The following is a 72,089-nucleotide window of genomic DNA, read 5'->3' as shown; positions in this document are numbered from 1 at the left end:
ATCTTTTTCGTGCACCCCCTCTTTCATTTGTTTATGTTTAACTGATCTGGAGCACAGTAGCGCCACTCAGCGGCTGGCGTATGGGGTTGATTGCACGACAATTATTACATTTACCTTGAGAACTGATGTGAGGTGCGGCAGGAAGGGCCCGCCGTTGCTGCAGTTGGAAAAGGGTTAAATGAACACTCTCATTATATCAAAATTTAGGACACATTATAAAACAGGTTAAAAACATCTATATGTGAACCATTGATATGGAGTGACAAAGAATGAATATTTAGAAGAGAACATACAGGTAAAATACCTAATTCACATCTTGATATCATCAAATTGTAACAATATCAAAACCCAATATATTCAATCTCATGTTGTACAGATTATACTTGTACTATATTGTCACCCTGTTAGAAGTGCTAGAAACATAATAGACAACTGACCAAAACTGCCCCAGTGGGCTATTGCACTAGCGAATACTTGAAGCACCTAAAGTTTGTTGTCTACCTGATGTCACCCAAAATTGTGTCTCTAACCTACTGTGCAAAATTGTGCTTAAATAGGATATTTAAAAACAAATATATATATAAGAATTCTTTCATAGGTTAAAAAACTAGCAGCTCATATGTTTGGGGATAGCAGGATTAAATGTCGAGAAACTAATAAGTCATAGATGAGTAAAAAAGTCCTCACTAGAATTCAATCCATTTGGAATTTTGCTATCTAACTCCAATATAAATTTGGTTTCCAATTTCCTTAGCAGAGAATCGCGGTTCCCACCTCTTCTCAGGGGAGCAACTGAGTCTATCAAGAAATATCGCAACTCACTAGATCTCCTTGCATGTACTTCATCAAAGTGGCGAGCTACTGGATAAGTAGGATCACCATGATTAATAGCTTGAATGTGCTGTAGTATTCTTTTATGGGCCTGGAGTCTTGTACATATTGTATATATATATAATATAACCAATAAAGGCATCAAGAAATAGCAACAGATCAAGCATTTCTCACTATTAAAACATAAGCATGATTAAGACATATTAAAAACATTCATGCCAAACAGTAAAAGCATCTTTTGGTAGAAACAGGTAGACAACGGGGAGGCGGGTGGGACAGTGAGGAATCCACAGGCAGATACTGTATCCACCAGAAAAAGCGTTACCGAAGGTAAGTAACTTGCTCTTCTGATGGATACTTCTGCCTGTGGATTACTCACCTTTTGAATAGAATCCTCAAGCCGTACCTCACCTGGAATCACACCAAAAATCTTGCAAAACAGATCGAGCAAAATAGCCATCCCTCCTAACCTCCGAATCCAATAATAATCGAATAATCTTCATTCAAAATTATATTGAAAATAATACTTTAAAAATACTTTAATTAAAAAATGTAGACAAACACTTAAAAGAAAACTTTTATTTATAATTAATTTAAAGATAGTTCATACTTTACAAATTAAATCGCAACCCCAGCGCCACTATTCAATGCGCGCAGCCATCGTGTAGGGTGCGCGACTTTAGTATAATATTAAAAAAAAAAAGAATAAATATAGTTTTCCTAACTAAAAATTATTCACAATTTTTTTAAATATATATAAATGTATATATATATATATATATATATATACATATATTATATACTGGCGGTCGCCAGTAGATAGTTATAGTTAGGACCGTGTTTCCCTAGGAAATCCGCAACATTCTATTTGGAATAACTTAGGCGCCGGTTGACGAATCCTCGCGAATTTTTCAAAATAGGTGGGGCGCTACGCTCCGCTCCTACCCTGAAAGTCTCGGGGGGATTCGTCAAGCGGGGGCTGAGAAAAAAGGTGAGTCACAAAACGCGTTTTCCCCATGCATTTTCCCATAGGACCTTTAGTCCGAGCTACAGCCCGAACGGCTGAACAGAATTACTTGAAATTGAGCAGAGAGGTAGTCCTCAGGTCAGGGATGTGCCTTTTGCAGGTCTGGTGTAAATCTGTTCAGTAGGTCCTGAGAAAATAGCATTTAAATCAATATATATCTGTAAGCGCGCTCCGTGCGCTTACGGTAAGCTTACCGTACGCGTACGGTGCCGTGCGCGAGCTCAATTCTGATTGGTGGTTACATGACTGTAAACATTCGAATCGGTCGAAATCAGAAAGTGTCGGCCGCCATTTTCTGTCTCTTGCTCTGAAAAACAAAGGTGGATAACGTGAAAAGGGGGCAACGAAGAGAGTTGCAGACCCCCTAGCGTTTGTCAGGGGGTCCACGAAGGACCAAAAAGTACGAAAAATAAATTTAATAATTTTAAAAAAAATTCGCGGAGTGCGCGTACGGTAAGGTTACCGTACGCGTACGGTAAAAAAAAAGAAAAAAAAAAAAAAGAATTAGGAATCACATTTAATATATAAATCTAAGGACCCCCAAGGGAGAACAAAACAATTGATATTTTGTAAAAAATGGCGAGGCGTGCACGGCACGAAATGCGCAACGTGGGCGCTCAGTGCTCGAAGCGCACCGAGTGACCACAGCGCGTGCACGGTGCGCGAAGCGCACCGTGCGCGCAGGGTGTGTGCACTGTGAAAAACCAGAAAAAAAAATTAAAAATAAATACATAACTTGGCATTTAAAAAACCGTACAAATTCACTGAAAAAACCATAGGTTTCACACACGTTATAGTTAGGAATTAGCATTTAAAAAACCTTGTAAATTCACTTAAAAAACCATAGGTTTCACACAAGTTATAGTTAGCTGTACATTTCACTCGTAAAAAACCAATGAAATTCCACGTTATAGTTAGATCAGGTAACTATAACTTGCGCGACCGCAATCCACAATGTGTCATTTCAGATGTCATCATTGATGTCATGAGTGATGTCACTGACCATGTCATGAGTGATGTAATATGTGACGTCATCAGCAGTTTATTGTGGGCGCGCAAGTTATAGTTACCTGATCTAACTATAACGTGGAATTTCATTGGTTTTTTACGAGTGAAATGTACAGCTAACTATAACTTGTGTGAAACCTATGGTTTTTTAAGTGAATATATATATATATATATATATATATATATATATATATATATTCACTGAAAAAAACATAGGTTTCAGGCACGTAAATTTAGAAATTAGCATTTAAAAAAACATGGAAATTCACTGTAAACACCATAGGTTTCAGGCATGTTATAGTTAGAGATTAGCATTTAAAAAACCATAGAAATTCCCCGAAAAAACCATAGGTTTCAGGAACGTTATAGTTAGTTGAACATTTCACTTGTATAAAACCATAGAAATTCCGGCGTTATTCGCCAAAGACGTATGCTGCCCAGTGTACCCCCTGATCGATAATCAAACATCTCTGTGCTTCCATACTGCAACTGGGGAACTGTCCTTCCTGCCACATAACAACGAAAACAACATTCAACAGCAGCTCTCCTGTTTTAATTCTAGGCGTCCTTCCCCCTCAAACCCCCCTCCCGTCGAGTCCCGCCCCCGGCCCCCACCTCCAGGAATGTCATGTGTACTATCATCCGGGCTGCGGCATGCAGGGACGCCAGAATCCAAGCAAACCAACCCCAGCGCTGCGGCACCCCGTCAGATCGGATTACCTCCCTGCAGCTAACGCGGTTCCTGCAGCTCGCCCTCGTCCCCAGCCAGAGTCACCCCATCAGACTGTAGCAGGACCTGCAGCATCTCTCCCCATTGGGATGCGATCGGTGTCATCCGGAGGCCCAGTGTTTCCTCCCTCCGAAGTGCCACCTCCTCCGCCTTGGCCCAGACTAGAAAAGAGCCGCGCCACACCCGCACGTGTGGCGCGGCGTCTGCCTTCCAGCGTTTAGTGATGAGTCGCTTTGCCACTATGATCCCCAGATCTATAAAACGAGATGCTACCTTGACCGGGGGCGACCTATGAAAGAGGTGCAACAGGTAAGTAGGCCACTCAGGGGGGATCTCCCGTCCCGTACACCTGCGGAGCATCCCGTGTATCGTCTGCCAGTATGTGCTCAGTTCCGTGCAGCCCCACAGCATGTGAAGCAGATCAGCATCAACCGCCGCACAACGGGGACAGCTGGCATCCACACGGTGGAAATATCTATTAATGGCAGCAGGCGTTAGGTAGGCCCGTGTTTGTAAGAGTTTATGATTGTTAAACATATATACTAACCTACTACAAAAGTTAAATTAGTATACTAGATGCACTACTATTGAGTGATACTACTTCTAACACATATTATGTGAGTGGCTGTGTGACTGTATGTATCCTTGTGTGTACGGGTGTGTGAGCGGCTGTATGGGTGTATAACTGGGTGTGTGAATAGCTGTGTGGGTGAGTGAGTTGCAATGTGAGTGGCTGTATTATTGAATGAGTGGGTGAGTCAGTGGCTGTATGGGTCAGTGAGTAGTGGTGTGGGTGGCTCTATGGGTGGGTAAATGGGTGTATAGTGACTATGGGTGAGTGGGTGGTATCTGAATGGCTGTATGAGTGAGTAAATGTTCATGTAAGAGGCTGTATAGGTGAATTAGTGGTTGTTTGAATAGGTTTTTGGTTCAGTGAGTTGGTGTGTTAGTGGCTGTATTGGAGAGTGAGTGTCTTTGTGAATGATTGTATAGGTGAGTGAGCTGATTTGTAAGTGCTTTTATGGGTATGTGAATGGTTATGTAAGTGGTTGTGTGGGTGTGTGAGTATGTGAGTGCTTGTATGGATGAGTGAGTGGCTGTCTTGAAAGACTGTATGGGTGAGTGAGTGGCTGTGTGAGTGACTGTAGGTAAATAAGTGGGTGTATGAATAGATACAGATGTATGGCTGAGTGTGTGGTTATGTGACTGGCTGTATGGGTAAGTGACTGATTGTCTTAGTGGCTGTATGAGTGAGGGAATAGTTGTGTGAGTGGCTCTATGGAGGAGTGAGTGGGTGTGTGAGTACTGGTATGGGTCTGTGAATGGGTATGTGAGTGGTTGTGTGGGTGTGTGAGTGGGTGTACAAGAGGTTGTATGAGGTGTGAGTGGGGGTCAGTGGTTCTGTGGATGTTATCAGTAATGTCATTTGTGATTTCATCAGTGATGTCACTGACCATGTGATGAGTAATATAATATGCAGTGCATTGCGAGGGCATAAGTTATAGTGAACTTAGGTAACTATAACTGCTGAATTTCACTAGTTTTGTACAAGTAAAATCTGAGCCTGACTATAATGTCCCTGTAACCTTTGTTTTTTAGGTGAATTTCTAAGGTTTTTCAAATTCTATTTCCTAATAACGCTTCTGAAACATTTGGTTTTTTAAGTGGATTTCTATGTTTTTTTTCAACTTGTAGTCGCATTTGCAGGGTGGTGGAGAAAAGGGGTGTGATATTCGATGACCTGTCAGCAATCCAGCTGTGTGGGACTTACTGGACATAAGAGGAGTGGTTGTTGGCCCCCAAGGACCTTCAGCAGCCACGGGGACTTCAGCTGTCATAGCACCACACATCACAGTACATGTAGTATGTGCTTGGACTTCATGATGTCAGTGGTCTTCCTTCGTCAGTTTAGTACATGAGCAGGTATGAGGATAGTCAGAATGTTGATACAAATGTGTGTATCCATGTATAAGTAGTGCTCAGCATGTGAAAACTACAAAAGTTATGTCTTAACTTTTAAGTAATGAGTGTGCTAGATGTTTTCACAATGTATCACATCACAACTGATATACGTAAAGTTTCATATACAATATACTTTTTCCTCTCTTGTATTCATACAGGTCAATGCCTACAGAAGCGGGACCTATAGAAGGGCATCGCCAGGGCGGTACGGATCCTGAGCGTCTACAAGCAGCGCAGTGTCCATTGCCAAAAGAGGTGGGAGGACCTGAGTCGCTGGAACCAGAAGATTGCAAGGGTCTAAGTGTTGAAGTCCTCCCTACGCGTGCGGAGCGCACGATGCACCCTGACCTCCCTAATGGCCCGCATACTGATGGTGACCTATCCAGAGCTGGATGGGCAGTTGAGGGCCCAACAGCAACTACTAGGTGGTAAATCCTGACCAGAAATCTACATGTTACATTGCCATCTCTTTTTGGAAACAGGCAGCCTTTTCCCCACAAACATTGAGGGTAACTCATATCCAACACAATAGAAGAGTTGTTCAATTTGTACGTCTGGTAGTATGTGCATGACGATGTACTCTGCTTATTTGACCTGGAACAAAGCAGAGTCGGGTTAACTACCAATTTTCTGACTTGAGCAAAGACATGGCTGACTAAAGTCATAAATCATCTAAAATTGTTTGATGTTCTGGGTGACAGTTGTCCCAAACAGCCCACTGGTCTCATTGTGTCAGGGGTGATGCTCCCTTACTAATGTGCCTCAAGTGATGCCGGCCCTCTTACATGTGACATAGCATACAGTGCACTTTGGATGCAGTGACTGGGAAATACTGCAACATGAGAGTGGAAACATCACTGGTGCCATCAGTATGAGTGCCTGCATGTTGGCATGTGTAGCTTTCCCTGTTGTAGTTTCATCTGCACTACTGTATTACACCTGATGTGTCTTCATAAGTTGATTTCTGATACCATCACGAATGTGTGTGTAGGTCAATTTGTATTTGTAATTTGTTATTTGTGATAGGTATGCAGTTCATGTGTTACCACAGACAGGATTGTGTACACATTGGTGGGTAGTTGACACATACCCTAAGCCATCCCTGAATGTCATTGGTCAGGTTCAAATAATGAAGCAATTAAGGACATAACAGGTGGACTTACAGTAATTCGTCACTATTGGAATTTCCAGGGCATAGGTGTGGGAGTATTCAGTTATGTGAACTGTACATGTTGATTTGGCTGGGTTAATTCAAAGACTGGTGACATGCATCAGGGAGTGACACACAGAAATGTAGGGATCATATGTGAGTGTCTACGCCCAGTATTACAAGGCAATTTGTTTCCCATTAGGACAAAGTAAAACCACCTCTTTCTGTGATGGAGATTCCTTTAGCATCAACAACCTTCAATGGTGATATGGCTTTTAGGTATGCAATGAAAGAATGGTGTTGTCACTAGTACCAAGCTGTATTAGGAATGTCCCTAGGCATAGGTGATCTCATATGCTGTGGATATTTGGAGCCAAATCTCCCAAAACCTTGAACTAGGTTGTAACAGTCTACTTCTCTGTGCTATATATGATCCATAGCAAAGCTTCTTAAGTACAGCTGTAAATAGTCTATTCTGCCTGTGGACATATGAGGCAGTATCAACAGTGTGAAATGAGTAGTTACATGTCAGCTGATTTCTGCTACTGCACATAGTGCTGCAACATAGCTGTATTACTTGACCATCATTTCATCATGATGTGGTTTTAGGTGTATGGCAATTTGCTGATTGCAGGGCCTTGTGTGGAATATGTTGAATTGATTTTTTTGTTATAGTCATTCTATTTGCTGACATCAGGATACTAAGGTATAATCCAAGGGCCAAAGTATATAAGGTGGTCAAGTATCCTACTAGATACATGAGGATGGAGTTGAGACAAGCTCATTCATGCTATTAGACTTGTCTGTTGTTATGACATCACTGTGAGCAACTGTTTACCGGTCATGTAGCATGCATGAATGTGCTCATGATAATTCTGAAGCCACTATAGTGGACCCTTTATACAAAATAATGGAGTGACCCTGTGTCCCTCAGAACCTGGGTATATATATTGTCAAGATACAATGGTTCTGTCGGGAAAATTTCAATTGCTTTGCAATGTTCACAATATAAATACATTACGTGTAACAAATATCCATAATTTAAAAAAAAGGGAAAGAAACACACCCAAGCGAAAATGTCAATCAATATGTTTAAATGAGTAACGAATAAGCTAGGCTACAGTGATACAATTGAAAGAATTGTGAAAAAGAAGTGACATGTAAAGGTGAATACAAACGATACACTTAATATAGCAGATAGAGTAGTGGTTAGGGGGATACAATTTTTTCGATGAAGTCCATATTATTGTTCACATACGCCTCATGATCATGCAGTGCATCGGACTGAGAGCTGGAGAGACGTACATGTACCAGATCGGGTAAATCACCCGACTTGCTAACAAGAATTAAGCCTTGGAAATATCCCAGACCTCCACGATTCTCGTATCCTTTGAGGTCAAATCATACCGACCCCTGCCGGACTTAGAAGCTTAATGCACACGCACTGATTTTTGACTTTGGCGCAGGGCTACATACCTACCTCTCTGTCCCGAGGAAGACCCGCCGTGACGCTTAATAAATATTGCGTCTTACATAGGGTCGAAACGTCGACGCACACCAGGAGTCTACACAACGTTTCAGTTCAAAAACTAACTCATACACGATCATGATCATGCCTTTGTGCATGCTGTATAGTCAGCTGAGTCTGTTCTTTTCACCCTGGACAGGCTCGGATAAACTCAGTAAGCCTGTCCCGGAGGCAATTTGGTCCTTCACACCCCCTCTCCTTCCTGCAATTACATCCCAGCCTGGCTGGTATAGCAGGCAACCAAGGGTGTGACTGATAAAGGCTCGAGTGAACCAGTCTATTAACCCATAGACGTTAATAAGCCTTGCACAACAACAGAAGTGATGAGATCCGGGAACATGAGAAAAACACTTCCTGCTTCAAAACGGAAGAAATCAAATCGGTTGGCCGCAGTCGCAGTCGCGGAGTCTGCTCCAGCCAATCCGGCGTTCGTACCAGATCCCTTGGTCTCATCGAAGGCCCCCATCCTGTCACCAAAGGGACGGCAACATACCAATAAAAACATCATGCTACCGTCCTATATATCCTCTGCGAGCACCTCAAAATCCCATTCTCATTCGTTACTGGATTATTTTAAAAAGTCCCCGCGGCAATTAAGTCTTGTGATCCAAACCAAGTCTCTGAGCCAAATACACAATTGTCTCATTTGTTTTCAAAATCAGTTATCACTTCCGTTCATGATCCGGAAGTTTTCATCTTTGGGTCAGCTCCCGACGTTCGGAAAACTGTTTCAGAATGTTCTATGATTGCAACCCAAATATCGGCTTCAAGTCACCATCAACCTTCACCAAGTCAGTCTCCCCCACCCCATGACTCCGTTAATCAAGAGCTCTGCTCTAATCAGCAATTTTTTGTGAGTCCAACTCATAATTTAAGTTTTCAAGCTCCGCATGTATCTCAACCTGAGAATCTTTTGGTTATGCCACTTCATAACCCTCAGGAGTTTGAGATGCCCCCTATTGCGCCTCATTCTCATTTAATTTTTCCACAAATTCACGGTCAAAAAGACTTGATCCCCATTTTTGATACACTCAGTTCACCTCAGGTCTCAAGTTTTCTGGAGGGGAGCCCAGACCAAGTTAAACCACAACAGTGCCAACTCCCATCTCAAGTAGCAACTTCAGCCCACCCAAAGGTTCTACAAAAAACAGAATTAAATGATCAACGGCTAGTAGATCTGTCTTTTTCTTTTATGAACACCTCCAATTCACTTAATATCACCCCCAATTCTAGATCTAAAACGGACCTTCATCATGATACCACCACAACCACGACTTTCTGGCCTCAATTACTTCAGACTTTTCAATCTACAGTCACGGCCCTAAATTATCACTCGGACAAATTGGACACCCAGGTGGATTTATTGAACACTTTAGCTTTGTTTACAGCAGAGATTGATGGTAAGTTGGACAGACTAAACAATCTAATAATGAGTGCTCAAGCATCTTCAAAATTGGTACAGTCAGTCTGTTGTTGCTCGCCTATTATTGATTCCCTCTCTTCGCTCCCAGACGTTCTAACTAGCGTCTTAAACGAAGTAAAATTGCTGAAGGGTGGTGGTGTTCTGTCTTGCCCTGATCTACCCCCTCGATCGTTCCCAATCCACAAACCAGAAATGGTGAAGACCCCGTTGCCAATGACCATTGGGTTACAGACGAGAGGGGATCGAAAACTTTCTACAACACAGTCTGACCATCAAGACAACTCGTATCAAGCCCAAGGCTCCTCATGTTTGGTGGTACCATCGGTACAAGCCATTACTAGCCCTCAGACAGCAAATGGGCTTTCCAATTTTATCGATAGCAATGTGGCAGGGTCAAGTGTTAATTCAGTTGTTGCTGTCCCCACCATTCCGGAAATGCACCACCCTCCCTTGCCACCTTGTAGTAAGAGAGAGCGTAAACGTCAGCGAAAACAAAGGAACAAATCAAGACTTAATACAAAAGTTGATCTTCCAAAATTATTCCCGTTGTTCTCAATTGCCACCAATAATAACACCTCAAGTACTTTACAATCCCCAGCAACGCCAATATGCTCTTCTCGAAGCCCTGATAAGGCAGATATAACCTCAACTGCCAATCAACAGACTCCTCTGGGCAGTCCTGTGCAAAGCACCGCTCCAGGGGAAATCGGGCTTTTAGAGTCTCAGCCGGCCATAAATAAACCAAGAGGCAACTCCAACGAGATAATCACAGCGAGGCCTTTAGTCACATTACCTCAACCCCAATTAGCAGCACCGTCAAGTCCATCTTGACATAGACCCATTTTCCAAAATACAATCCTCAATACCACACCAATCTCATTGAAAGATCCTCGGACATCCGGGAAAGGTACATGTGTCCTTCTTCAATCTCATCAGAGAGCACACTTAGACTCCCCAATTCCCAAATCTACACAGCCCAAATTAATCCGGATCTCTGATATTGCTAATAGTGACACACAGCACTTAAAAATTCTGCTTGCCCCCGAATATAAATCAAAAGGTCGGCAGGATATACTTAACAGATCAAATATAATTAAATTAGCAAACGGTGTTCCGGGTTTTGAGGCTTTGATTTCGGATGATATCGAGTCAATTGAATTTCTCCCTCCAAGGGGTACTCAACCCTCAGAGGTCACTGTGGCGTCTTTTAAGTCCTCCACCTGGGTACGACTATTTTTAGATCAAAAGGTCACATTTCGGAAATGGGGTATCAAAATCTACCCCTATTCCAGGCCAGGTCACCCAACAATGTTATCTCAACACTCCTCTACCTTGCTAAGGCCGGTCAGCCATAGACCTGGGGGGAAAAATAGGCCATATTCAATCCTCAAAAACGCCTTAGGTCCAATACAATCGACTGAAGATGGTCGGTCTAAACCCCTGAATTTCGATAAAAATGCCGACTGTGGCTGGCTATCAGCCGCCCTGTCTCGTAACATATCAGACTGGCCATGTGATGAAAATCGTGTAGCACAGGTTCAATCAAGACGCCACTTACCTCCTTTCACAATTACACCGTCCCCCCAGTCGCAGTCTTTGCTCACCATATGTTCATGGAACATTAGTGGTCTCTCAGAAAATCATGAATTCAGAGACCCATACTTTTGTTTTTGGCCATGATTTAATTGCCCTTCAGGAAACATGGGCCTCCCAAACCAGTCCAGTTATTGGTTGTATTGAACTTTGGAAACCGGCAATCAGAACCTGTCCTTATGGCCACGCTAAAGGTGGTCTGTCGATTTATGTTTCAAACAATCTAAAAGGTCCGATCGAGTTCCTGAACTTTGACGAAGATTGGCTACTTGGTGTTAAAATTGGTGCATGGAACAAACAGCGTTCACTTTTACTAAATGTGTATATTAACCCTAACACCCGTACAAAAAAAGGCCCATTTAACGCGTTTAATGAAAATCATGTGTGACCTGGTGGTGGATTATCCCCATTCTGATTATATTATTACTGGAGATTTTAATACTAACTTTTTCCAGGGTAATCCTATCAATTTTGAAGGGTTTTCTACATTCACAACCACGGAAGTGAAGGAACAGTCCAAACCCCCAAACCAAGTGTATTGTGGCCTTGGTGAGCTTTGTGTGCTGCAATTTTCAAGTATTGGTTTTCTGGTAATGAATGGCAGATCTACGAACGACACTCTTCCCAACTGGTCCTGGTCATATGGTCGCAAATGCTCTTATCTAGATTATACCATCTGTAACTTAGCATTGTTCCATCATCTGAGCAACCACAGCATTCTTCCTCGATCTGAAAGTGATCATCACCCTCAATACACAGCTAGAGTTCCATAATCCTGCCTCAACAACATGCCCAGGAACTTACACAGAAAATCTAAAACGGTTAAGATGGAATGACGATATTAGTCCAAACATCGTGGAAGCATGCTTGGTATTCATAACAGAAAGCACTGATGCAGTGGTTTTCTCCACTGGTGCGTGGTCGTCCTTCTGCTCCCAATTGATAAGTCGCTTTCCATCTAGACAACACGTTCACAAGGCTCATTTAGCCGCCAGTTCCAAATCTACAGTCAAACAAGGGTACTGAAGAAATCTAGAGACAAAGCTCTGCGGATTCTCAAGTCGTCCCCAGGAAACAATGAGTTCTTGAATGGGTATAAAACTAGCCAAAAACTATTCAGGGAGGCTATTCAATCTGACAAACGGCGCCATTTAGGCCAATTTTGGTGCAAACTTTTATGGGAGAGTAAAAGCTGTAACTCTAAAAGATTCTGGGCCCTAATTATTCGCCAAAACTCCAGCTCATCTAGATTTGGGTCAGCAAATATTGCAGAAGATGCCTGGTCTGCTTATCTGACAAACCATTTTAGGGCCGCAGAGGTCTCTGCGTCTACAATTGTATGCGCCTCTAACCCACCGACAACAAACCCATATTTGGTCAGGAGCAGGCCCACGGTATGTGCGGACCCACGAAGCGAAGACCTACGGGTCACTCAAGAAATGGTCACCAAAGTACTATTAAAAGCAAGATCAGATGGCACTCCGGGTCCAAACGGCCTACCACAGTCCTTGTTTAAAACAAACATTGATTTATGGTCGAGATACCTAACCAACTTTTTCAACTGTGTATTGACAAGCTCAACTATACCGGACTCATGGCGAGGGGCAATAATCCATCTGATCCATAAGTCAGGCTCATATGCCTCCCCAAATAATTACAGATTAATAGCCCTATTAGATGTTGAAGCCAAGTTCTTTGCAGGAACACTACTGGAGGAACTGAGATCTTGGGCCGAGCAGAATAATCTGATTCCAATCAATCAGACCGGCTTCACCGCTAACTCCGGCACTGTGACCAACCTACTGACACTGTCTATTGTTGTCGACAAAGCATTAGTTACATCTAGGGTGTTTTTTTGTTGTTTTGTTGATATTAAGGCTGCATTTGATCGGGTACCAAGGGCTGCTTTATGGGAGAAGCTAAAAAAATGGGGGATCCCAGACAAACTTCTGGATGCGATCATCCAACTTCACTCGGGCAGGTGGGTTCAAGTGAAGTTGGGGACCGGCACACATCTCTCTCGGAAAATCATGACAACTAGAGGGGTCAAACAGGGATGTGTGCTGGCCCCCCTTCTTTTTAACTTGTTAATAGCTGACCTGCCATCCTCCCTCGAAGAAACAAACAGCCACTCGCCTAAGCTGGGAGGTGTTTCAATAAGTAATCTTTTATATGCTAACGACCTGGTCATTTTCAGCTTGACACGGGTAGGGCTACAAAGGCTACTAAACAGACTAGAAACTTACACCACGATGAATGGATTAGAGGTTAACTTAAAGAAAACCCAAGTGCTTATTTTTGGTAGAAAACGCTACTGTGGAGGAGGCTGGCTGTTTAACAACATGAGTCTTACAATAGGTAACACTTATAAATATATCGGGGGGTCAACTTTGACTCCAGGGGCAATTTTAATAAACTGCGCAAGGTCATTGCAGTAAAAGCTATTAATTTACAGGTGACCTTTTGTAAGCTCTCAAGAAATCTGTCTGGTCCAAGTCTGTCCCCATTATTGGAAGTTATGAGAGCAAAAATAGGGCCGACACTGACATATGGTGTTGAGATCTTTAGGGGGAAATTAAACTCCTCCTTTAACCAACATGTGACGAAACTTTATAAAAAAATTCTCCACTTGCCCAAAACTGCCTCTGCTGCACAGATCAGACTTGAATTGGGTTTATTAAATTATGAAGTCTCTGCCACAGGAGCGTTTTTAACCCTGTGCCACAAATTGAGACAAGCAAATATAGGCTCCTTGGAGTCCTTAATTTGGTTGGATATCTTTCAGAAAAACCCATGCGGCTCTTACAGTCGTCTCTTCAAGGATTCGATCCAAGAATTGTCTGCGGGTGGATTATGGGACCTCAATCCCAGTAAATCAGTATTTAAAACTAGCATTAAGAAATGCATTCGAATGAGGTCCCTGATTATTGACAAAGCCCAATTTGCCAAACGCAAACATGCCTGGGCAATAATTCAGACCCGGATTGGAAAGTGTGGTGGCCTGAGAACATGTTTCCACCAGCAAGTTCGTCCCAGGTAGCGAAAAACCTTGGGATTAAGATCGACAATGGCCTCGCACTACGCTCGCAGGTAATCGGTCTCACAGGGACCTGCTTTGGCTTACTCCGGATGCTCCGCAAGTTCCTTCCCTTGTTATCGGAGGAACACAGGAAGATCACGGTGCAGGCGATGATAGGCTCGAGAATAGACTATTCCAACGTTCTCTATCTCGGCCTGCCAGAATACCTGCTTCAACGATTACAGGTTGTTCAGAATTCGGCAGCACGTGCTATTTTTGGACTATCTCGCCGTGCCAGAGCCTCGGGCCTTTTGGAGGCTCTGCACTGGCTTCCTGTCCGGAAGCGGATAGTTTTTAAATCTCTCACCCTGGCACACAAAGCCTTGCACACATCTGGAGCAAAATATCTTCAGAAAAGGCTGTCTTTTTATCGTCCTGCCAGATCGCTTAGGTCTGAAGCCTTGTTTTTTGCGGTAGTGCCCCGCGTGAAGAGAGCTCGCATTGGTGGCCGCTCCTTTAAATTTTTAGCGCCTCAGCTGTGGAATAAATTGCCTGTGTCCCTGCGCAGCACTACCAACCTGTTGGCCTTTAGGAAGGGGCTTAAAACTTGGCTTTTCACTTCTTAGTTTCAGGTCCTATCAGGTCTCTTCTCTTTCTGTTTCTGTTCATTTTTTCTGTTGTGTTTTGCGATTAGCGTGCAATTTAAAGCGTCGGGACACTCTTTCGAGTAGCCGCACGCTATACAAAAACCTGTTTAACATAACATAACATAACATAACATAATGACCTCGTATGGTCGGTTATCCCCCGCATCCTACCTATCTTGCACTTATTCCTTGCACCTAAAAATCAGTTTTATGGCTGCCAGACTGGGCGATTGGCAATTTTTAAAAGAATTGCCCGTCTGGCGCCGTCTGTCAGAGGATGTAATGTGCAGAGGGTGTGGTATGTCTCCTGAAACCTTGGAGCATATAGTATGCCTCTGTCCCTCCTTTATGTCACAACGTAGACGTAAACTGAAAATTGAGTGGAATAGGCTGGGAATCCGGTCGTGCAGACAAGCAATTATTGCAGCTCTAATGCCAGAAAACCCAAGTCTAAATATTGCTTTTACAACTTTTTTACGAAATGCTTACCGCACTCTTAGGCAGTAATGGGTCTAGTATGTTATTATGCCAATTTTAAGAGCTACTTCATTTCATCCTGTAATCTCTCAAATGCTGCTAACACTACTTTTACTTGATTGATGTTTTGCATAATCGGCTGTCATTTTTATGAAATATTGGTTTGTATTTATGGTTGTCTGTCAAACACCTGATATCAAATGTATTTTAAACGTTATGCTTGTCATTGCATTTTGCACATCAAGTTTTTTTTACCATTTATATATCAGTGTTTATATATCAGTGAAGCTTTTATTGTAATTCGAAGTTTTTAACAACCACTGCTCTCATGCTAAGGTTTTTGTTGTTCCTTTTTATATGTATTGCTGTCGTAACTTTTTTAAGGATATTTTTATATCTAAATAAAGTACATATACGACATAGAGTCATTTCACAAAAGTGAAAATGATAAATTAGCAAGCAGTGAGAGAGGTGATGATTTTGTGATCCTCCCTAACCTAGGGAGAGAACCAAGCAGATGCCTTGAAAACAAAAAGCACATCTTCTTGAACAATTCGGTGGTGGTTCCATCCTCTGAGGACCACCCCAAGCACAGTTATTGGCAAAAATACAATCCCAAGCAAAGGCCCGGCAAAGCATTATGGGACGAGATTAGCAGTGGTCAGTGAATATTATAGTATCCAATATCAAAATAATTCTACAAAGAGCTGCAGTTCAACTAGCCTTTACTAGATGTCCCTCACAAGTCAAATGCAAAAGCATTGAAATTATTATTACATCAAGCTGCAGTTCCACTAGTCGTTACTAGATGTCCCTCACGAGTCAAATGAAAATGATTGTCCTCTATCAAGACCCAGCAACAGCCTAGCTGCTGCGTTCTGCAATGATTGCAGCTTCAACAGTTGACACTTATCGATCCCTAAGAATAAGGCATTGGAGTAGTCCAACTTAGAGAGAAACAGGGCCACCATCACTGTTTTTTGGAGTTCTGATGGTATGAAAGGAAAAACCTTTCTTAAAGTTTTCAAGAGAAAAAAACAAGAAGACACAAGACTGTTCACTTGGGCCCCCAGATTTAGGGGCATATCAACAACAACCGGCGATAATTATCGCTAAGCGCACTTAGCACTAGGATAATTATCGCCGGCTAGCGTTGATTATTATCGCTGAGATAGCGTGTTATTAGCAACGCTTATCTCAATAGCGATAAAAATCCTCACGCTAAGTGGCTAATGTGAGATTATCGCTGGAAACCTAGCGATAATCTCACATTAGCTTGTTGATAGGGACAGACAAACTTAGCTATGATATCCTCCTTCCATAGGATATCATGGCTAAGTCAGAGAAATACCAGACGTAAAAAAGCAGCTTTTAACCGCGGTTAGCGCTGCTTTTTTTGTCTCTAACAGGGTTAGCGATATTCTTGATAATAGGAGAAATGTCGCTTAGCGACATTTCTCCTATTATTTTACTCTGGAACGCCCCCTTTGCATCTCATTAGAGATGCAAGGGGAAGCGTAGAGTAAAAGGGTGCTAACATGCAAATTTGCGTGTTAGTGGTGCAGATCAGGGCATATAAATTCTCCCTACTTCCATGGATAGAGTAATTTCACAGATACACGCACATACACTCACCATACACTTGGGCCCATTTCACTAACATACACTCACATTACTCTATCAGTACCAACCATGAGAGAGGAAACCTCCTAAACACCCTGCATCTACAACAAGGTCGATAAGACCTAATTGACACTGTCTTGAGTCATGATTTAAACAACAATAATCACAATAGAGTACTCAATAATTGACAAAAAATAACCACCAACACTATATTTAAAATTATGATTCTTTAGCTAAAATTAGTTCAAATAGAAATGCAATCAAAATAAAATCATTATTCTCATAGTTACCTATTCTAGCTAAATGTCATAAATGAGTCAGGACAGGTCTCTCAGTAGGAATCTCCCAAGTCGCCGTCCTTACAGCATCGATCCTCACCAACGCAAGTTCGGAAAGAAGTAGCCTCAAAAATCCAAATGCAATGAACACGGACCCTCTCTAGTCTAGTATATTTATAATAAAAATTACAAAATAATAGCAACATAAAATGTTCTTGATTTCCGTTGAGCCGCTGAGCAGAGCGAGCAGGAAAGGATGTAGCATCGCTACATTTGGAAAATCTCCGCTCAGAAAAATCACAAAAATAAAAAAAACGGAAGAAGGAAACTCAAATTTACAAATGTTTCTTTCGAAGCCGCTCTTCCTTGATATCTTAGCAGAGTCACCACAAACTGGACAATGTTCATTGTACTTTATCCTTGTCCAAGGACTTGGACTTACGCCCAGAACTGCTGTCCTCACGGAAAACTTTTAAACCAGGCGAAGACTGTGGTCAGGTGACTCTCGACCATGTTCAGCAAGGCCCTCTCATCAAAATTCGATCACTCGAATACAGGCTGTAAACGGCAGCCATCTTGTTTTAGGCCAAAACGAACCATCTTAATCGAAAGAAATACAAACAACGTTACTACATCATCGCAATGATTAAACAGTGTTAATTCCCACTAATACCCTTATGTGTATGTAATTAACTAGCCATCTGCAACATATTTAAGCATTAGTACACGTTATTTCAAAAGCGTTTTGTGCTTTAAAACAAACAACACTTAGCAACATTCATTTAACCCCTTCCATGCTCATGACGGAACGGTTCCGTCATGAGCATCGGTTGAGCTGTGCTCATGACAGAACCGTTCCGTCATGGCCCCGCCCGCGCTCGAACCCTTCAGCACCGCGGAGGAATCCGCACAGCGCTGAAGGGGTTAATAAAACCTGCACATTATTATTAAGCAACATGTATGCTTTCCCACGTGTAATTTCTCTTGTTAATTAGGTTGGTTAATTAGAATTTTCACACAAAACAAATAATTAATATTATTGATTAATAATTTTAGTCAACACATATAGACAAAACTAGAGCTTAAAAACCCGATACATTTTCAACAGAAAACTCTGCTCCAGCAATCCCACCTTTGGTGATATTATCACCAAATAAACAACCCAAAAAAAAAAAAACAATTTAGTCTAATTTAGTCCCATTTTTAGGAGAAATTGGAAATGTCTTTTTCTTTTTCACAACACTACACACCAGACTCCCTTTCATCATCCCTCTTCGTCTCCAAGTAAACACTCTCCCTCAATTCTTCTAATTCTATTTCTTGTGGATCTCTTTTTGACCTCTTATTTTTCTTTTCAATATTTCTTTTGATTAATTTTTTTTTCCCTCCCCTGTTTTTACAACACAAACACCCCAATCTTAGTATCACTAAAGCAACAATTACACAGGTCAAAGGAAACAATATCTTACCTATAATAGTACTACCTATTTTTGCAATAAAACTCTTAACAGCAACTATCTTATTAGCTATTTTGGTCCAAATACTTTCAGCTTCCAGTGGTACTAATTCTTCATGCAAATCAGTAATATTTTTGATATAGACCTTCAGGTCTTTGCTTTCGTCAGGAATGTAAGTGCAACAATGTTGAACTTTCAGCATTCCACAAACCCCACCCTCCTTGGCCAATAAAATATCAAGGGCAAGTCGATTTTGCATAGACATGGCACGTACGGCAATCATTTCCGTATTCACCAAAAGAAACCCTCCAGCGGTACTTGTCGATAAACGATCCACCACTGTTGACAATTTCCGAATTCCACATGCATTTAAAGAAATTCCCACTGCTGGAATTAAAGCTCCAAAGATATCACCCACTATTTCGGACCAAGTTTCTCTCTTAAAATGTGTTAGTAAATTAATATGTTCTACATCTTCTATTCTATCTATATGAAAAATCTTTGGAAAGACCAGGCCCACATAACACGTGCCATACCAATGGTCAGGCAACTTGTAATAAGCCTTGTTCCCACAAACATAATACACTCCTGGGAAAACTGGATCCTCTCCTCCTTTAAAACCCCATCCTGTCGTAATGAAGTATGTATCATGACACTCACTAGTCCCAACAAAATATGTATCATATTGGGATTTCTTCCTTGGAATGCATAGTTTATCCTTCTGTGGTGCATCTAGAGCTAACGTTGGACTAGCCCCATTCTTCAATTCTTTCCCCATCTCAATGTCCCAAATTGTCTCACTCACTTTGTATTTCCCTACCTTTTCATGCATGCTCATTCTCTTTTCCGCTACCATGTTTAGGAAAGCCTTCTCCTCATCTTTCAAGCTACAAGTCAAATTATTCTTGAAAATATAATCTGATGTTAATTCTTCTTTCTCAATAAAAATCTCACCAAAAATGTTAGCTTCTTTAACTGGATTCAGCCTTTTGTTCATGGACAATTGCCCAAAAATATTATCTTTATTAGACATCTCATAATCTATTTTCCCTAACAAATAGAAAACACTACTCAACACACTACATGAAATTCCATACGTAGCTGGTAAATGGTGATAAGTAACACCCTCTGAAACGGATGCAGGTAACTGCATACATACGTAGCAATCCCTTACTTCCATTGTCTTCACATATTCATACAATAATTTTGAAAAAACATTACTAGAAAAATCATTAATTGACCTATCTTTATGCATGTAAGTATTACTAATTCTAGTTGGGACTACTTTTTGTGAATTCTTCTCTACATTAGTCTCATTCTCAGTATGTATCTCAAATGTACCTATTGTAACTCTAAATGTAACTAATAAAGCTAAAACTCCCTATAATAGCATTAATAATCCAGTACAGCAACAGCACATTCTACACCATCTTTTCAAAAAGGCACATCTACTTTGATTATTCTCTATGTTAGCCATTTTACTACTTTGACCGTGTCTTTTGACTTAGCCTCTACTACTCCACTACTGCAATTCTTTATTTCTGGATTACTTCAGACAGCTAAATTTCAGACTTTCTCCTTTTCACTTTTCACCAAGTGATTTCTTCAGTTCACTCAGTTTGGATATTCATCACTCTTCACTCCTTCTTCAGCAATATCAAATTGTATCAGATCATCAACAACATCCTGTGCATCCGACTCTTCTCCAATGTCAGTCAGGATAACTTTTAAGATTCCAACAGATTTTTCCTTTTCCTCAACCACTTTTCTCAAGATCCCCTCCGGATTGTCTTGATTCACTGTTTCTTCTTCTTCTCCTTCAGACAGTGCTACATAAGACCATTCCGGTGATCTGTACTTTTGGTTGGGTCTTCTAATTCTCTTTATCTCCTCGGGTTCTTTTGATTTCTTTTGCTCCTTTTTCTTCACTTCGTTTTGACTCGACACCTCATTCACTTGTTCAGCTTTCGATGTATTTGCTCTTATCAGTCTATATCTCAGCTTCTTTACTCTGTTGTTAGGCCAAAGATCCCCTCTTACAACCTTCTTTGGTCTTATTTCTTTATTATTTCTTTCTCCAATCCAAGTTCTCTTTCTCAGAACTCGACCCTCTGATTTTCCATTCTCACTTTCATCCGATTCTGTTTCATATGCCTCTTGTTCTTCAGCAGTTTTCTTTTGCTCCACACTCTTTATCACCACTGTTTGAGACTTCCCTATTTCTTTCCCTCCTCGGGTCTCCGACACGCAATCTTCTTGCTGTCTACTTGTCCCTTCACCTAGCTCATCAGAAATATTCCCTACACCTCCTCGGGGGTCTTCCGCAATCTGTCCCTCTCTATCTTCTTCTGACCCTACTTCTTCAAGTATAATCTCAAGTGGATTTTCAACCTCCTCATCTGATGCAGGAGTAGTCTCTGTGGAACTGCTCTTTTCTCTTCTTTCTTCTCCACTGCTTGTTAGAACTTCAGGCTCTCTCACAGAATCTGATCTCCCTTTTGAAACTCTCAATGTTTCTCTTGAAGTCTCTCCTGGAAAGAAAGAATCACCTGACTCTCTTTCTCCTTCAGCTCTTCCAGAATTTTGATTTCTCCTTACTGGTTCTGTTTCTTCATCATCACTGGAATCTGACTCTTCAAAATACTCTTTACCAGTCCCATCTTTTGGGTTTGGAACTCTCAGAGTATGACTTGCATGTACCCAGTTTTTCACACCAGCACACTTCACTGCAGTTGTCGTAGTCAGAATGACTTGTCTTGGTCTTCCCCACCTTGAAACCAAGCAATTTCTTCTTCTGTGCACTTTAATCCTCACCCAGTCCCCTGGACTCAGATCATGAGCTTGCTTCTTCTCAAGTGTAGTAGCGTCTTCTCCAACTTGGTGAAACACAGAATGAACTGCGTCAGCCAGGCCTTTACAGTAATCCAGAATCATGTCATCAGTTATTGTCATCAACTTATTGACAGGTACAAATGCATGACGCATTGCACGTCCCATCAAAATCTCATGTGGACTCAAACCAGTAGTTCTATCTGGAGTAGATCTAATAGTCATTAGTACTAGAGGCAAGACATCAGGCCATTTCATTCAAGTGGCAAAACACATCTTACCAATCCTGTTCTTGATTGTGCCATTTATCTGCTCAACAACACCAGAAGCCTCTGGTCTGTAAGCACAATGTAGCTTCTGCTGTATGCCCAATGCTTCACAAATCAAACTCATGAGCTCATTATAGAAGTATCCACCTCTATCAGACTCAATCGTTACTGGAAATCCGTACCTAGGAATCAACTCTCTTAACAGTAACTTTGCCACTGTTATTCCATCATTTCTCCTAGTCGGATAGGCCTCCACCCATCTTGAGAACAAACAGACTACCACTAGAACATACCTCAATCTGTTCACTTGTGGCATTTCAATGAAATCAATCTGCATTCTGGTAAAAGGACCACCTTCTCTGCCTATTGTTCCTAGACTCACCACTGTCTTTTTCCCAGTGTTAAACTGCTGGCAAATCAAACATCTTTGACAAATGCTTTCTGCAATCGTCCTGAATTTTGCATTGTACCAAGTCTGTTTAAAAGACCTGATCATCGCATCCCTTCCCAAATGTCCCTGGCCATGATACATCCTTGCCATTGCTGACAACATAGAGTTAGGCATGACTGGTCTACCATCTCTATAGATCCAAACATGATCTGTTTCTCTTGGGGCACAACCTGCCTTGATCCAGTCTTTCTTTTCTTCCTTTCCTGCCTCATCCTGCAACTGTTTCACCTCATCCCACGTTTCTAGGACATTAGTAAACATCACAGAACAAAAAGACATTTCCCCTTCTCGTTCCCTATTAATCGAGTGATTATTTTTAGCACAATACTGTGCAATGTCATTTGCGAATCTGTTTCCAATTGTCACAAAATCATCTCCTTGTCCATGAGCAGCACATTTTACAACTGCTAATTCTTTAGGCAGCTGTATCGCCTCAAGCAATTTTCCAATCACCTCAGCATTCTTTATTGGAGTCCCACTCGACGTCAAGAAACCTCTCTGTAGCCAAAGCTGGCCAAAATCATGCACAACTCCAAATCCATACTGACTATCAGTCATCACAGTCACTCTCAGATCTTCCCAATTTCACAAGCTTTCGTCAATGCCACTAATTCAGCAACTTGTGCAGATTTCACTCCTTTCAATGGTGATGCTTCCATAACTTCTGAAACCTTGCACACTGCATATGCTGCACTCAGCACACCATCATCATTTCTCAGACATGATCCATCCACAAACAGCACATGATCACTCTCAGGCAATGGAAGATCTCTTATGTCTGGTCTCGGTTTAGTACAGTAAGCCAGCACATCCAAACAATTGTGATCATCTTCTGTCTTTATACCCACACCTTCATTATCTGGCAATAATGTCGCTGGATTCACATTCACACATCTCTCAAGAGTCACATTTGATGCTCCCAGAATGACTTTCTCATATTTAGTCAGCCGACTATGTGACATATACTGAGTTCTGCTTCTTGTCAAAAGAATTGCCACATTATGAGGTACAAATACCCTTACAGGATATCCCATTATTATTCCTTCACTCTGTTCCAGACTTTTACATGTTGCAGCTACAGATTTCAGACAACCTGGTAAACCCACAGCTACAGGGTCAAGTGTCGATGAGAAGTACGCAATAGGCCTTCTCAGTAATCCATGTTTCTGAATTAACACTGAAAGTGCACATCCATTTCTCTCACTGCAGTACAACTCAAACTCTTTTTCATAGTCTGGCATACCTAAAGCAGGGGCTTCACACATTCTGCTCTTCAACTCCTCAAATGCTGCCATCTGTTCTCCATCTAGTTCCAATGGGTCTTTCATCTCACTTTTTGTCAGCTTAATCAGTGGCTTTGCTATCAGCGAGAAATTAATTAACCACTGACGACAATAACCCACCATCCCCAGAAACATCCTCACTTCTCTCTGGGTCTTTGGGGCTTTCATTTCTCTGATAATTCTGATCCTGTCATCAGTCACTTTTCTCAGACCCTTTTCAATATTGTGTCCAAGATAATGCACCTCTTTCTTGCAAAATTGCAATTTGGCTGGAGATACCTTTAACCCTCCATCTGCCAGATGATTCAGTAAAGCTATGGTATCTACTTCACAAGCTTCACGTGTCTTTGATGCCACAAGTAGGTCATCAATATACTGCACTAGTACTGAGTTTTCAGGCATGATCAAACTCTCCAATGACTTTTTCAATAACTGATTGAATATCGAAGGACTCTCTGTATACCCCTGTGGGATTCGACACCATGCTAAAATACGCTGGCCAAACCTAAATGCAAAAATCGGCTGGCTATCATGATGCAATGGAATTGAAAAGAAAGCATGACACAAATCAATCACTGTATACCACTCAGCATCATGTGGAATCTGATACAAAATCACTGACGGATTTGGCACAATAGGACAACATGCCACCACAATTTGGTTAACTTTTCTCAAATCCTGTACAATCCTGAACTTCCCATTTGGTTTCTTTAGCCCCATTATCGGTGAATTACACGGACTACTCAGTAGTTCTCTCAAAACTCCTTGCTGAATCATTTTCTCAATTATAGGAGTTATTCCTTCAATTATTTCTGGTGTCATTTTATACTGAGGAATGTTAGGATAAGTAATTCCCTCTTTCACTGAAATTTTCACAGGATCTACATTATTCATCAATCCCACATCCTCTCCAGTAAAATCCCAAACTGTCTTTTTCACTGTGTCTCTCAGCTCTTGAGGCAAATCCTCTGGATTAAACACAGCATATGCACCAATCATCTCACTTTCTCTATTATCTAGAGTCATTCGGTACAAAACATCTTCATCTTGTGTTTCAAAAGCTATTCCATCCGGAGTACAAAAAATTGTACAGTTCATTTTACATAGCAGATCCCTGCCCAACAAGTTCACTGGACTAGTGTCACAGACCGAAAATTTCCCTATTTGTACCCTTACTGGTTCAGTAAGTCGTGTCCTGATTTGTGTATTTGCTACACCAACTACTTGGATTGCTTCATCCGAGAGAGGAAGATTTCTAATATCTGCTGACCTGACAGTTGATCTTGTCGCACCTGTGTCTACTAAAAAAGTAACACTTTCTTCATTTATTTTCCCATCTACAAATGGTCCTGCCTGGTCTATTTCTAGAGTTGCACCAAGTATGCACTCTTCCTCCTCTCCTCGGCACCGTCAATAATCACCCTCAGACTCACTCCCTTCATTCTTTAACAAATACTGTTGTACCTGGTTAGAACGCCTTGGTTTGTTTACCTGCTCCTCATTGTAGAATCCCGAATCCTGATTGTACTTTTGTGACCCTCTATTCTGCGGCAAGGGCGGTTTTGGCTCTTGGCTCTGCTGTCTCACAACCTTCTGTTGTTGCTGCTGTTGATTATTCCCCTCGTTCTGCACCTGTTGATTTAAGGTTTTACTCTCATTATTCGCTAATGGTGGATTGGTACATTCAGATCTCCAATGTCCCAGTTGGCCACAGTTGTGACAAGGGAACTTCCTCTTCGCTTCCTCAAGATTCCCCTTTCCTTTCCCTGCATATCTGGGCCTATTCCCTGAATTATTTGTCTGTTCCACCAACTGTGCTTCTTGTCTCTCCACAACTTTCACTTGTGCCCACATTGCTTTCTCTTTCAGCTTTCTCTGTTTTGCTTCAATTTCATCACTGAAGTACTTTGCATGTCTCAGAATTTCATCTATTTTCTTACTCTGCCAATCCACTGTATGCTCACGAATTCTCTCACTAATCTCAGGTCTCAGGCCATATAGAAATCTGTATACAAAATGACTCAAATCTTTGTCACCCAGGTGCTCATCCCCACTGAATTGTTTAAAAGCCAGTATCAGCCTCTCATAAAAAGCATGAACTGATTCTTTTGCTTCCTGATGTGTTCGATCTATCTTAACCCAGTCTGTCTCTTTTGGAGGTACTTTACTTTTCAGGTATACAATCACCTGATCATACTTCCTCATTACCTCTGGATCTGGTGCTCCTGTTCTCGGATCTCTTGGATATTCCTCAGTAGGCCAACTTACAACTATTTTACACTCAGTCCACAAATCTGCTGGAACAATTATATCAAACAGACTATTCAGGTCAATCCACAGCACTTTTGACAATTTCACAAACCTGTCTACCTGCCTATACCACTCGACGGGCTTTTCTCTCAGTCGAGGGAAATCATTCGTAAATGATAGAATATCCTGTCTGGTCCATGGAACATGTACATATCCTCCTCCAGGTATTTCTCTCATAGGATAAGCATCCACTGTTTTCTCTTTTTCTCTCACAGGAAATGCTGAATAAGTCCTGTCCACTGATTCTTCCCTTATCTTATACCACCTATCCTTCCATTTTTCTACGTCACCCCATTTTCGCAATAAGGCGATCATCTCTTTAATCTGTCCTGTTCTACCATTACTATTCAAATTTTCAATATCCTTGTCTGTAAAATCCATCCTGTAAGACCTCTGCAATGCTTTCACCTTATCAATGTCAACTCCTTGCTCATTCGCTATTGCTTTTAACCTGTCATGTGTATTTTTAGCTCTCCAGGTAATGTTTTTGCACATAAATAACAATTCTCCATCATGATGATTTTTTAGAATGTCTGTAGGAACTGTCCCTACAACAAGCTCCTCTAATTCTATGCGTAACTTGGCCACATCAATTGCCTGGGAATCTTTATCCCTCTTTTGAAGGACTTTCATCCATTCATTCAAATCTTCAGCTGTTATTTCAGTAGTTCTTTTCACTGGAACCACCTTTTCTGGCATCCTCTGTGGTTCTAACACTGGCATCCCTGAACATCTAGCATCACTAGTATCCAATCTTGAATTAGACTGTACCTCTAATCCTCCACTGCATGTGTCACGTCTGGATTGTCTCAAATCATCATTACTTTCTGTCCTTTTTCCTGAATCTCCTGAGGGACCAGCCAAACTTGTTATCTTATTCCCAACATATGGAACCACCAGACCATTTTCACCCATCCTCTGTTTATCAAAAACAGGTATAACCGGACCTATTGTTACAGGCACCGTAACAGCTTCTAGATTCTTCGTTAGTTCCCTAATCTTTTCAGTCAGTTCTGATGTAGTTCTCGCTAATTCTCTCGTATTCTCATCACCACATCTTTTCTCTCCCTCTTTTTCTCTAAAAGGGTTACCACTTCTTAATTCAGGTGTCACAACTTCTGTCTCAATGATACGCAATGTATCTCTCATCGGAGAAACAACTGGTGTGCTTTCTTCTGGTTCTGGTCTATATGGAGGTGGTCTCTTGTAAATCATGTCATTCAAGACCTCATCCTCATAATCGCTAACTCCATATCTTCTCACTTCTGCCTCAGGAACCCTCTCCGTACCCTTCCTTTCTTCCTTCTCGTCAACTGTTCTCATAGGATATAATCCCTCTGACATACTAGCATCTCGCCATCTCCTCATTCGATCATGATGAGTTTCACGATCATGTTTCCTCCCAAACATGTATCTATAATTGCCTCCAGACCTCTGTTTTTCTCGCTCATGTACTTCCTCTTCCCATTCCACCAAAGCCTCAAACTGTGTCGGCCTTGGTCTAGGCTCTAGACTCATCATTTTCTCTCGCAAATTTCTCAACACGGCCAGATTAAATGAACCATGTTCTGGGAAAGCTAAGACACCATCTTCCTTAGTATATCTAGCCCAATTCTCCAACCATATACAGGTATGATACCCATATCTCGCAACCATAAAGGATGCAGGCGTTTTCGTTGGAGGTAACAATTCACCTTCTCTTGTTTTAACATCTTTATCCTTGTCAAACCATCTCTTTATTTTTCCGAACAAGGATTTCTTCTTTTTCTCTTCTTGGTAATACATTTCTGCGTTTACCAAAACTTTCTAATCCCTTCCGTAATCTCACTGTACAGTACGATATTTTATCCAATAACAGCGCGACTCACACTAACGCACCAATCCTGGAGCGTCTACGTCACCTTGTACCCCTTCCAATCCTTGCACGGCTCACACCAACGCACCAATCCCAGCGCGAGCACTATTCTGATTCACTATCCAATCAGAGCGCGGTCTGTATGACGTCAGCAGTCGCTGCAGTCGCTCCTGCTCCTGTCTCCTGTCACTTGTCTACCCCTCCTTTACAAAATCTTCTCAGTAGACTTCGTGTCAAATTTTACAAAATCTATTAGTTACAACATATAAACATCTCCATTGTCTGTTTCGCTAACCATAGAATAGTAAAGAAAATCTATTTCACAAGAATCCCGCTTCTCTCTAGAACAGCGCTTACCTCTGCTCCACTACGGAATTATTACTCCCGTTGACACAGTAGCACATTCCTCTACTCTGCCCTTCTAACATGCATCCATTAACTGTTTCCTCTAGGACTGTTCCAAAGAGTCTTACAATCAACTAAATGCTCATACATTCACACACTTTCATACAAGAAAATGTAGTACATGCACACAGAATCCTGCTTTTCCCGAGAACAGCGAACAGTCTGTCCCACTACAGAATTATAACACACGTTAACCAAACAGCATTTACCTCTGCCCAGTCCTTCAGACAAGCTCAGAGAATACCTATTACTCCTCCCGTGATAAGCTTTAACGGCAAACCTTACGGATCCCTGGGACTTAAGACCAGAGTTTCACAGATAACCTTCGCTATCATACACACTCCTTTTATACTAGAAGTATATCCCTAATAGTAACACACGACGATGTCACTGATTCCGAACCCAGACAATGTGACGCGCAACTTCAATTGTCACACGTTTTTCCTGCATACGTACAGGTAATTCCAACAATCCCGTCTTTCCCGAGAGCAGCATATACTTCCCTCTGCCCTACTACGGAACTGCTACCAGCTCCCAAATTCCAGAAGCACTACATAAAACTCAACACGACGACTCCAACATATAGTATTAGTACATATACCAACATCAATCAATAATCAATAAATCAAAAAGCCAATGTACAAGCAATCTAATCAGATCAAGACAATAATCAATAACCATCAAATTCTGCTACCAGGAAATTGGTGCCGATCAGGGCATATAAATTCTCCCTACTTCCATGGATAGAGTAATTTCACAGATACATGCACATACACTCACCATACACTTGGGCCCATTTCACTAACATACACTCACATTACTCTATCAGTACCAACCATGAGAGAGGAAACCTCCTAAACACCCTGCATCTACAACAAGGTCGATAAGACCTAATTGACACTGTCTTGAGTCATGATTTAAACAACAATAATCACAATAGAGTACTCAATAATTGACAAAGAATAACCGCCAACACTATATTTAAAATTATGATTCTTTATCTAAAATTAGTTCAAATAGAAATGCAATCAAAATAAAATCATTATTCTCATAGTTACCTATTCTAGCTAAATGTCATAAATGAGTCAGGACAGGTCTCTCAGTAGGAATCTCCCAAGTCGCCGTCCTTACAGCATTGATCCTCACCAACGCAAGTTCGGAAAGAAGTAGCCTCAAAAATCCAAATGCAATGAACACGGACCCTCTCTAGTCTAGTATATTTATAATAAAAATTATAAAATAATAGCAACATAAAATGTTCTTGATTTCCGTTGAGCCGCTGAGCAGAGCGAGCAGGAAAGGATGTAGCATCGCTACATCTGGAAAATCTCCGCTCAGAAAAATCACAAAAATAAAAAAAACGGAAGAAGGAAACTCAAATTTACAAATGTTTCTTTCGAAGCCGCTCTTCCTTGATATCTTAGCAGAGTCACCACAAACTGGACAATGTTCATTGTACTTTATCCTTGTCCAAGGACTTGGACTTACGCCCAGAACTGCTGTCCTCACGGAAAACTTTTAAACCAGGCGAAGACTGTGGTCAGGTGACTCTCGACCATGTTCAGCAAGGCCCTCTCATCAAAATTCGATCACTCGAATACAGGCTGTAAACGGCAGCCATCTTGTTTTAGGCCAAAACGAACCATCTTAATCGAAAGAAATACAAACAACGTTACTACATCATCGCAATGATTAAACAGTGTTAATTCCCACTAATACCCTTATGTGTATGTAATTAACTAGCCATCTGCAACATATTTAAGCATTAGTACACGTTATTTCAAAAGCGTTTTGTGCTTTAAAACAAACAACACTTAGCAACATTCATTTAATAAAACCTGCACATTATTATTAAGCAACATGTATGCTTTCCCACGTGTAATTTCTCTTGTTAATTAGGTTGGTTAATTAGAATTTTCACACAAAACAAATAATTAATAATTATTGATTAATAATTTTAGTCAACACATATAGACAAAACTGGAGCTTAAAAACCCGATAAATTTTCAACAGAAAACTCTGCTCCAGCATTAGCACCCTGTTGTTGATAGGGCGCTAGTTTTATCTCTGCTTTTTTGGCTTTTAAGGCCGAAAAAGCAGAGATAAAGCCCTTGTTGATATGCCCCTTAGGGGCATATCAACAACAACCGGCGATAATTATCTCTAAGCGCACTTAGCGCTAGGATAATTATCGCCGGCTAGCGTGAATTTTTATCGCTGAGGTAGCGTGCTATTAGCACCGCTTATCTCAATAGCGATAAAAATCCACACGCTAACAGGCTAACGTGAGATTATCGCTGGAAACCCAGCGATAATCTCACGTTACCTTGTTGATAGGGACAGGCAAACTTAGCCATGATATCCTCCTTCCATAGGATATCATGGCTAAGTCTGAAAAATACCAGACGTAAAAAAGCAGCGTTAACCGCGGTTAGCGCTGCTTTTTTTGTCTCTAACAGGGTTAGCGACATTCTTGATAATAGGAGAAATGTCGCTTAGCGACATTTCTCCTATTATTTTACTCTGGAACGCCCCCTTTGCATCTCATTAGAGATGCAAGGGGAAGCGTAGAATAAAAGGGTGCTAACATGCAAATTTGCATGTTAGCACCCTGTTGTTGATAGGGCGCTAGTTTTATCTCTCCTTTTTTGACTTTTAAAGCCAAAAAAGCAGAGATAAAGCCCTTGTTGATATGCCCCAATGGGGCATATTATCAAGCCAGGTGATAAAATTATCGCCGCTTTAGCGGCAGAAAACTGCAGCTAAAACGGCGATAATGGGCTTGATAATATGCTCTATGGAATTCCAATTGAAGCCCATGTTAGTTGTGAAGGACATCTAACCTGAGCTTCAATTGGAATTCCATAGAGCATATTATCAAGCCCATTATCGCCGTTTTAGCGGCAGTTTTCTGCCGCTAAAGCGGCGATAATTCTATCGCCTGGCTTGATAATAAGCCCCTTAGTTTGTTATCAAAGAGGACGCCCACATTTCTAACCTTCTCTACTGGGGACGGACATAATCCAGCCTCTAGTGGCCACCATGATTTATTCCACAGGGGCAAACCTGGTCCAAACTCCATCAACTCTGTTTTATCTGTATTTATCTTTAAATAGTTCTGAGCCATCCAGGACATGATCTCTGTAAGGCAAGAATGGAATCTGCCTGCTATAGCTCCGCGCTGATTGTTGGTAGCTAGGACAAGTTGAGGGTCATCAGCATACGAAACCAAGACAAAGCCATGTTTCCTGACGAGATCAGCTAAAGGTGTCACATATAGATTAAACAGAGTGGGAGATAGGGCTGACCCCTGTGGAACTCCACAGGGAAGGAGGAAATCATCCGATGTCATTCCTTCCCAAAACAGCTTCTGCTCCCTGCTACCAGAAGGGCCAAGGCTGTTCCTCCTATCCAGATTTCCCTCAGACGCCGCTCCAGAGCCGAATGGTTGACGGTATCAAAGGCAGCCGATAGGTCAAGGAGTACCAGAACTGCCTTTCCACTGCCATCCACTGCTCTACGGATCTCTTCAGCTGTCTTAACCCGGGCTGATTCCGTCAAATGTCGTGACCAAAAGCCATGTTGGGAAGGGTCTAACAAGTTGTTAGTATCTAACTAAGCTGTGAGCACTCTGTTCAGATACTTCTCCAAGACCTTGGCTGCGAAAGGAAGGCCGGCAATGGGGTGATAATTATTAACATTGGCTGGGTCCAAACTGTGGGGCAGATTTATGTTTCCTGGCGTATCCCTGCAAATCAGCAGGGATGCGCCAGGAAGGATGCGTCACTCAAGTTTACCCTTGCGCCACCACTGCTGCGCCGCATTTACAATGCAGCGCATCATGGCGCAAGGATAAACAGATGCGTGACGCATCTGATGGCATAAGGGCGGCGCATTGCTGGAGTCGTGTCGCAAGCGCGACGCAACTCCAGCACTGTTCCAACCTGCCCTATACCTAACATGGTGTGTCACGCCTTACGCCTGCTTGAAGCAGGCGTAAGGATTTGACACACCAGCGTCGGAAAAGTGACTGCGTGAAATCTTGTAGATTTCACTGCATCACTTTTCTGAGGCTTTTTCCGACGTAACGCTCACCCTGCATACATTAAACCTGACGCGGGTTTAATGTGGCGCAGGGCTTTACAACGTGACGCATCCCCCTAGATGCATCACGTTGTAAATCTGTCACAGCATGGCGCTAGCTTTGCGCCGCCGCTGCGTCACAAAAGTGACGCAACGGCGGCGCAAAAGTGGCGCACGGGGCTTGTAAATCTGCCCCTAGGTTTTTTTTAAAAGGGGAGTGATAGCCGCCCGTTTCCAGATGGCGGGGTACTGTCCAGATGTTATGATTTGATTCAAAATCGGTGTTAGGTGTTTGCAAATCGGATCAGCTGCTCGGTGCATAAAAGAGGGTGGACAAGGGTCAGTTGGGGCTCCGGATTTCAGAGAGAGCAAGATATCACTAACCTCCTCTTTGCTCATCGGCTGAAAACTCCACAGCCTGCTCGAAAGCTGTGTAGGGAACACCGGCGTATCACGAAGTTGTATAGTATTAGAGAATTTGTCATAAATTCCCTTAACCTTCTCCTGAAAATGTTCCGCAAGAGCATTGCAGAAAATCTGGTCTGTCTTAAAAATACTAGTTTGCTGGGGTTTCATCAATGAGTTGACTGTTTTGAACAGTTCTCTAGAAGAATTGCCCGCCTCCTTGATTTTGGCTGAGAAAAAGTATTTTTTGGCAGCCACTATTGCCTCCTTGTATTCCTGAATGGAGAGATTATATAACATTTTCTTTGAATTATCGTAATCAATCCTCCAGAGGTGCTCCGCCTTTCTACAGGTAATCTTTAAACTTTTAAGTTCGGGGGTATGCCACGGGGGACGATGTCTTCCCTTTCTGTATTTTTACTAACTTTACTGGTGCAGCCTTATCCGCTGCTCCCAGAAGCCAGTTATTAAAATACTGTATCATAGTATTGTTGTCACAGTTTAACCCAGTAGGGCCTGGACCCAAAGCTGATTCAAAAACTCCCTCCTTTACTTTATCCCAACATCTGGTAGGAATTTTGGTTGAACTAGCTTGTACTGTGGGCCGCCTTTTAAGAATTTTGAGTTTAAAATGAATGGCCTTGTGGTCAGTCCATGGTAGATCCACCAGATTGGAGAGGGAGATATCTGTATCATTAGCGAAAATCCCATCCAGCGTATGACCCGCCATGTGCGCGGGACCCACTATTATCTGACCTAAATTAAAAGCCGCCATATTATCTAAGAGTCTTGCGGTTTCAGAATTATTATTTAACTCCAAGTGATAGTTAAAATCTCCCAGAAACGTAAGAGAGTGAGGATCAGTGTACGATTCCAGGAGCGTCATTAGCGTTTGCGTTAAAGTACCTCTAGGGCCAGGAGGACGGTATATTAAGATACCCTGAAAGATCTGCAAACTATTGACTTTTATACGAAATTGCAGCGCCTCTCCTGGAAGAGTCAGGATGCATTCTGTGAAAACTTTAAGATTGGCTCGATAAATGATGGCTATCCCTCCGCCTTTCCCTGTTCCTCTGTTTTGCGAGAGATACGCATATCCATCCGGGACTGCAATATTCCAGTCAGGGACGGAAGAGCTGTCTGTCCAAGTTTCAGTTAGAAAAACAATATCTGGAGCAGAGCAGCGTATGAAGTCTTCCACTTCATACCTATGCTTGCCCATGGAGTGAGCATTTAGCAGCACACATTTAATATAGTCAAATGTGGTTTCTTTAGAGGTGGAAATTGCTTGCTCCAAGACCCTCACCGCAGGAGCTGACTTCAAATAATTATCTACAAACTTCTCCTCTGTCATTCCCCTTTGGCGTTTGCACTGCCCGTAATCTTCCAGTTTAAAATAGCATTTTGGACAGCTAACCGCAGCTCTCATGCCTTGAGGTGTAAGTAGATTGTGGGGTACACAGGCTATAGGTCTTAACTTCAATGGAGTCTGTCTATCGTACCTTATTAATCTGTTTGGTCCAGGGGTTCTGGCGCTGGTCACGCTCCGGGCGCCGACGGGCGCGCTTTTGGTGCCCCTTTGGCGCACCACCGAAGCACCCGCTGCGCGCACACGCTCCAGCGTGCCAATTATAATGGCGACAGAAAAAACAACTACCGCGTCAGCCCCTGGTGCAGTGCGATTCCCGATGTACTTCCGGGAATCGCGGGGGCCGAGCGCTCAACACTGGGATGTAACAGAGAGTCCGCGAACAATGGAGGAGCACAAATTAACAGGTACGTTGAGCAGACTTTGGCAATTTGAAATAAACAGACAACTCTTTAAGAACACCTATGTTAAAATATGTTTAAAATGAGACCAGGCTATTGGCAGAGAACTATAAGGACACAGTTCTTGTATCAAGACTAAAGTGCAAGGCAGCAAATGTGCAAAGTATGCAAAATTTCAACTCCAAATAGCGAGACCGAAGCCCCCGCTATCTACACGCTGCGCGCACGCTCCAGCGTGCCAATTATAATGGCGGAATAAAAAACAACTAGAACGTCAGCCCCTGGTGCAGTGCGATTCCCGATGTACTTCCGGGAATCGCGGGGGGCGAGCGTTCAACCCTGGGATGTAACAGAGAGTCCGCGAACAATGGCGGAGCACAAATTAACAGGTACGTTGAGCAGACTTTGGCAATTTAAAATAAACAGACAACTCTTTAAGAACACCTATGTTAAAATATGTTTAAAATGAGACCAGGCTATTGGCAGAAAACTATAAGGACACAGTTCTTGTATCAAGACTAAAGTGCAAGGCGGCAAATGTGCAAAGTACGCAAAATTTCACCTCCAAATAGCGAGACCGAAGCCCCCGCTATCTAAAAGAATTTTGAGTTATATAAACAGTGAGAACAAAACATTCAAATACTGTTTAGATAAAGGATACCCATGCATAAATTATCTCAGTTTGTAGAAAATGTATTGTAATTAAATCAAAAGATATAAAGGTAATGGCACTCAACAAGTTACACAAACAACAATACAAACAATACAATGTGTAATCAAAGAAGTGGCTGAGAAAAGAATTATACAAATAAGAAGTTCAGGACAAAATAGAAACAACACATAGCAAAAATGCGTCCTCTTCAATTAGGACCACAGGGGAGCGTTGACGGCGTTTCGACCATAGTGTAGTTAGATTGCCATCATCAGGACAAAACAATGAATATGGGAGCGTCCAAGAAAATTCAATTAAACATCTAAAACAAGGGGAAAATATATACACGGGTATCAGAAATTAAAATCTGTATAGTCATACCATAGCATAAGATGAATCTTAAATAAAATAAGAACAAAAGAAAGAGGATAAGAAAATGATATTGGCAGGAGCCAGAAAAGAACCTCAAACTCCAATCCTGAATCCAGTGCTTGGAAAAGTGAAATGAAAATGCCTCGTGAAAAGAAAGCTATAGCCTACACCTAGAAAGAGGAATATTCAGACCATCAATCACCTATTCCAACAGTAGGTGCAACAGGAAAAATGGAGTAAGTATCATTCGTATTTAGTCCAAAGGCGTCACTAAATAGTTAAAGTAGCGCCGTTCTGTGAGTACAGTAAATGACAAAATGAAATTAATGAAATAAATCGCCCCTGACTGCTGGCCAAAAGTCAAATAAGTAACCCTAGAACAATACTCACATCCAGCCCGGTATGTGGCATATATGAAAGATAGATATTAGTATCTCAACCAAAACGTACCACGAGGGACTGCCACCCAACAGCGAAACAAATCTCTGTTCTGCTTCTTCAAGTTAAGCAGAGCTGCAGAAAAATAATAAGGAGAAAGGGTAATACTCTGCTGCACACTTAGGGGCATATTATCAAGAAACAGAGTTAAAATTATCGCCGCTTTTTATCTGCCGCGAAAGCAGCGATAATGGGCTTGATAATACGCCCTTGAGAATTCCCATAGAAGCCCATGTTCTGGTGTCAACATGGGCTTCTATTGGAATTTTCAAGGGCATATTATCAAGCCCATTATCGCCGCTTTAGCGGCAGTTTTCTGCCGCTAAAGCGGCGATAATTTTAACTCCATGCTTGATAATATGCCCCCTTGTGACTATACGTAAGAAGACCGCACGGTCACCTTTAACCAAGATTTATGGAATTGTGCAGCTAAAAACTTATTTACATCTCACACCAATCTGTGGCAGGAAACTGATATAAGTCTCGACACCAGTCCAGAAAGATCTGGCGAAGACCTTCTCAAGACTGGTAATCAAATTAATGTAAACGCTTTGTCGTTGTCGCGAAACTAAAGAAAAAGGAAGGTATGGTCTTTAAAATTGGGCAGATCCCATTGGTTTTTACCACCAAACTGGTAATCAAGGCCTATATCTTTTAGGGCAAAATATAAATAACCTTGAGACTCCGCTGTAGTCACTGCAGAGGCGCCATGCTCTGCCCTCTTAAAAGCATGAGTGTCTCTGTCATTAACAAGCTCTAGTTACCAAGACCTTAAGGTGCAATTTAAAGCATGAATAATTAATTGTTGGTGGTCAAGGCGTAATTTCTGGCAGAAGAAATTTGAAGTTGACTGAGTGTGAAATGCCCGGCTTCCATAGCGCCATTTGGAGAAGAGGCTCTTGAATTGAAGAAGATATTAATTTCTAGGCCCTCGCGGCACATTTCACAATTCTTTCTCTAACTCTAACAAGAGAAACAACAACTGTAAGTGGTCAGAGCATCCGCCATCGAGGGTCCTTGGCCGCGTCCCAATTAGGCAGACAGCTCGGGCTCCTTAATGAGGGAGACTCAGCGCTTCCTCATATAGAGCTAATTGTGATCTTGGCTCAGAAGAGTGTGCGAGGGAAGGAGGAGGAGGGCGGCAGCAAGTAGGCTGGAAAAGAAAGGTTTCTAATGCAACTAATGTAGAACACGATAATGAATGATTCAATGAAGGAAGAGACAGGCTTCTAAGGGCAGCGCCGAGTCTTCCAAGGCAACAAATGTAGAACTTGATCAAGAAAGATTCAATGAAGGAAGAGACAGGCTTCTAAGGGCAGCGCTGAGTGATATAATGCAACAAATGTAGAACATGATAATGAATGATTAAATGAAGGAAGAGGCAGCCGTCTAAGGGCAGCATCAACTGTTCCAATGCAACAAATGTAGAACTTGATCAAGAAAGACTCAATGAAGGAAGAGACAGGCGTCTAAGGGCAGCATCGATTGTTCCAATGCAACTAACGTAGAACATGATAATGAATGATTCAATGAAGGAAGAGACAGGCTTCTAAGGGCAGTGCTGAGTGATATAATGCGACAAATGTAGAACATGATCAAGAAAGATTCAATGAAAGAAGGGACAGGCGTCTAAGGGCAGCATCGATTGCTCCAATGCAACTAATGTAGAACATGATAATGAATGATTCCATGAAGGAAGAGACAAGCATCTAAGGGCAGCGCCGAGTCTTCCATTGCAACAAATGTAGAACTTGATCAAGAAAGATTCAATGAAGGAAGAGACAGGCGTCTAAGGGCAGCATCGATTGTTCCAATGCAACTAATGTAGAACATGATAATGAATGATTCAATGAAGGAAGAGACAAGCATCTAAGGGCAGCCCGAGTCTTCCAATGCAACAAATGTAGAACTTGATCAAGAAAGATTCAATGAAGGAAGAGACAGGCTTCTAAGGGCAGCGCTGAGTGATATAATGCAGCAAATGTAGAACATGATAATGAATGATTAAATGAAGGAAGAGGCAGGCGTCTAAGGGCAGCATCAATTGTTCCAATGCAACAAATGTAGTTGCTTTTTAGTCATGATTTGTTTTGATTTATGCTCCATTGCAAAACTGAAAAACTCATCAAAAGTACATGATAATCACTTTAAAGCAAATAAAGTCTGCATTCTCAAAATACATGCAGAAGCAATAACTCAGGTGCATCTAGAAATAGCTCATAGATAACTTGGTACATGTTGAATTGATACACAAAATAAATGAAGCAAGCTTTTGAATGCTCCTAATGCCTCTAATGGTTAAACTGGAAACTCTACTGCCAAACTCATATATTGTAGCAACAGCTACAGGTTATTACTCTTCAGTCCCTGATTCAGAAAATTTCTCGTCTGATTGCAGCAAATTGTCTCTATAGGTCTCCATCCATAAAAACAAAAACAGTCCTTCTGTGTGAAAAAACACACAGCCGTCTCCCATCGCATCTGAACTTCACGTTGATAAAACAGTTCTGGCAAAGCACATCCTGTAGTTCCCTCTCTTGTTTTGTCCTCACTGTCACACAAGCAGGTACCCTGTGTGAAAGACACACAGCCTTCATGCATGTAAAGTTGACCTCACGTGAAGGAAATAGTTCCACACTCCGCTGATCCCTCTTTGCTTGGAAAGAAGCAGTCCATCATGCTCTCCGGCATATATCTGCATCTGTATCTCCTTGACAAGGGAGGACCCCATCCAGTCTGGATAGCCACAGGCATCAGCCGCCACCGTCTGGTCTGGCGATCACTCCAGGCTTGGGGGGGGGGGGTGAGGAGGGAAGGGGCAAGGGGAGGGGGGGAGAGGAAGGGCCCAACTCACACGGGAGAAGGAAGTCCCACTGACACGCGGAGAACTGGGCGAATCTGAAAAAGAAACAAGCATCACTCTTCTTGCAGAAAACATTTTTCAAAAGTACACTTCTTCCGTCTTGCATTTCTAAAAATCTCTCCTCTAGCTCTGGGCAATTATCAAAGAATTCTATCAACGCTTTAGCCTCTTAATTCTTGGTAAAATCTCTCTTTTTCTATACACAGCAAGAAGGGCTGGGGCAGTCTCCTTCTCTCACTTCTCTCACTGCACCCCTCACAGGTGCTGCCCCCCTTCACAAATCTCTGCGGACACCAAATGGCCCCTCGCCAAACATAACAAGCAGAGACTTCTCTGCTGTCTCTAGCTCGCACCTTATCTCCTTCAAGGCCAAGTGCCTTGCGCTCCTGCCAACTTTCGTCTGCTCGTCTGCTCCTATCTGCTCTGCGACTCTCCTCATGGCGGGGGGGGGGGGGGGGGGAGGAGGAGAGCCGGCACCTTAGCAAGCCTCCCAGACATCTATCTCCAAGAAGCTGTCTCTGCCTACCGGGGAGAGGAGCTGGGATGACCCCTCCCGTAGGAATTCCTCCTCAGACTTCACAGAAAGCCTGAGCTCTTCTCAGCGTTACTGGATGATCTCATTGCAAGCCTCCCAAACATCAATCTGAAAGACGCTTTCAAATGAACAACTCTTTACATGTCTGAGAGGAAAAACAGCTTTAACCTCTCCTGACCTCCAGCAAGACTTCACATTCTTTAATCTGAAAATGCTCCCCCATTCTGTCTCACTAATTCAAGCAAATTCTTAACTGTCATTAGTCTATCACCTCATGAAAAAAAAAACTAAACTGCTCTTGACATATCAAAAAGAAAAAAGCATTGGCGATATCAAAAGTCACATATCAAGTCCCATGCTACTTCTGTAACAATATCTGGGACAGCATCAGTCAAAAAAGGTATATATTTGTTCAGTTAATAATAATCAACTGTCATGCGCCAAGTATTGCCACCACCTCAATCTGTCAAGCCCTGAATGATCTCACTGATCCCTTCACGCCCATCTGGCATTCTGTACTGTTTCAAATTAATTTCCTTTACAACATGGGGCACCTTCACTGGGGAATCTTGTGTTTCAAACTCCACCTCAGGACCCTCTATTAAATCCTGTGCAATCTGTTTTTCTGTCTGTACATGCCACTTAATAACCATTGCAATCTCCCATAGGCAAACCACATTTTCTCTAACTCTGTTCTGTCCAGTATCATTTGGTGCGCAAACGCACAAAATCATCTGCATTTGTCCAGCATCTGAATTTAAAAGTGACCATTTCTTTCCCTGCACTTCTCTGTAATCATTGTACACAATCTGCTGTTCCCATTCAAAATCATATTGTTGCATTTCTCTTTCGAAGCAAAATGTATCATTCTCTGTCATGTCTAACAGCTTCACAGCCTGGTACACGTTTAATTCTGTCTTCAAAGATATATTTTCAAACTGGGCATCAACTAGCTCTGTTTTCAACTCACTACGTTCTTTTTGCAAATACCCACATGTTTGATGCATATTAACCGACACATTTAAAATACCACCGCTGTCTCTGTCTAAAATGTCATAAATCTCCTGCTGATTAACACCCTTCATTGCAACTCCGGAGTCTGGAATCTCAAGGGAGTCCCACGCATCAGGAGTATGCTCTGACATCTTACATTCACTTTGCAACTGAAAACATTGGATATGCATTCCTTAACAAACACTTGAAAGGGATCCAGCCCTTTCTGCCTCACGTAGCAAGCTATTTATAAGCACTTTTTACAAAACACACTTAAACACACACACACACCAATTCTAACTCAGCACTATTAGCTCACTTCACGAGCCAGCACATCATATGGGCTACCCCCATGCAAATAAATCAATTGATATCTAAGAGTCTGCTTTCAATTTCTAAAAAAAAAAACATGTTTCTTCCCCTTTTAAATCAACGTTCATATCCTGCAACCGACTACGCCAAAAATGTAATGTCAAACTTTAGATCTCCCCTGGACCAAGGAATGTACCGTCACTTTCCCAGGGAGAAAATATCAGTTCCAAACTTATGGAATATAACATATACACAGCACTTCCTAAGGTGGGCAAACTTTCAACACTCCCCCAAAGGCAAGGCAAGAAAACAATATATACACAGACTTTGCATATCACATGCTCAGGAGTAGCACCAACTTCCTATAACACAATTACCTGCTAGAAGGGAATTCACCCATCCTTCTACAGTTTACTGCCGCTAAAGCGGCGATAATTTTAACGCCGTTCCTTGATAATATGCCCCTAAGTTTCAAACCTATATTGTGGCCCACTGACTTGGGCAGAGTCTTTTTTCAGCCCTGTAGATATTTCTACACATGTATTTCTATACAGAGTAATGGTAAAGAAAAGCGTTCCCAGAGATGGAGCCTAAAAGGTGGCGCACTGTCAGTGCACCCCCAGATGGCGGCCCTTTGGATGAGGGAAATGAGGTCCTACGGACCCCCCCCAGACATCCCCTTGCAGGCGGGTGCCGTCACTCACTGCACTTGCCTGCAAGGGGATCTCAAACCCCTATGTAACGTGCAGGGGGTTGCCGCCTGCATAGAGAAACAAGGTGCGGCTTTCAAACAGCTCTTCCATATTTCTCTTGAATGCAATGCGCCCAGGGCGGTGTGGGTTTGCGGCTGCCCTGAGGGCAGCACATTCTACATGATAGGGCACACTTTTACAGGTTGCATCTGTCACACTTGCTTAAAGGTGTGTTGTGGTGCAAACAGGAAAAATGTGCCCTATTTATAATAGAGTCCCTGAGAGGATCCCAGGGAAGACAGATTGTTTGGGGCCCTGTTACTGCCACTCATTATCATTTCATGAGCCCAAAAAGAGTTATGTGGTCTCATAATTTCAGCATAAGGAGTGGATGAGGGACAGCCACAGATAACTAAACTTGAGAAAGGTAAATAATGTTATTGTGATGTCTTCAGATGAGATCAGTTGTGTGGTCCCCAGTACGTCACGCATGTATGACGGTATAACAAGGCAGAGTGAATACAGGTAAGTGTGAGCTCACAGGGTTTATGCGTTTCAGAACAGGTCTCTTCTGTACATGATCTGAAGAAAATAAAGGTGTGTTGGGAATTGATAGACCCATGTGTATAGTGAACACTTTGTGAATCTTAATGCTGCCTTGAATCACTCTACCTCTAAGGATTAGAATGCAGACAAACGCTGATGATAGGAATCCGTTATTGGGCAGATATGTCTGTGCTATTCTAACTCTTTTAACCAATCTGACCTCTGAAAAGGATTCTGTAAATTTTCACCCCCTAAACTCTTTGGCTGTCCATTATCCATCTTGTTATAAGCAGACAATATAATCCTGGCAGTCAAACCAAAGTAGGTCTGCAAAGGCTTATCGACACCCTAACTAATCACTCATTTAAAATGGTATGGAATTAAACCTAACAAAGACCAAGGTGAAGGCCATTGGCAGCAAAATAAAGAAAACCCACAAATGGTACTTCAAAGGAAGTCACATTGGGAATGTGGAAGAGTGCAAGCATCTTAGGGTGAGTATAGACTAAAGACGTTCCTTCTTACCCCCAAAGCGACATTTGAGAGTTAAAGGCCGTTCATTAACGGTAGTGTTTCACATATCATGTACAAGACTCAGGCGACCCATGCTAAACCCTGCGAGAAAGTCATCCTTTTTGTCCTGATCCCTCCCATTTTTTGACTGATACTGGTGGTAACTGAACATGCTTGCGCACTGGGCTCTGCTAATCAGGGCCAGTGCCCTGTAGTTAGTTGTAATTACAATTGTATGACAATAAACTACCTGTAAGCTCCTAGTATATGGTAGGGCATAAAGGTTTAGAGGCCCAGCAGATGTAATGCACTTCAGTGTGCACTGCTGTGTTGCCAGCTGTCATGTTAAAGGCAGCTCTGCTTCAAATTAGATGCAAATTTCGACTTTGGAATTAAAGGCACTTCCAAAGTCTTAAACTACTTTATATTTACATATAAGTCCCCCTGGGGTCTCTGTGCCCCAGGGGTAGGGTGCCTTGGAACTATAAGTAGGTAGATTATAAAAGATGGTTTATATGCCCTGGTGAGGGGAAATTTGCCAATTTTGTTTTTCCCCATTGTAGCACATTGGCTCCATAGGCTAACATGGGAATACTTTAATGAAGTATAATTATTGATAGAAGTGAGATAAAAACATACCTCAAAGTATCAACATCATATTTAGAATAAATCCAACAACTTTCCAAGGTTAGATTTATTATAACTATCACGTATCAACCAAAATCCAGGCTTCCAGCCGCCTCTCCTGGAGCAGCCTTTAGCAGGCTGAGTCAAACTGATCTCATGGGGTGTGCAGTGGCCTGCATAGAGACAAAGGACGTCTGGTGGGAGGAGATCTGAAGCAGCAGAGCAAAAGGCAGGAGGGAGGTAGAGTAGCTAAACTGATTTTCAAAGAATAAATGACAGTTAGGACAGGACACAGGCTCACCCCCTCATCCTGCACCCCCCAACCAGACAGGAGCCCCACTAATTGAATTAGCTGAAGAGGCAGAAGGGGAGTGCTAGGCAAACGTAGACATGTGATTGGGATGGCTTAGCCAGATCTTAACCTCCAGGAGAGAGTTTCTGCATTTTGGATTTTAAAAGAATAGCGCTTTTTGGGACAAGAATACTTCACACTTGGGAGGAAGTTGTCATCCCTGAGGGTGGCACCAGGCTCGCCATTAGTCATGGGTGCCCCCCTGCTTGTCACCTCAAGAGCACGGATAAATATGGGACAGCTGCCCAGCAACTCAGATTCCTACCTGGAACTACAAGAAGATGAAGGACTGCCCTGCTGGAACCTTAGCCTGCAACAAGAGGATTGCAGTCTGAATGACTGCACCTCCTGCACACTTTGGAACTACAGACCTAAGAACTTTGTCTTGCTTTGAAATTTGAAGGAGTGGACTCCCTTAGAGCAACAGGTTAAAAGAGCTTCATCTGCATCATCTCCAGGAAGAAGAACCCAGCTGACCACCTTCAGCTATACTTGAAAGGACTTGGCAGGGGCATTGTGGGACATGCAGTCCGAACATCCCAAGTAGCAACTCTGAGCATCTGGAACCGTGGATTGGTGTCATGGATATGTTGAAACCCCAAAATGACCTTCTGGAGGAAGATCCAGAGGTTTGAGAAGATTTGGAGAATGTGTGTCAAAAAACTCCATAAGGTTACTGTGACCTGGCCTGAGTCTTCAAGTTTGCCCCGGTGAAGCTCCGGAGCTTTTCAGTGTTGACAAGACTTTTCAGAGTTGACCAAGGCATCGCTCTGAGCCATGTTGCCATTATAAAACCCAAAGTCGGCCTGACAAGGACTAGGAGCCTCACTCGATGTCGAGAAAAAATTCTTTTTTTTTACTAAGTCAGAAAGTAAAACCTTGATTGGCCCCTACCGTTAAGTGTATCCGGCCTGCGCTCCATTGCGGTTGGCTTGAAACTTTGACTTTGCCCCGGTCAAGCGTGACCAGATGTCCCAAGGTAGCACTTTTGGCTTTTAGGCACAAGAAATTGTTTATTCTTTAGAAATGTATATCTCTGGTTTCCTGCGTTGGATTTCTGTTAAGCCTGCCTGCTCTCCGCACAGCCAGCTGCCAAAGGTTGAGCAAGGGAATCATTTATTGCGACCTTGACTGGACCTTGTCTTGTAATTGTGGCCTTATTACTAGTGGTAGGTATCTACTTACCCCTACTAATAATCCACATTCCAACAACTACAGTCTTGAAAATAATATCAGCAAAACTGCTAATGACCCTAACCGACAGCTGGAAAGCGTTACGAAGACGGGACGCAATAGTGCTTGACATCATTGTTTCCAAAACATATTGGTATCGCTTTTCCCTGCCAAAAACCCCCTCCCCAGTTCATATACGCCTGGAATTCAGCATAACCAAGCAAGCAATAGAACGGCCAGGGGCTTTCGTAAAGTGCTGCCACAAACTAAGAGCAACAACACAAAAATCTCTCAACGAGCTATTGTGGATAGAAATAGCAACAAGCTCATTACCAGCGAGGAGATACCTGGAAACATCTCCGCATACTCTTCAGATAAAACACTTATGGGATTTGCCAGCCACTTATGCATCTTTTAATAAAACATTGAATACTGATATTAAAAAACTTTGATTGACAGAGGACAAAGCAGCATTGTGCAAACAAAGTGATGCATTAAATGCTGATGAATAGCTAACTATAAAACTTTTAAAATTCACACTTTGGCGTAGGCTACTTACTTTTTATAAAGCTGAAATTCATAAATCTCCATTTTGACACTCTCCCTTCACTTGACCATACTCCATGGCTTAAGAAAACTGGTAGCATGAATTGTAGGTGGAGCCATCTTGTTTGTATATGTCAAACCCTTATGAGGAATTAGAGAGAGTTACTACTGCAAGCTTTCAATCGATGGGATATCCATTCCTGCAGCCGTGCAATAATTGCAATCTTCAACCCCTTGGATCCAGTACTCAGCTGTCAATGTACAAAGTTCCTGGCAGTGGAGGTGGTCAAGACTCTCATCTGATCTACTATGTGTGCAAAGCAAAGCACGCTCAAACCCACCCTCATTTTATCCTTTCAGTGTTCATGATGGAATGGTTCCGTCATGAGCACCAGTGCTTGTGTGCTTATGACAGAACCATTCCATTATGAGCACACACCACTAAATCCCTTTGCTGCAAATAGCAGAGGGATTTCCTTTTTTATTTTTGCTTCAGGAGGTGGGGCAGAGCTTACCCAACCTCCCGAGGCCTTTTTTTTCATATCTAATGACGATTGCGCGCATGGTGTGCTGACGTTATTACATATGAAACTGAAATGAGCCGAACTCTGCTTGTGTGGCTATCTGAGCCTCCCGAGCACTGAAACATACAGGAGGGGTATCGTCGGAAAGGGGACTCTCTCCCCTTTCCAATGGTGCCCTTCCTTAGTGGACGCATAACGCATTTGCCCCCCTTGAAAACGAGGTTGTTTTGTGATAGATCATTTTGATGTCTCCACAATAGATTTTAGGCCCTTGCCTGCCGTGGGTACTTGGCCCACCCACACAAGCAAGGTACCATTTTTATCAGGAGACCTGGGGGAACACTGGGTGGTAGGGAATTTGTGTCAGCCCTGTGATCCCACAACTTTCCCACACAGAAATTTGAGAAAAATGAGATTTTTTTCAGCTGGCTTTGAGGTTTGCAGGGGATTCTGAGTAGGAAAACGTTGAGGCATCCTCACAAGTGACACCTCCTTGGACTCCCCTGGATGTCTAGTTTTCAGAAATGTCTGGGAGTGGTAGGTTTCCTTAGATGACTCCCTCGCAAAACAAGGTCTTCTTGTAATCGATAATTTTTTAAGTCTCCACAGTACGTTTTGAGCCGTTTCCTGTCGCAGGCATTAGGCCTACCCACATAAGTGAGGTACATTTATTATCGGGAGTCAAAATCCACTGCTAGGCACATTGCAAAAAAAGGGACAGTTTTCTGTGGAAAAATGTGATGTGTCAACATTGTGTTTTGGGACGTTTCCTGTCACGGGCACTAGGCCTACCCACACAAGTTAGACGTCATTTTTATTGAGAGACCTTGGGGAAGGCTGGGTTGGTGGAAGTTTGTGGCTTTCTACAGATTCCAGAACTTTCCATCACAGAAATGTGTGGAAAATGTGTTTTTGTTTTTTACACAAAGTTTGAAAGAACCTGGTGAGAGCCACACAAGTCACCCCATCCTGGATTCACCTGGGTTTCTAGTTTTTTTAAATTGTATAGGTTAGCTAGGTTTCCCTAAGTGCTGGATGAGCTAGGGTCCAAAATCCATAGCTAGGCACTTTGCAAAAAAAGGGTCCGACTTTAACAGGAAAAATGTGATGTGTCCATGTTGCGTTTTGGGACGTTTTCTGTTGCGGGTACTATTCATACCCACACAAGGGAGGTACTGGGAGACTTTGGGGAGTGCTGGGTGGGTGGATGTTTGTGGATCTACGCAGATTCCAGAACTTTCCATCACAGAAATGTGAGGAAAATGTGCTTTTTTTACAAGGTTTGAGGTTTGCAAGGGATTATGGGTAACAGAACCTGGCGAGAGCCACACAAGTCAACCCATACTGGATTTCTCTTGATATCTAGTTTTAAAAAGATTTACAGGTTTGCTTGTTTTCCCATGGTGCCGGCTGAGAGAGGGTCCAAAATCCACATCTAGGCACATTGCAAACATAGGGTCAGTTTTCCCTGGAAAAATGTGATGTGTACACGTTGCTTGTTCGGCCATTTCCTGTCACAGGCTCTAGGCCTACACACACAAGTGAGGTAAAATGTTTATCGAGAGACTTCGGGGAATACAGAATAGTAGAACAAGTGTTATTAACAATTGACTTTCTTTGCATTTCTGCCTGCCGAATGTAAGACAATGTGTAAAAAAGAAGTCATTTTGAAAAGTGTCCTCTAATTCACATTATTCTATGGGTACCCACAATTTCAGAGATGTGCAAAGAACCACTTTTTCTAAATTCTATATTTTGTTTCCATTTCGGAAATATTTAGGTGTCCTAACTACCTCTTTTTCACTCTTAATAATTTACCAACGGATTGGCTATATTCCCTGTACGCAATGAAAAACCTTTGCAAACTGCAGCTCAGTAATTGGCTCTGGGTACCTCGGGTTCTTTGGTGAACCTACAAATCCTATATATCTCCGCAACCAGACAGGTCTAGTGGACATTACAGTATATTGCTTTAAAAAATATGCCTTTCTTAAAAGAAGTTACAGGTGAAATCGTTGGCACAAATGGCTGTTTTTTCAAATTAATTTCAATATTTGTTTAGTTCAATTGTTGGTTTCTATAGAAAAACCTTGAAGAAGCTACACAAATGACCCCATGATAAATTTAGAATTTTGTCTACTTTTCAGAAATGTATATTTCTCTGGGATACATTATTGCTTTTCTACCCATTTCTACCACTAACTGGAAGGAGGTTGAAAGCACAAAAAATAGGAAAAATAGGCAATGTCCCAGTAAAATGCCAAAACTGTGTAGAAAATTTTGGTTTTCTAGCAAAAGTCTGCCTGTTCCTGAAAGCTGGGAAGATGGTGATTACAGCACCACAAATCCTTTGTTTATACTGTTTGCAGGGAAAAAAACACAGACGCTTTCTTCTGCAGCACTTTTTTACCATTTTCCTAATAAAAACGGAAATTAGCTGTACATTGGTCAATTTTCCAATTCCCGCCAGGGGAATCTACAAACTCTGGGTACATTTAGAATCCTCAAGATGTCGGAAGAAAAGGAAGCAAATTTGGTGTGGATGCCATATGTGGACAAAAAGTCACTGTGGCCTATGCACAAACTATCCCAATAATACCTATTATTAGCATAGAAGAACAGGATATCCTTATCAGTCTCTGTAAATGAATGGATGGGTAACGTAGAGTGAGCTGTGAACAATACACTATGGGCGCACTGTGAGATATTCTGTTGAAAAAAGGGCTCCCGGACGGTTTTAAGGTGATTATTTTTTTATTATTTCCGTCTGTATTTTTACATATTTTATTTTTAGGCTATCTAATTGTCGGATGTAATGTGGCACATAATGGGCACTCATAATGAGAGCCCAAGTGGATATATGGAGGGTCGTAACATTTTCACAGAATGCATTTCGCTAATGTTGCCTAGGTTTGTTGCTGTGTTATGTTTCATCATGTTATGTTATACAGATTTATAGAGCACACAGTCGCCCGGGAGAGTATCCTGGTGCTGAGCGGGTATGCGTCTACTCACACCTAGGGCCTGGTGGGACTACTTGAAAATCTAGGTGTTCAGCGTCTTGTATAATTCAAGTGAAGAAGAGGCTCTCATGTGTAGGGGCAGGTCGATCCATGCTTGTGCACATATGTAATGACAGAAGCAATTCCTAAATGTACACAGGGTCCTCTATCTGTCTCTGGCCCTTTATTGCTGGAAACTGAAATAAGAAAAGCAATTAAAGAGCATAGTTTTGAAGAGTGCTTTGCATTTCTGTGTAGCAGTGTAGCTGAGAGGGAGCTGCTTCCAGTCTTCTATTAGTGGATGCTGGGTGGATGCTGGGGTCAGAAGGAAATACCTCGGGTGCCCCTCTGCCCAGTCCCTCATCTATTACAAAGGAAACAATGGGCAAGATGTGCAAACATATTTTCTGGTCGTAAACCCTAAAATTCGGTAAACCAACAAGAAGAAATGCAACAATGCAATTGAATACAAAAAAATATATGTTTTTTCAAATGTACTAAAGCCCATTTAGCGATTTGGTAACATGTTACAGAATAGGTAAATCGGATAGAATGTTTTCTAGAAATCGTTATTTGGAAGGGGCTGGTTTAGGGCACCCCTTCCAAATAGCAATTCCTTATGAAATGTATTAATGTTTTGCCAAATACGGTCATAAAATATCATCATTTTACCGACTACTGAAAGGTAGTGGTGAACCTAAGGGACTTCTTCCCCATTGTGAAAAAGACTTTTAATAACATTCCTTACTTTTTAAAAGCACCCGATTTTTCTTCAACAAAGACATGGTTGACTGCTGACCTTAAAAGGCCACCATCTCTGTGATGGCAGCAAATCGTACCGGAGTCGCCATTTGCACCCTACTTTCTTAATATTCATGAGCAAGGTCCAATTGCAACCCACTGTGACTCAGTATTTTGTAAACTGATGTATTAGTACCGTAGGATTTGCAAAGGTCTGTTTGCATCCTGAAAACAATTTTTGCAAATTGTATCTTAGTACATCTGGGTCAATGTTCCCCATAAGAGCACCTCTGCGTTCTAACTGGCGCAATGACGTTTCGCTAGTGACCAATGAATGACCTTGGAGCAGAGCTTCTTCACCATGCTTTCGGTTGAGTCACTTGTGTCCTTCTACTGCTCACATTCAGGAATCTACTTTTTCGTGTCAGCACTGCCTGCCAGTGCATGTTTTTTCCTGCTCCCTCCTTCATGTGATACTTACTAAGGGTGTGTGGAATTTTTACCCGTGGAATTGGCGACTCTGCATTACTTTTGAAATACCAAATTCCACCAATCACTGCACATCAGAGTTTTTTCCTGTGAATCTCCAGAATTGCGAGCGAGATTTGGCATCCCCTAGCGCCATTTTCTAACTCGGGCAGTCGTGAACTGTTGCTATCAGAGGGCTGCCTCTTAAGTAAATTTGCTGTCTCTCAAGTACATTTTCTAGAGCTGCAGCAAAATCAACTCCAATGGTCATGCGTTCTTGTGCACTTCATGGTGCCGTTCACGCTGATTTTTCAGCGGTGCTGGTGATACTAGTGCTAAATTGCAGCATGAGCCGTGGAACATGCATATTATCTACTCATTTGCGAGACTCTGCGGAACATCGCAGAGTTTTTATATAACCCAACGGAATTCCACAGAGTACAGCTCCGCAAGTTCCGCCCATCCCTGATACTTTCCCCCTTGAAATACAAAGCCACTTATCTGACCTATATTGCTTTGATGCGACCTATTTAGGTTCTGACATGCCAACAACCCATACAGAAAACCAAGTAATATCAGAGATAGTTTTATTATTCATTATATTGCATCTCTGACAATTATTATTTCATATATAAATTTTAAAAAAATTGGTATGTGTTATTTTTCTTTCTTTTTTTGTTTTTTTTGTGTGTACAGTTAGCTAGCACAGTATTCATTTCTTTAAAGAAAACATATGTATCACCCCACAACAATTTATCAACAAAATCATTCTCACCAGTCAAACTCCTCTCATACAAACTCAATCATACATAAAAGAAGAGATTCAGCCCTATGAGGGATCCCAAAAAGGTCTGGAAAGAACGTAGGGGCATATTATCAACGATGGCGCTAAAATTATCGCCGCTCTAGCGGCAGAAAACTGCCGCTAAAATGGCGATAATGGGCTTGATAATATGCCCTTGAGAATTCCCATAGAAGCCCATGTTCTGGTGTCAACATGGGCTTCTATCGGAATTCTCTGCGGCATATTATCAAGCCCATTATCGCCGCTTTAGCGGCAGTTTTCTGCCGCTAAATCGGCGATAATTTTAACGCTGTGCTTGATAATATGCCCCAAAGTTAGCTGATGGAAGATCCCGTACATCAGTTGCTTGTGATGACACTGTCTCTCAAGGGCATAGGTATAGTATTGGTCTACGCGCGTTTCAGTGGCAAAACCACCTTCCTCAGGACCAATGTTTGTTTTAAAATGAATCTCAAAACAACAAACGAGCTGGATTTATCTGTGGGGTAATAGAAGAACGGTAATGGGTGATTACCTTGAATCCTCTTCTCCTCCATTCTTTCTCTGTTGCTTCATCCCTTAGCTCATCAGTTGTTCCTCCCCACTTCCATTGAATTTTTATTTTTTAAATCCCCTACCAAAGCTTCTCTTAGCTATTTCTTTCCCAAATGTTCCCAAGTGTGACTGCACAACTACTCCCCATGCTCCCCACTTCTGCCTTCCTGGCTGCTGACATATTCACTTTTTCACTGTCTCGCCGTCTGAACCACCATAGCTTTCGTGCTAATCGCCCACCCATCCCCCACCACTCTGCACATCTTGCTTTTTATTTTTTACTTTTTCTCTCCTATTTAGAAGGGTCCAGTAGCTGCAATTTGCTGCCAGGCTGCTCCTTTTTTTAAAAAATTTAACCTATTTAATTTTATACACACATGAATAGAGAGGCAACAATATTTGAACAGATACAGAGAATGGTTCTTGGGTCCATGGAAACTGGCAATGCACTTACTTAGCTTAGCACCGGGACGCGAGGTTTGGCTATTCGAATTCAAAGGACCCTGTATGGATGACTTTGTATCATTTAGAGGTACAGCTTAATAGGATCTTGTGGTGAAACCCTATTGGTACCTCAGCCCTGATGAAGCCTTTTTGAAGCTGAAACGTGTAGGCTGCACTTGCATGAATTAAAACAGTAAAGCAAGATTGAACTTCAAGATTGAAGGCCCAAGAACCATTCTTTGTATACTCTGTTCAAATATTGTTGCCTTTTATTCATGTGTGTATCATTGCATTGTATGGTCTAGAAGCAGCGGACATTTGAGGCAGGCAACATGGTCTGTAATATTTAACAAAAACAACTGTGACTTCATCAGGCGGTGCGACTACAAACCCATTGGCTGCTTCTTGGTTTGTGCTTACTATTTTATTTTATCTGCTGCTCCAAGATTGGTGTGTGTCATCTTGAATTATTAAATAAAAACATGACAGCTGCATCACATCATTAAACATTCACAGGAGGCTAGTGACTTGTTGGATATTCCTGATCTGCAACTGTAAGCCAATGAACATGATCTTTCACAGACAAGCCGTCAGGAGGAGGAATGAAAAGAGCCCAAACCGGCAGTTCAAAGGAAAATGGAACAGCAACCTCGGCGATGCCTACGGCACAGAGAAACAATATCACAATTCTCAGATGAACAGTGAAGGCAGGGCATACAGCATACATTAGGCATGGGTGAGCTAAGCTTAGTCCCAGGGCGCCAATATTACGCAGGGGCAGTAGAGAACTGCCTGACTTAGATGTCCATTAGGATGGCGGCACCCTAGCGGTGCTGGGACCGGCCGCCAGTGGTGCGGCGGTCCCGCACCGGCGATTAGGATGCCACCCCCACCGTGGCGGTGGCATCCTCCATTCCCAGAACTGTGGCGGGCGGTGCTCACAGCACCGCCCACCACAATTCTGGGAATGCACTGCATGCATTGTTATGCACAAGGTAACAGGCATCGCAAAGTGCCTGCCACCATGTCCATGACAATGCAGGGGGGTACCATAGGTACCCCTCATGTGCACCCCCGTCCCCCCAATACCCTGGGGGCCCGCAACGGGCCCCCGGATGAGAATTCTGCATGCCTTCGCCACGGAAAGGCATGTTTCTGCCCCATGCTAATATGAATGGCGGTGTCTAGCAGACACCGCCACCATATTAAACCCTTTTCCGCCCAGTCGACTTCTCGACCAGACGGAAAAGCGGCAGACGGTCTTCCCGTCCGCCGCGCTACCACCCGCCATACTAATATGGTGGGGGTAAATGGGTTGGGGGGAAGGATGTAGGGCGGATTGACTCCGCCATGCGGGCAGTGGTAATCCGCCCATCATCCTAATGGGCCCCTAAATGTCATGCAAACAGCAGCTCGCAATCCCACTTGGTCTCAATTGGGTTCCGTTAAAGACTTGGTAATCAGCCCTTAATGTACCTCAGCGTAATTGTTAGCACCCCAGCAACCCTCTGCCCCCCTCCAATCTTTCTCACACCTCCTGCCGTCACACACCAACGACTCCCCCCGACCCCACAATAAACGCCAAATTTAATTTCCGACCAGGGCAAATACCCAGTCAATCCTTAGGGTCGGCCCTGAGTGAAGGGAAACATATTCGATACGACTTTTTTAAAAACTGTCTGCTCTCTCCTTTTCTTGTTCACAACAGCATTTATGTCTGATACCCAGCCGTCCATGGGGCCAATGGGGTTATAGGGAGGGCAAGGGGCCCATCATTGGTTCATGGAGGCAGCCCCACTCATACTTTTCTCTCTTTCGAAACTTTGCACGATTACTTTGTTGTTATTGATGATACGGGGCACTCCATGTTCCAGGGGTCTGTCGGCATTTCAAGTTCTTGGTCTTATTTCTGGGCTTTTTTGTTTTTGAGATAACTCTTGTCATCCCATTAACTGTTCAAATTGTGATGTGGGCGTGGGATGGGTAGAGAGACTACTAGGAGCTTCTCATAGTGTACTTATTCCTAGAATTAGAGGTATACGCCTCCATCTACGACTAGTAACTTAGGACGTGGATACCTATATTTGCTATAACGTCCACATTATCTATAGTGTTCCTGAACATCCAGGGCCTTAACTCCCCTGTCAAATGGCGAGTACATCACCCTCTCACAGGAGAGCCACTGCCTGAAAGAAGAAACTGAGAGCCTGAGCTCTTGTTGATATCCCGCCTAATTTCAATATTCACACACCACAACGTTGATGGGAGTCGCAATCCTTCCCTGCAGGGGTCTAGACTTTTCAACGGAGGCCATTCATTTTCATAAAGAGAGGCGAGAGCTTGGCATAAAGGGATCACAGGGCTCAGCGGGCATCAACAAAGATTTCTTCTGTGGAGAGCTTTCTCATTTTGTGTCAGATCACCTGCTTATAGGTGTCAATCTTAACGGTGCACAGACATAATATCGAGTTTTTATGTTCAGAGTACAAAAATATCGAGTTGGAAATATTGAAGGGGCTCAATATCGACATCAAAAATATCGTGAACAGAATATCGACATGAAGGTAAGAAATATCTTTTTTGTTAATATCGAAGTCAGTAATATTGTTTGTAAAAATATTGTTGTTAATAATATTTATGTTTATATTAGTTTTATGTATTTTAGTATGTATTTTAAATGTATGTGTTCTATATTTTTTGTTAAGTATTGTATTTTAAAAAAAGATAAACATATTAGATTTTTAGAACTTAGTTTTAAAAAAATAAGTACATTTTGCGTTTTAGTCCCGTAGCGGGTTGTGGGTTTATAGGGGAATAGCGCTGGGGGTACGGTGCGTACATGCAGGGGTGGGGTATGCGCCGTACATACGGGGTGGGGTACGCGCCATACATACGGGGGTGGGGATCGGGGTATGCGCCGTACATACGGGGGCGGGGTACGCGCCATACATACGGGGATGGGGATGGGGGTACGTGCCGTACATACGGGGGTGGGGTACGCACCGTACATACAGGGGTGGGGTACACGCCGTACATACGGGGGTGGGGTACGCGCTGTACATACGGGGATGAGGATGGGGGTACGCGCTGTACATATGGGGGTGGGGATGGGGGTATGCGCCGTACATATGGGGGTGGGGTACGCGCCGTACATACGGGGGTGGGGTACGTGCCGTACATACAGGGGTGGGGATGGGGGTACGCGCCGTACATACGGGGTGGGGATGGGGGTACGTGCCGGACATACGGGGGTGGGGTACGCGCCGTACATACAGGGGTGGGGTACGCGCTGTACATACGAGGGTGGGGATGGGGGTACACGCTGTACATACGGGGGTGGGGATGGGGGTACGCGCCGTACATACGGGGGTGGGGATGGGGGTATGGTGCGGACGTGTAGGGATGGGGGTACGGTGTGTACCGGGACCCCTTTTCCTCGTGCATCGCGGCGTACTTAGTTTTTCTGGCACTTTTTGGCTCCCGTAAAAATATTCCCGTGCGAAGTGCTGTGGGTACAAATCGTACTTGCTGGTCCGTAAAACGCTGCCTGACTCCGTGCGAATGTCTCGTACGCGCTGTCCCGGATCGGACTTGTATGTATTTTTTAGTAGCACGGTGTTTTTTACGATTCGTACGGAAATGGTATTTCTGTACGAATCGTACTTGCTGGTTTGTAAGGTGCATTCCCCGGGTACGAGTCGTACGGAGAAAACGCTCCATACGACGATTCGTACCCGGGTTTTACAGGATCGGAATCGGCACCTATATGTATTAGTTATAATTTTAAACATTTTAAAATAATTGGAAATTCACAAGGGCATATTATCAAGCCCATTATCGCCGCTTTAGCAGCAGTTTCCTGCTGCTAAAGCGGCGATAATGTTATCGCCGTTCCTTGGTAATATGGCCCCTCATGTTTTATTCTCACGTCCATATTCCACTTTCGCACATTAACTACTTTTTCAACTCTAGCATTCTCCGGTCCAGATCCGTGTATACCTCTATGTATGTTAGAGCCTTGTTGGTCCATGAACTGTTATGGTGGCTTCACATTACCACTATCTCCACCCCTAGGCCAGCCCCTCAGCCTTGGATGGTGAACGATAATGACGGTATCACATACCACTCTACCGACGATATTTTTTAAGTCTATACAGCCTATTACACAGCATTCTTTTAAAGCCAACAGATTGAAGTGCAGAGATAAGGTGAGTTTCAAGTTTATATACTATCCCCGACCTGATGGCCTCCTGTCTTCCTTTTGTAAGGCTTACGCTTACTTGTGTGGTCTTTTGGCCGAAATAAAGTTTTTTTCTGTGTTATCGTCACATCTCACACTTTTGGTTAAACCAGACAAAAATCCCATTGAGTGCGGTTCTTACAGGCCAATTTCACTTCTTAATTGTGATGTCACGCTCTTTGATTCTATCCTGGTATCTAGACTCCACCCCACGTGGCCCACCCTTTCTCCACAAACACTCCACAACACTCGGTCTTCATGAGAGGCTGGCAAGCAGGCAACAACACATGACTGCCCTGGAATTTGATAGAAATCGCTGAAAGAGGCAAACAACCAATTGTCCTTCTCTCACTTGACGCAGAGAAGGCCTTCAACAGAGTCAATTGGAGGTTCTTGTTCAAGGTCTTGGACCACTTAGCTCTGCGAGAGAACATGAAGACACACACCTGGGCCGCCTATGGTAAGCCCCCAGGAGAATCTAGATCAATGGGAACTTACAAGCCCCAACCCCCCTAATAGAGGTGCACGCCAGGTGTGTCCCTTGTCACCTCTGAAGTTTTTATGGAGCAACTAGTTCACAATGTACAAAATAACCCAGCCATCAGAGGCATTCGAGTCAGGCTTGTCAAACATATAATTGCACTTTTAGGTGATGACAACTTATACTTCATTACTGACCTTAATTCTTCTTTGCCGGCCTTTCGGCTAGAGATGTCGAGACTCTTGTTGGGCTTGTGGTTCCAGATCAACTACAAACCATCATAAGGAATGGGGAGAGGCCAAAAGCTTGAAATATGTACTGCATCACCATCTTAAAAATTAACTTCCTTCCTCGCCTCTTATATGTGGTACAGACATTATCTCTTCATATTTTATGCACTGATCTTATCCCAAATCCAAAATAAGAAGACAAATTTTGCCTACCGGGTGAAAAAGCCCAGACTTCCAAAAGCCACCCTAAACTGATCTATGGCAAATGGATGCCTAAGTGACCAAGACATATGCTATTATGTTCAGTCGGCCCAAATACATCTGGCATTAAATTGGAATTACAATCCAGGTTCTAAAATCTGGATACAGGCACAAACAGAGACTTCCCCCATTCCATTCCCGCTTATCATTAAGGTCCCTCAGAGACCTGCCATGTGCATCTTTGCCAATGTTCTCCATGACCATCTTGATAGAATACTGTCAACAAATAAGACGTTACAAAGCCTCTATCTACTCCCCTTCTCGTATGACAATAATCATCCACAACCCCACAACCCTGACTTTCCACCAGGAATGACAGATGTTACTTTTCGCACCTGGGGCTCAGCAAGTCCACCAAAGCTGGGAGAGCTCCATGAGGATGGTCCTCAGAAGAAATCCGTCAGCTTCTCAACCCCAACACCTCCGATGGCTTGAAGCTCACTCTACCGAGGCACCGGCCTTTAAAAGTGACACTACAACACCAACCCATAGAATCTCTATTCTAAAATCTGCACAGGCGTAAAGGCATCTCATGACCCTATAAAAGTCTCCACCAGCTCATTGCCAATCAAAACTCAAGTTATGCGAACGCGACCGAGAGACAAAGATCCCAGAGTCCTCTTGGCCAGCGATATGGCGTTGTGCAATCACAGCTTCAATATGTGTTCAACACAGAGAAAATGATTGGAAAATCATGACCTGCTGTACCTCCCTAGGTCCGCCTAAAGGCAGAGTACAGTGCTAGTAGGTTTGCAGGAAGTGGGACACATTTCTACATGTTTGGTGGGGGTGTCCTCACATCCAGACATTTCACCCAACATCAAGTCCATCACAGTAGTATCAATGCCACTACAGCCCTTAGTGCATCTCCTGGGTGATCCAATAGACAACAATGTTCTTCCCCTCACCGCAACTTTGGGTAAACCCATCTCATATTGGCGCATGACTTTCCATCGCTCATGTGTGGAAGCACCAGATATCTCTCATGCTTATCTTGTGGTGGAGTAAAGGGAGTAAAGTATGGGCCATCTTCGCAAAGGAGAAGCTGCCAGCTATAGACTATGACAGAGTTTAAACATTTTACAGAATATTTGTTAATGTTCAGAACATATATGGAGCGATCTCAGGTCCTGAGGGTTATCTCTGATGTTCTTTGGTGGTCTCAGATTTGTAACCTGCCTCCGCCGCCAGAATCCAACAATGATTGTTCTCCCCGAGGTTTTGAGATAGAGTGAGTCGAAGCTCGTATTTCGAGGAGTCTTTATCTTTCCTACCTATTTAACAGACTACCTCACCCACCCACTAAAATTGGACTTAGAAATGTTGATAACCAATATTGAGATACATGTGCCTCACCCAAATTATTATTTTTTTTAAACTGTTTTTATTTGCAACAAAAGTGCATTGGTGCATAGCATTGTACAATCGTATTGGTATATCCAAAACAAAACATTGACATCATTCCATTCCATACATTGAACAGAGAGTACATCGGCTAGCTGACCCTGGAAGACGCCCACCCCTCTACATGAAACATCACTAAACCAGAGTAATAAATACAATGATATGATTAAATGAAGGCCCAAATGGACACATTTGTTCTACCTTGTCAGTGGGGAGGATCCAGCAGTATCTGCTAACTGAGCCATCAGTGTTTGTCGCTCTCACCGCAATTCCACAGTAGGGGAAATGCAGATGTCACCTCTGTATTTGCTCCACTTTCCCCATTTATGAACCCATTTTCTGGGGCATCCCCGTCCCTTGAATACTGTTTTTTCTCCAATCATTGTGCTATCCATGTCCTTTGCCCAGTCACTTAACAATGGGATCGCGGCCGCCCCCCATTTCTGTGTGATGTTGCGCTTTGCGATAATCCAACCCATCGAAGCCCACGCCTGCTCCACCTAAGAGAGGTCCGTGGCCTCCCATACATTGAGAAGGCAGAGTTTGGGAGAGGGCCTCAGGGGTTTGTCACATGTCCTGGCAATTTGGCGGGTCACCTTTTCCCAATAGTGCTGTATGTGTGGGCATTCCCAAAGTATATGTGTAAAGGTGCCGGTTTGGTTGCAGTGTCGGAGACTGAGTGGATCAGGTCTCCTACCCAGTCGAAACAGTAGTTTAGCGTCAAAGTAAACCCGGTGAAGGATTTTGAGTTGGACGAGTCGGAGTTGCATGGGAATTACCACTTCTTTGGGAGAGGTCAGTGCGTCTCTCCTGTCCTCGTTATCTATGTCTCCCAGGTCAGCTTCCCATTGCAACCGTAATTTCTGCATCGGATCAGCCCGATTATTCACCAGTTTCTTATAGGTGAGGGAGATGACCTTGTGGTCCATTGGATCTAATAACAGCCGGTCCTCTAGAGGGGAAGAGTCAGGGAGAGGGGTTCCCTTAGGGAGGGCAGTAGAAATAGCGTTGCTGATTTGGAGATATCGAAAGGTCTCCGAAGGTGCAAGTTGGTACTTAGTCTGGAGTTCAGAAAATGTGGCTAATTTCCCCTTCACCCACATGTCCCCAACCGTGGAGTTCCCGATAGTGTCCCATTTATCAAAACCTGGGCAGTTGCTGAGTTGACCCACTATATCAGGTTCCCAAAGAGGAGATGCTTTAGTTAGACGGTTGTGCCATCCCAGCTTTCTCGTGACTCCATGCCACACCTCAATCGTACGAGCCGTGGGGCCAGTCAAGTTAAGTTTACGGTGATTGGTGTATAGCGCCCTATTATAACCACCCTGCCCCATGAGCCAGTGGTCGGTGCCGAAATTGGGATCGGCATGTGGGCCAAACACCCATCGATTGATAGCAGTCAGTTGTGAAGCCTGATAGTAGAGTCATATGTCTGGCAACCCTATACCCCGTCATACGTGAGTGAGTTTGTTTATAGCAATTTGTAGTGGTCGGTCCTCCCATAGCAATCCCCGCACCACGCCTTCAATTTGGGAAAAATATGAGTCTGGGACAGGGTTAGGAGCATTTTGCAGTGCATTGAGGAAGCGCAGAAGGGAGAGCATTTTAAACAGGGACGAGTGTCCCAGGAGGATGAGGGGCAGAGATCGCTAGTGTCGAGCGTCTGATTTTAAGCGTTGGAGCGGCTCCAGCAAATTCCGCTCGACGAAAAGATTAACCCCTTCAGTGCCCATGACGAGCTGGACTCGTCATGGGCTGCGGTGGCGCTGTGCCCATGACGAGTCCAGCTCGTCATGAACTCCGCCCGCTAATAAAAAGCGCGGCACTGGGCGGGGAAAGGGGCGGGCATGCAAGGGGTTAACATCGGAAGTGACAAAAATGCCCAGGTATCGAAAGCCTTGGGTTGCAACCAGAATCTCATAGCCCCATGGACTGGATGGGGGCTCGCCCCAGAGTACATACATCTGGGATTTGGACCAGTTTATCCGATACACCAAGTGTGCACCAAATATGTGAAATATATGAAGTACCCTCCACAACGAGCGGGCAGGAGAGGCCAGATAAAGCAGTATATCGTCCGCGTATAGCAAAATGTGGTCCTCATGGTCATTTGCCCATTTGAGTCCCCGCATACCTGGATCTCCCCTGATCCAAACGACGAGCGGCTCCAACACCAGAGCGAAAAGAAGCAGGGACAACGGGCAACCCTGCCTCGTACCCCGCCGAAGGGGGAAAGAGACGGAACGATGATTGTTTACGGTGAAGTGTGCACTTGGGTCCGAACCCCATGCGAGCCAATACGGCGAAGAGAAAATCCCATTCGATCGTGTCAAATGCCATGGTGGCATCTAGTGACAGTAGGATTGCTTCCTCTTCGATGGTACTAAGTCTACCCAGGGCTCCATGCACCCGTCGCAGATTCCTGGCCATATTTCTACCCGGCATAAAGCCAAACTGGTCTGGATGGATTAGGTCGGCGACATAGGGAAGGAGTCGATCGGCCAGGAGCTTGGCAGGTATTTTAGCTTCTACTGTAAGTAGGGAGATAGTGCGATACGATTTGCAGTCTTCTGCCGGCTTGTCAGGTTTGTGAATGACAACGATAGCGGCAGTGCAGATATCAGCAGGGAGGAGTCCTGACTGGTAGCATTCCCTATACAGGCTCAACAGTGGGACGCTAGTTTAGTTGCCATGGGTTTGAAGAGCTCAATGGGCAGTCCATTTGGACCCATCGCTTTGCCGGAGCGGACATCTCATATGGCTTTTTGAATCTCTGCCTTCAGGGCATCCCGATCTTGTGGGGAAATGCACACCACGTTTATGGTGGCAAGGAAATCGGCCGACATTAAGGCTTGAGAGGTCTTTGGGACCTTATAAACCTCCTCAAGATGAGATGCGAAGGTATCAGCAATTTTCTGGGGGTCAGTTAAAAGTGCACCATCAGGACCGGCTATTGCACGTACCCATCGCGCTGCCTGCTCCTTACGTTCCAGCCACGCCAGGAGTTTGCCGTTACGCTCTCCATGTTTATAGATCCGATGGCAGGTAGAGAGGGAGCGCATCGTGGCCTCCTCCAAAAGGAGTTGTCTATAATCCTGTCGTTTAATTTTAAGATTGTGTTGGATATCAGGGTCGGGGGCCTGGGAAATGACCCCCTCCATGGTCAATATGTCCACCTCCATTTCGACCACCCTCCTGGATCGCTCAGTCCTATGTCCCACCATTAAGGACAGCACCTGCCCTTTATAACAGCTCCAAATTCTCCCCAGACTGTCACAGCTGAGGCGACCAACCCCACATTTTCCACAAAATAGTATTCAGTATCCTGCAGGAGATTTTATTTGATATGAGGTATCTTTAGCGCCCATGGTTGTATCATGATTGAGCCGGGGCATCTGGTGCATTGTATGACAAAAGTCATCAGAATAGGGGAATGATCGGCTATCCCTTGTGCCAGACATTGGGAGCTAGTGAAAGCGTGTATATCTCTTGAGCGTGAGTAAACATGTAGTCAATTCGAGACTGGCCACCGTGTGCTCCCGATTGAAACGTGTAATGTGTGTGGAGAGGGTTCAGCCACCTCCATATATCAACCACCCCCAGGGCATTATTGAATTCTTGGAGTTGCGAGCCTTGTGTCGGGTCTTCTCGGAGTAGAAGTCGGTCCCGTGAGCCATCCATCGTTAAGTTAAAGTCGCCCCCCCAATATTAACACTCCCACTGGCAGGTCCAGTAACAACCCCCCACATCGAGTAGTGTCAGTCGTTGTAACCCGAGGGGCATACACAGAGACTACGTTGAGGACACGTCCTTTCCAGGTGCCTGTGACAGCTGAGTATCTACCCTGAGCGTCTGTCCAGGTGTTGTGAACCATATATGGGCAGCCTTTTTGGAGGAGAACCCCCACCCCCCTACAACCCATAGTGAATCCAGAGTGCACTACCATTCGGTATCCCTTTCTGTTTAGGGCCATGCAATACCCCTAATTTTGTCCCTTAGGCCATTAACATTCCAAATGGACAATTTAAGTCCTAGGCCAGGCCCCATCAGAGCCTTACGGCGGGAAAATACATAATCGGATGGGCCTACCCTTGGGGGTTCTCCGGAGTCCTCCCACACAGCAAAAAAGAAATCAATAAATTGCTAGAGACAGCTTAAATAAACTTCACAAGTACGGAAGACATTTGGGACCAAACGTGTTTCCAGAATTCCAAGCGTTGCATCGCACTGATGCACAGAACCAAAGAACCAAACTGACCTAATCCCACCCCCCACCCAAACTGAATTCCCCACCCCCACCCTGCCTCCCTGCACAATGGGTCTGAAACCATCCGCCACCCCCAACAAGCAGAGTGCCTGTCGCCCACCCTTAGTAACTTCAGGAACGTGAGCAACCCCACTCCCTAAGACAACCTTATAGAATTCTCATAATCCTCCCCAGCCAATGTGCCCCCCACGGCGAAACATAAATGGTTGAGTATATAGGGTATACATATCAATTATAGAGCAAGAACCTTAAATATTCTCAATTATCAGCTAATAAAACTGAAAGGAGACCAAAATCATTAGGCTGAACTCAAACGAGAAGAAGTGCAGCCGACATGTCACCATTATACCCGGTTGAGTGTGTAAGGCCAGAGGATTAACAAACAGTCCACTCCCATAGAGCAGTGTTCACAGTCACCCTGTGGGACTTTGAGAGTCTGAATCAGAGTGTGGAGGGGAGCGTCTCTATTGGTGCCAGTCATCGGTTCCGTCAGCCGTGGATGCGGCATTAAGCGATTTCTTACCAACTGTGCGCCAGCCATCGAGCCAGTCCCAAGCATCTTCCGGCCTAGTGAAGAACCAAAGCTTGCCGTTCAATTCCATCCAGAGTTTTGCAGGGAACAACATGGCATATTTGATCTCCTGGTCTCTGAGGGCCAGTTTTGCTTCCAGGAAACTGCAATGTTGTTGCTGGACCCTCAGAGTAAAATCTGGGAAGAACGTGACCTTACTATTTTCAAATGTCAATGTAGGATCACATTGCGGTCACGAAAATTCAACACTCGGGCCAGGAGCGGTCAGGGGGCGGTTTTGGCCTACCCCCAGGAACACGATGAGCCCTTTCAATGGAAAAACATTTCGACAGGCCTCGTGGCTGAAGGTGTTTTAGAATTAGCTCCTCAACAAACAGATCTGCGGCTTGCCCCTCTGCACACTCCAGAAAACCAAGAATGCGTACGTTGTTTCTCCGCATCCTGCCTTCGTATTCATCCATTTGTAGAGCCATTGCTTCGTGAGAGGTGCACAGTTCGGTTACCTGTCTTTTAAGGATGGTGGTATCAGTGACAAGTTCCGCAGTGGTGTTCTCAACTGTGCTCACGCGATCCGCTATTTTCCTCATATCCTCCCGAATTAAGGCCACCTCCATTGCTACTGTGTCAATCCGTGTTTCAAGAGAGGTCCGTATTGTAGTGATAGCCTCAAGGATGTTCGTTGGCTCAGGGGTCTCGCTTTGGGCCACGGCTGCACCCCGGTCCTCCCCCTGGTGCTTTTGCCATGCAAATCTTTCTAATTTGGCCTGCGTTGCGGTTCGGCCACTGCACCCCATCGCCATGCTCCCTTCGTCCAAGGGGTCACGATGAAGGGTCGGGATGCAGCCGTTACTCACCGCCGCCTGCAGTAGAACCTTTCACCCGGCCTGTCGGCTTTGGCGAGTGGCACCCCACTCCGCAAGTCAACGTCGCACCGGTAGGTGCCCCACAGCGGTGCTGGGAGCCCCACCCAGTCTCCTCGGATCTCGCTCAAACTTTGTCTGCCTCTCGGGGAACAACAGCCAACTTCAGTAGACCCCACAAAAAGGAAATTCGGCCTGGGCGGATGAAGTAAATCGGATATTCCAGGAGTGGCACAATGGAGCTCGGCTAGCGTGCAGCCATTCCCGTCGGCAGTTGGCCACGCCTCCCCTCACCCAAATTATTGTATAGCTAATGACATGCTATGTGTTATTTTGAAACCCATGCTATATATGTTTTGTTCAATTTTTTTTAAAGTTGTAAAAAAAAGACAGCCACGTTTTTTTCCAATAAAGCATTTTTTCGCTTATTCTGCTGCTGAAGAGCATTAGCAATTATTATTGGAAAAGTCAGTAGGTCTGCATTAGCAAGACCTATTGTCTTTACTGATTTTTTTAATGTTATCCTTCATTGATTCTGATCTTCTATATCCACCTTTAAGATTATAATATTTTTCTTTTTAATATCGTTCCTCTTCCTCTGCTCTTCTTTTCAGAATTCTTGCGTGCAGGTGAAGTGATGCGTGCAACCCAACGCTCTTCATGGATGGAGCAGCAGATTTTGACAACATTGCTGTTCAGTTACAGTGACAGTCCAAGCTTGGGGAACAAAAAGATGATGGCAGAGTCCTGGGGGGATGGGCCTGGATGGGAGATCCAATCTGCTTTTTATGGCATCTGCCTGTGGAACCAGTGGCACAGCACATAACTCAGAAGACCATGCACTAGGCCCCTCCCAGCTGTGCCAGCTGCATCCCTGTCTGGACTAAAACTCCTTTGATTCTACACATTAAAAGCAGGGACACTGAAATTATGTGATTGTGCGGCCATAGCGTTTTCCACATAATGATGAATTTGCCACATTTGCTACATAATCCATTGTCCGCTGCATAATCTGCAGATTTGAACAAAAATAAAATTTACTTCTAGCTCAAACTGATCCAAAGTTACTAAAAACAGGATGACGCAGTCTCAAAGTAGTGCAAAGCTCTTCTCAAATGTTGACTGGTCATTTTTTCAATGACATATTGCTATATTTGGGTGTTTAACTGATACTGAAAAAGTGAAATCTTTTCTCAGACACTATTACCATGTGCAACAAGCATTGGCAAATCCAATAGGTTTCACCTATGTGAAAGCTATTGACTTTGACAAGTTGTTTTAGCCATTATGTACATCAGTGCGGCTAAACATTAGTGGCGTAGATAAGGGTGGGGGTAGATTGCAGTGGTGGCCGGCACAGGTAAGTGCGGTAAGATGGGGCGGGGCAGGGCGTGGCAGAGGGGAAGCTGTCAGATGACGGAATAGGTGTTATTTATTTATTTAGTTGTACCTATTCTGTCGTCTGTCCAATTCCTCCTGCTCCCACCCCACCCTGCCCCCGCCCCGCATCACCGCCTATACCTGAGCTGACCATGGCTGGTGGATTGGAGTGGGGTAGATTGAGGTACAGTGGAATAGGTTAGATTGGTGTAGAGCACAGTGGGAGTAGAGTGGGGTAGAATGGAGTTGGGTGGATTGGGGTACAGTGCAGTGGGGGAGTTAGGCAGATTAGCATGGTAGATTAGAGTGGGGTAAATTGATTTGGTGTAGATTTGGGTGGAGTGGGTTAGTTTGGGGTCAAGTGGGGTAGATTGGGGTGTAGTGGGGTAGATTATAGTGGAGAGTAGATTGGGGTAGATCAGAGCGGAGTAGATTAGATTTGGGTAGATAGGAGTAGAGTAGACAAGGGTACACTGGGGTATAGTGGAGTGGGATATATTGGAGTATATTGGAGTGCAGTGGGGTGGGCTGGAGTGGGGTCGGGTAAATGGGAATGGAGTGGGTTAGATTGGAGTGAGGTAGATGGGGTAAAGTGGAGTGGAGTGGGGTAGATTGGGGGTTTGGGGTAGATTTAGTGTGGGGTAGGTTGGGTATGAATGGGGTAGATTAGAGTGGAGTGGGGTAGATTGGAGTGGATTAGATTGGCGTAAGGGAGTGGATTAGATTGAATTGACATAGATTGTGATGAAGTGGATTAAATTGGGGTGGAGTGGGGTAGAATGGAGTGGAATGGGGCAATTTGGAGTAGAGTGGGGCAGATTGGAGTGAAGTGGGGTAAATTAGAGTGGGGTATATTGGAGTGGGATACATCGGGTGGAGTGGGTGGGATATATTTGGGAATATTGGAGTTGAGTGGGGTAGATTATGGAAGAGTGGGGTGCAGTTGACTGGGGTAGATTAAAGTGGAGTGGGGTAGAATGGAGTGGGGTAAATTGGAGTGGAGTGGGGTAGATAGGAGTGGAAAGGAGTATGTTGGAGTGTGGTAGATTAAGGTGGAGTTGAGTAGACTGGAGTGGGGCGGATTGGATTGGGATGCATTGGGTGGATTATGGTAGGGTTGATTGCAGTGAAGTGTGAAAGATTGGAGTGGAGGGGGTAGATTGGAGTGAGATAGATAGGAGTGGGTAGTTTGGAGTAGGGTAGATTGGAGTGGAGTTGGATATAGTGGTGTGGGGTAGATTGGGATCGGGTGGAGTAGATTGGAATGGGATAGATTGGAGTGGGGTATTTTGGGGTGGAGTTGATGGGGCAAATTGAAGTAGGGTGGATTGGATGGGGTAGATTAAAGTGGAGAGGGAAAGACTGGGTTAGAGTGGCAGAGATTGAAGTGGGGTACATTGGAGTGAGGTGGGATATATTGGGGTGGGCGAATTAGGGTGGGGTAGATTGGAGTGGGATAAATTAGAGTGGTGTGTGGTAGATTGTGTGGAGTGGGGAAGATTGGAGTGGAATAGATTGGGGTAGAGTGGAGTGGGTTAGACTGGGGTAAATTGGACTGGAGTGGGGTAGAGTGGAATGGGGTAGATTGAAGAGGGTTGCTTGGAGTGGAGTTGAGTTTAGAGTGAGTGATATAGATTGCGGAAGAGTGGAGTGGGGTAGATTGGAGTGTAGAATGTAGTGGGCTGAATTAGGGTGGAGTGGAGCAAGGTAGATTGGGTGGATTAGAGTAGGGTAGATTGGAGTGGGGTAGATCAAAAGGGGATGACTGGAGTGGAGTAGATCGGAGTGGAGCAGGGAAGACTATAGTGGAATGGGTTGGGTTTGATTGAAGTGGGATGGAATGGGGTGGAGTGGCCGTAGGTTGGGGTTGATTAGAATGTAGTGGAGTAGATTGGGGTGCTGTATATTGGAGAGGGGTAGATTGGAGTAGGGTAGAAGGGGTGGGTGAGTTAGATTGGAGTGAGTGGTCAGATTTTAGTGGAGTGGGGAAGATTGGAGTGGAGTGGAGTGTGGTAGAGCGGGGTAGGATTAGAGTGGAGTGGGGTAGATTGGAGTGAATTCAAGTGAAGTGATGTATATTGTGGTAGATTGGGGTGGGTAATATTGTGGTATATTAGAATGGGGTAGACTGTGGAGGAGTGGGGTGGATTGGAGTGGAGAGGGGTAGATTAGAGTGGAGAGGAGTTGGATAGATTGCAGTGGAGTTTGGAGCTGTATAAATTGGAACGCAGTTGGGTAAATTGGGCTGGTTAGATTGGAGTTGAGTAGAATGGAGTGTTGTAGATTGGAGTGAAGTCGGGTAAATTTCAGTGGAGTGGGTTGTATTGGGGTACATAGGAATGGGGTGAATTGGGATAGATTGGAGTGGGGTAGATTGGAGTGGACTGAGGTAGACTGGGGTAGATTGGAGCAGAGTGGGGTATATTTTAGTGGAGTGCAGTAGATTGGGGTGGAATGTGGTAGATTGGAATGTGGCGTGATTGATTGGGTTAGATTGAGTGGAGTGGGGTAGATTGGATCATAGTGCATTGGATTGGGGCAGATTGGAGTGGAGTGAGAAGGCCTGGGTTCGAGGGGTGGAGATTGAAGTGGGGTAGATTGGTGTGAGGTGGGATAGATTGGGGTGTGCAAATTAGGGTGGGGTAGATTGGAGTGGGATAAATTAGAGTGGTGTGTGGTAGATTGTGTGGAGTGGGGAAGATTGGAGTGGAATAGATTGGGGTAGAGTGGAGTGGGTTAGACCGGGGTAAATTGGACTGGAGTGGGGTAGAGTGGAATGGGGTAGATTGAAGAGGGTTGATTGGAGTGGAGTTGAGATTAGAGTGAGTGATATAGATTGCGGAAGAGTGGAGTGGGGTCGATTGGGTGTAGAATGTAGTGGGCTGAAATAGGGTGGAGTGGAGCAAGGTAGATTGGGTGGATTAGAGTAGGGTAGATTGGAGTGGGGTAGATCGAAAGGGGATGACTGGAGTGGAGTAGATCGGAGTGGAGCAGGGTAGACTATAGTGGAATGGGTTGGGTTTGATTGAAGTGGGATGGAATGGGGTGGAGTGGCCGTAGGTTGGGGTTGATTAGAATGTAGTGGAGTAGATTGGGGTGCTGTATATTGGAGAGGGGTAGATTGGAGTAGGGTAGAAGGGGTGGGTGAGTTAGATTGGAGTGGAGTGTGCAGATTTTAGTGGAGTGGGGAAGATTGGAGTGGAGTGGAGTGTGGTAGAGCGGGGTAGGATTAGAGTGGAGTGGGGTAGATTGGAGTGAATTCAAATGAAGTGATGTAGATTGTGGTAGATTGGGGTGGGTAATATTGTGGTATATTAGAATGGGGTAGACTGTGGAGGAGTGGGGTGGATTGGAGTGGAGAGAGGTAGATTAGAGTGGAGAGGAGTTGGATAGATTGCAGTGGAGTTTGGAGCTGTGTAAATTGGAATGCAGTTGGGTAAATTGGGCTGGTTAGATTGGAGTTGAGTAGACTGGAGTGTTGTAGATTGAAGTGAAGTCGGGTAAATTTGAGTGGAGTGGGTTGTATTGGGGTACATAGGAATGGGGTGAATTGGGATAGATTGGAGTGGGGTAGATTGGAGTGGACTGAGGTAGACTGGGGTAGATTGGAGCAGAGTGGGGTATATTTTAGTGGAGTGCAGTAGATTGGGGTGGAATGTGGTAGATTGGAATGTGGCGTGATTGATTGGTTTAGATTGAGTGGAGTGGGGTAGATTGGATCATAGTGCATTGGATTGGGGTAGATTGGAGTGGAGTGAGAAGGCCTGGGTTCGAGGGGTGGAGATTGAAGTGGGGTAGATTGGTGTGAGGTGGGATAGATTGGGGTGGGCAAATTAGGGTGGGGTAGATTGGAGTGGGATAAATTAGAGTGGTGTGTGGTAGATTGTGTGGAGTGGGGAAGATTGGAGCGGAATAGATTGGGGTAGAGTGGAGTGGGTTAGACTGGGGTAAATTGGACTGGAGTGGGGTAGAGTGGAATGGGGTAGATTGAAGAGGGTTGATTGGAGTGGAGTTGAGATTAGAGTGAGTGATATAGATTGCGGAAGACTGGAGTGGGGTAGATTGGAGTGGAGAATGTAATGGGCTGAATTAGGGTGGAGTGGAGCAAGGTAGATTGGGTGGATTAGAGTAGGGTAGATTGGAGTGGGGTAGATCGAAAGGGGATGACTGGAGTGGAGTAGATCGGAGTGGAGCAGGGTAGACTATAGTGGAATGGGTTGGGTTTGATTGAAGTGGGATGGAATGGGGTGGAGTGGCCGTAGGTTGGGGTTGATTAGAATGTAGTGGAGTAGATTGGGGTGCTGTATATTGGAGAGGGGTAGATTGGAGTAGGGTAGAAGGGGTGGGTGAGTTAGATTGGAGTGGAGTGGGCAGATTTTAGTGGAGTGGGGAAGATTGGAGTGGAGTGGAGTGTGGTAGAGCGGGGTAGGATTAGAGTGGAGTGGGGTAGATTGGAGTGAATTCAAGTGAAGTGATGTATATTGTGGTAGATTGGGGTGGGTAATATTGTGGTATATTAGAATGGGGTAGACTGTGGAGGAGTGGGGTGGATTGGAGTGGAGAGGGGTAGATTAGAGTGGAGAGGAGTTGGATAGATTGCAGTGGAGTTTGGAGCTGTGTAAATTGGAATGCAGTTGGGTAAATTGGGCTGGTTAGATTGGAGTTGAGTAGAATAGAGTGTTGTAGATTGAAGTGAAGTCGGGTAAATTTGAGTGGAGTGGGTTGTATTGGGGTACATAGGAATGGGGTGAATTGGGATAGATTGGAGTGGGGTAGATTGGAGTGGACTGAGGTAGACTGGGGTAGATTGGAGCAGAGTGGGGTATATTTTAGTGGAGTGCAGTAGATTGGGGTGGAATGTGATAGATTGGAATGTGGCGTGATTGATTGGGTTAGATTGAGTGGAGTGGGGTAGATTGGATCATAGTGCATTGGATTGGGGTAGATTGGAGTGGAGTGAGAAGGCCTGGGTTCGAGGGGTGGAGATTGAAGTGGGGTAGATTGGTGTGAGGTGGGATAGATTGGGGTGGGCAAATTAGGGTGGGGTAGATTGGAGTGGGATAAATTAGAGTGGTGTGTGGTAGATTGGGTGGAGTGGGGAAGATTGGAGCGGAATAGATTGGGGTAGAGTGGAGTGGGTTAGACTGGGGTAAATTGGACTGGAGTGGGGTAGAGTGGAATGGGGTAGATTGAAGAGGGTTGATTGGAGTGGAGTTGAGATTAGAGTGAGTGATATAGATTGCGGAAGACTGGAGTGGGGTAGATTGGAGTGGAGAATGTAATGGGCTGAATTAGGGTGGAGTGGAGCAAGGTAGATTGGGTGGATTAGAGTAGGGTAGATTGGAGTGGGGTAGATCGAAAGGGGATGACTGGAGTGGAGTAGATCGGAGTGGAGCAGGGTAGACTATAGTGGAATGGGTTGGGTTTGATTGAAGTGGGATGGAATGGGGTGGAGTGGCCGTAGGTTGGGGTTGATTAGAATGTAGTGGAGTAGATTGGGGTGCTGTATATTGGAGAGGGGTAGATTGGAGTAGGGTAGAAGGGGTGAGTGAGTTAGATTGGAGTGGAGTGGGCAGATTTTAGTGGAGTGGGGAAGATTGGAGTGGAGTGGAGTGTGGTAGAGCGGGGTAGGACTAGAGTGGAGTGGGGTAGATTGGAGTGAATTCAAGTGAAGTGATGTAGATTGTGGTAGATTGGGGTGGGTAATATTGTGGTATATTAGAATGGGGTAGACTGTGGAGGAGTGGGGTGGATTGGAGTGGAGAGGGGTAGATTAGAGTGGAGAGGAGTTGGATAGATTGCAGTGGAGTTTGGAGCTGTGTAAATTGGAATGCAGTTGGGTAAATTGGGCTGGTTAGATTGGAGTTGAGTAGAATAGAGTGTTGTAGATTGAAGTGAAGTCGGGTAAATTTGAGTGGAGTGGGTTGTATTGGGGTACATAGGAATGGGGTGAATTGGGATAGATTGGAGTGGGGTAGATTGGAGTGGACTGAGGTAGACTGGGGTAGATTGGAGCAGAGTGGGGTATATTTTAGTGGAGTGCAGTAGATTGGGGTGGAATGTGGTAGATTGGAATGTGGCGTGATTGATTGGGTTAGATTGAGTGGAGTGGGGTAGATTGGATCATAGTGCATTGGATTGGGGTAGATTGGAGTGGAGTGAGAAGGCCTGGGTTCGAGGGGTGGAGATTGAAGTGGGGTAGATTGGTGTGAGGTGGGATAGATTGGGGTGGGCAAATTAGGGTGGGGTAGATTGGAGTGGGATAAATTAGAGTGGTGTGTGGTAGATTGTGTGGAGTGGGGATGATTGGAGTGGAATAGATTGGGGTAGAGTGGAGTGGGTTAGACTGGGGTAAATTGGACTGGAGTGGGGTAGAGTGGAATGGGGTAGGTGTATTGGAGTGGAGTTGAGATTAGAGTGAGTGATATAGGTTGCAGAAGAGTGGAGTGGGGTAGATTGGAGTAGAGAATGTAGTGGGCTGAATTAGGGTGGAGTGGAGCAAGGTAGATTTGGTGGATTAGAGTAGGGTAGATTGGAGTGGGGTAGATCGAAAGGGGATGACTGGAGTGGAGTAGATCGGAGTGGAGCAGGGTAGACTATAGTGGAATGGGTTGGGTTTGATTGAAGTGGGATGGAATGGGGTGGAGTGGCCGTAGGTTGGGGTTGATTAGAATGTAGTGGAGTAGATTGGGGTGCTGTATATTGGAGAGGGGTAGATTGGAGTAGGGTAGAAGGGGTGGGTGAGTTAGATTGGAGTGGGCAGATTTTAGTGGAGTGGGGAAGATTGGAGTGGAGTGGAGTGTGGTAGAGCGGGGTAGGATTAGAGTGGAGTGGGGTAGATTGGGGTGAATTCAAGTGAAGTGATGTAGATTGTGGTGGGTAATATTGT

The sequence above is a fragment of the Triturus cristatus genome, chromosome 4_2 (assembly GCF_964204655.1).
Source record: "Triturus cristatus chromosome 4_2, aTriCri1.1, whole genome shotgun sequence".
In the NCBI taxonomy this organism is placed as follows: Eukaryota; Metazoa; Chordata; class Amphibia; order Caudata; family Salamandridae; genus Triturus; species Triturus cristatus.
Note: the sequence above shows the minus strand (reverse complement) of the source record.